This window comes from Hibiscus syriacus, unplaced genomic scaffold, assembly GCF_006381635.1.
Source record: "Hibiscus syriacus cultivar Baekdansim isolate YM2019G1 unplaced genomic scaffold, ASM638163v2 tig00110882_pilon, whole genome shotgun sequence".
In the NCBI taxonomy this organism is placed as follows: domain Eukaryota; kingdom Viridiplantae; phylum Streptophyta; class Magnoliopsida; order Malvales; family Malvaceae; genus Hibiscus; species Hibiscus syriacus.
In genome coordinates, this window is record NW_024062896.1 from 296,984 (window position 1) to 369,072 (window position 72,089).

Below are 72,089 nucleotides of genomic sequence, written 5' to 3' on the forward strand. Positions count from 1 at the left end.
TAAAATACCTAAAATTATTATTTAATGAATTCATATATCTTACCAATTCATTTATTGTTAATTTTTTTTATAAATATTTTTTACATATAATATTTTCATTCACATATTGTGAATGTGATAGAATCTAATATATTATAAAATAATTTAGAAGGAAAAAGATAATTGGATCCCAACCTAAATGAAGTATAAGAGTAGTGGCTTTATTTAGGGTAATTTATCTATTTAATCACTCAACAATTATTGCAGTTTTATTTTGGTCATCCAACTACTAAATTTTCATTTTAAGTATCAATGTTATTGTTTTATTTTTTTAGTCATTGGTTGTAAAAAAGTAATGAAATGATGATATGCTTTTTTTAATTGGTATAAGAATACATTTAGTCATCAACACTTACATATCTCGTCTGTCACACTCCAATTTAGGGGCTAGATTACATATTATATAAATTTGATTTATAATTTGGTCATACAACTACTAAAATTTTCATTTTAGTCATCAACGTTATCATTTGATTCTTTGTATATAAATCAACAACAACAACAACAAAACCCTATTCCCATATGCAATGAGGTAAGGGGGAGGTGGGGTAGTAGGCTGCCCCCAACGCCAGATTGAGAGCAGCTTCCGTGTTAGACCTCCGGCAGTAAGAAAATTAAAAATAAAGATAAGATACAATGACTGCATAAATAAATCAATAAATACATAGTTGAATAGTCTTCATATGCTGTCTTTATATCTGCGTCTGTAATGGTTAGTAAATCCCTACAAATAAATCCATGCGTAAAAATCTCTGCTTATAGACAGAAACGTAAGTCCCGGTTAAATATAAAAAGAGGAAAAATGAAGATAAGAATACACAAGAGTCAACGATAGCAAGCTACGAGGAGGAATAAAGTCAAATGGTTTAAAACCTAAACTAAGGCAACACTACTCTGTTATCCTAGTTCTAAGCCTTCATAAAATCTAATAACAGAAACATATAAAAAGTAAAAGTCATGGAGATTACTACGAAGGCATTAAAAGGAGACAGAGATGCTACACCCTATGGTTGTGACCCACACTACTCGACTACACTGCTCCATTCATCATTGGACGGTAGGTCACTGAATTAGAATGTTTTATCTTGAACTGAGTACAAAGTTCTACCATCATCTTGTTATTCAAATTAGTGGCATTATCTGTGACAATTCTTTCTGGCAATCCATACCGACAAATTATCTCTTTCTTTATGAATTTGCAAACTGTAGATCTCGTGATATTTGCATACGAGGCAGCCTCAACCCACTTAGTAAAGTAATCAATTGCCACAAATATGAAACGATGTCCATTCGAAGCCTTTGGTGTAATTGTCCCAATGACATCCATGCCCCACATAGAAAACGGCCATGGTGTGTCATCACTTGCAAAGGTGACGGAGATGTATGGATCTTATCCCCATAGATTTGACATTTGTGACATTTTCTTGCATAATCAACACAGTCTGAATGCATAGTGGCCCAATAGTATCCATATCTCATGATCTTCCTGGCCATAGAAAGCCCATTTGCATGTGTTCCACATATCCCTTCATGCACTTCTTCAAGTATACCTTTTGCTTCTCGGGCATCCACACATCTCATCAAAACTTGATCACTACCTTTTTTGTACAGAACTTCCCCATCTAATACATATCCGGCAGCCATTCTCCTTATTATCTTTTTATCGATCTAAGACGCACATTGTGGGTAAGTTTGATGCTTGATGTATTGCAAAATATCATAATACCATGGACGACCATCTACCTCTTCTTCGATATCATAACAGTGTATCGGGTATTATACATTTGCATATTAATTGGCATCATGTCAACTCTTCTATTTGCTTGGAACATTGCAGCAAGTGTGGCCAAAGCATCAGCCATTTGATTATCTTCTCGAGGGAGATAATTGAAAGTGACATCTTCAAATTCTTTTACCAATTCAAGGATCAATCTTCGGTATTCCACTAACTTTAGATCCTTCGTCTCCCATTCTCCTCGCAATTGATACACCACTAGTGAGGAGTCTCCATATACTTGGAGCACTTTGATTTTTGTTTCTATAGCTGCTCTTAACCCCATGACACAAGCCTCATACTCTGCCATATTATTGGTGCAAAAGAACTCCAATCTGCTTGTAAAAGGATAATAGACATTTTCTGGGGAAATCAGTACTGCTCCAATTCCTTGTCCTAAAGCATTAGATGCTCCATCAAAATACAACCTCCAAGATTTATCATCTGAATTTGTTTCCTCCTTGGTTGTGATGCACATCAGATCCTCGTCTGGAAAATTAAAATTTAAGGACTCATAATCATTTGAGGCACGACTTGCAAGGAAATCTGCTATGGCACTCCCTTTGATTGCTTTTTGGTTCACATATACAATGTCAAATTCTGATAACAACATCTGCCATCTAGCCAATCTACCAGCTAAAGCTGGTGATTCCATTAAAAATTTCAAAGGGTCAAGCTTAGATATCAACCAAGTAGTATGGTATAACATGTATTGCCTGAGCCTTCGAGTAGTCCATACCAAAGCACAACATAGCTTTTGAATTGGCGGGTATCGACTCTCACAATCAGTGAACTTTTTGCTTAGATAATAGATAGCTATCTCTTTCTTTCCAGATTCATCATGTTGCCCCAATACACATCCCATTGAATTTTCAAAGAGTGTTAGATAAAGGATCAATGGTTTACCAGGGACTGGTGATACCAGAATTGGAGTTTTAGACAAATATCCCTTGATTATCTCCAAAGCCTTTTGGCACTCGTTGTTCCAAACTTCGGGGTTGTTCTTTCGAAGCAATTTGAAAACTGGGTCACATTTTTCAGTTAATTGTGAAATGAATCGAGATATATAATTTAACCTTCCTAAGAATCCTCAAACTTCTTTCTGTGTACGAGGCGATGGAAGATCTTGAATGGCCTTTACTTTATCTGGATCAATCTCAATTCCTTTTTGACTAACCACGAAACCCAAGAGTTTCCCTGACGTTACCCCGAATGTGCATTTAGTTGGATTGAGTTTCAATTGATATTTCCTCAACCTTTGGAAAAGCTTCCTCAAGTTTTGAATGTGTTCACCTTCAGTCCTGGACTTGGCAATCATGTCATCCACATACACTTCAATTTCTTTGTGCATCATGTCATGGAAAAGAGTCACCATAGCTCTTTGGTAAGTTGCCCCAGCATTTTTCAAACCAAATGGCATCACTTTATAGCAAAATATGCCCCACATAGTCACAAATGTGGTTTTTTCCATGTCTTCAAAGTTCATTTTTATTTGGTTATACCCCGAGAAGCCATCCATAAAAGAAAACCACGAATGACCAGCAGTGTTATCCACTAAAGTATCTATATGAGGCAATGGAAAATTGTCCTTCGGGCTTGCTTTATTAAGATCTCTGTAATCCACACACATGCGAACTTTACCATTTTTCTTTGGCACAGGGACTATGTTGGCAACCCATTCTGGATACTTTGCCGCTTGAAGAAACCCTGCATCAATCTGTTTCATCACTTCCTCTTTAATTTTCAACAACATTTCTGGCTTCATTCTTCTGAGCTTTTGCTGAACTGGCTTACACTCAGGCTTTATCGGAAGCTTGTGCACTACTATATCTGTACTCAGCCCTGGCATATCTTGGTAAGACCATGCAAAGATGTCCTTGAATTCTCGAAGAAGATCTATCAAGTCTTGCCTTATCTCAGCAGAAAGTGTGCTGCCGATTTTCACTTCTCTCTTATCATCATTAGGTCCCAAGTTTATAACCTCAGTTTCTTCCTGGTGAGGTAAAATCTGTTTGTCCTCATTTTCTACCAGTCTTAATAGTTCGTTAGGAACATCACATTCTACCTCATCTTGACACTTATTGATTTCTTCCAGACATATGGGCTGCTCAAAGTTTATCTCAGTATTAAATTCATGAACATTCATGCTATTGATATGGTGACACCTGCAAAGGGAAAAATTGAATCGAATATATATTTGGAAGGATACCAAAATTTATGAAATGAATGTAAAGAATAAAGAATAAAGAATAAATAATGAAAATATGATGGTCATTTAAGAAACAAAAGATTGTCTTTTATTGAAAGCAAGTAGAGTTAACATAGCTGCCCTTATGAAAATTCCTTAATACTTGTGGGCACAAGTATAAGGATTAGTACTGGGTATTACTCTGAATTAATCTTAAAAACTATAGGGAGATCCTCTGCAGTCCAATTTTTCAGTGTTTCCCCTGGGAAGCAAGGACGGATTCCAGCCAAATATCTTCCTACTTTATCATCCCCAGTTATCATGTTAATGACCAAACCCTCCATAGCTTCATTGAACAGGTTGCTGTCTTTCATCTGCTTTTCTTCGTCAAGCTCTCTGGTTAACTGTTGCTCTATATCAAACACTCCTCCAAACTTGAAAGAGCTCATCAGAGGAGGAAAAGACATATGCTCCCATGGAATGTCCTCTCCTTTTAGTCTAGCTCTTCTTATTTCACCTCTCTTTTTCATTTCTTTCTTTCTTTGCTGAAAATCAGGCTTAAATCCTAGCCCAAAGCGATCGCTCTTCATCATGACAAATTTGGGATATAAAGTCCCTTGCAGGCATCTACCAAGACCCCTTCCTATCTTGGCTCCTTTTCCTAGAGTCTCTCGCACAATCATCTTAGTACAATCAGATAAACGTGGGCGAGGAATCTTGTTTCCTTCAGCAACAAAAGTAGCATTGACAAATTCTAAGGCTCTGAAGGAACACTCTAGAGCATTCTCATCCATCTCATATATGGGGCGTTAGTCGTCACAGAAGCAATAATTTCTTCCTCTGCCCCAATACTAATCAACTGACCATCTGACACTAATTTCAATTTTGGTGTAAGGACGAAGGGACTGCCCCTGCAGAATGAATCCATGGCCTCCCAAGCAAGCAATTATATGAAGGGTTGATGTCCATCACCACAAAATCAATATTGTAGACAGTTGGTCCAATCAACAGTGGTACCTCTATCTTTCCAAGCACATCCCGCTGAGTTCCATCAAAGGCTCTGACAATGTTTTGGTAGGCCCTCATATGTGAGTTGTCCATCGGTAACCTTCGTAATGTGGCCATAGGCATAACATTAAGTGCAGACCCATTGTCAATCAAAACACCTGGTAAGACATGACCATGACAGTGAGTTGTGATATTGAGGGCTTTTACCGATCCCATTCCTCCATCAGGAATTTCATCATCAGTGAAAGTTATGTAATTGTCAGCAGCTATGTGCCCTACAATTCGATCCAACTTGTTCACTGGTATATCCTCAGGCACAAACGTTTGATTGAGCACTCTCAGTAAAGCATTCCGATGTACCTCTGAATTTATTAACAAATCCAGAATCGAAATCCGAGCTTGTTGCTTGTGTAGCTGGTCAACTACACTATATTCACTATGTTTTAGAAACTTCAAGAATTCTTGAGCTTGTGTTTCTGTTACCGGCTTATTGATCATTGGTGGGGGTTCATCGTTGAATATCTTCTGCGGTACCACTACAACTTTTCCTTTTGCTTTCACTTTGTCTTCTTCTTTCGATATCTCGGGAGAATAGCACCTCCCACTTCTTGTGAAGTGACCAACTTTATTCACTATTTCAGTTATCAAGTTGCCTCCTGGTGCTTCACCTTCAACTACCTTTATTTTCTCTAGCGAACCAGATTCCCTTATTAATGAAACATTGGCAGTGTAGTTCCAAGGCACTTTGCGGGTGTCTTTAAATGGGAATGGTGAAGGAGCTGTGATTATAACTTTTGGTGTTGACGACCCAGAATTCATTGCTGATGGTTTCACAGTAATGACCACTGGCTTACTTGTTCTGTGAACGGGCTCAGAATTTTCTGTCATGAAGACATCTTCTTCTCTTTTTTCCTTATCTTCCTCAAAGAACTCTACCTCCTTATGATCCATCAATCTTTGTAATAACCCCCTGAATTCAGGGCAAAGCTGAATTTCATGTCCTTCTTCTTGGTGATATTTGCAATAGTGTCCACACTCATTGGTCTTCGGCTTAGGATCTTGTCGAATTATGCCAGCCTGACAGAGTTGTTGGAATACCCAACTGAAGGGAGATTTAATTTCATGAACGTCTTTCTTTGCCTTCCTCCTATTCTCCTTCTGGATTGCATTTATCCCTTTGCCTCCATGATTCGGTAGTGGGTGTTTTTTTACATCTGTTGAGTCAAACTGTAATCCTCCTGTGTTAATCAGATTTTGCACTATCTTTTTGAAGGCAAAACAATTCTCAATAGAATGGCCAGTAATTCCATCGTGGAAATCACAATGTGCATTTGCGTCATACCAATGAGGGTACGGTGGTTGAAGAGGAGTCAAACGGTAGGGGCGTACCACATCTGCTTTTAATAATGAAGCGTATATCTCTGAATAGGGTACGGGTAGTGGTGTGAATGATACTTTTTCTCTCTCCTTGTGAGGTCCCTTGAAATCATTTCTGACGGTGTTCATGTCATTCTTCTCCGCCTTTGATTGTGTTATTGTGACACTATTTGCAGTATTCTTGTGGTATACACTTGCAACTTCATTCTCCTTTTTTCGGTATACGGGTTTTTTGGAGCTAGACCCTTCAGCTACTTCAATCTTGCCACTTTTTATAGCATTTTCGATGAGCTCACCAGAGATGATCAAATCAGCAAAATTTTTGGTGGCATTTCCAAGCAAGTGCCCCAAGTATGGAGCTTTCAAAGTGTTGACAAAAATTACAGTAGCTTCCTTTTCGAGTAAAGGGGGTTGGACCTGGGCAGCAATATCACGCCACATTTGGGTATATTGTCGGAAAGTCTCATTACTTCTTTTTTCCATATTCTGAAGAGTCCACCGATCAGGAGCTATATCTGTAACATGGTGATACTGTTCTAGGAATGCTTTTGCCAAGTCCTTCCATGATTTGATGTGAGCTCTAGTTAATTGGTTATACCACTTGGCGGCAGAACCTGTTAAACTGTCTTGAAAACAGTGAATCAATAATTTTTCATCATTCACATGGCCAGCCATCCTCCGGCAAAACATAGTAATATGAGAGGAAGGGCAAGTGGATCCATTGTATTTTTCGAATTCAGGAACCTTGAACTTTATAGGGATGATCAAGTCTGGGACCAAACTCAGCTCTCTGGCGTCAGACCCATAGAACGGTTCAATCATTTCTACTGATTTTACCATTTCTTCCAATTTCTTCAACTGTTGAGTTATTTGTTCATTGGCTTTTTCCTTTTCAACTAACTCATTTAGATCTGGAGTTAAGTGTTCAGTAACAGGCTGATAATTGTTTGGGAATGCAGATCCCATGTGGTGTTGCTGATTCTCATTGCTGACATATACATGAGGTCGTGCTTCTTGAGGTACCGAAGGGTGAGCAGAGATGTGTACAGGTGTGAAACCATGAGGAGGACCAGATTCTGGTGTAAACCTTGGTAGGTGTTGGGGATCAGAAGTAAACCCCGCAGGATGTGATGCCCCTGGTTCAAACCCTGGAGGATATGATAAATCTTGCTCGGATGACGTTATTTGGCCATCCGTGATCCTTCTACCTATAGCATGTTTCTTAAACATTTCTTCCATCCTTTGTAGTAGACCAGTTTACGAATTTGTTATCTCTGCTTCCATCTTATTTAATCTCTCTCTCATTTCTTATTGAGCTTGTTTTTGTTCTTGCTCAAGTTGAATCATTCTAGCTTCCATTTTCTTAGTTGTATTCCGAGTACCGTACGGGTGTGAGTTGAGTGCCAGAATAACTACAATGATTGAAAATTATATTTTATATTATTTTGGGTGTTTTAATGAATGAATGCATGTATTAATGCAAAATATTTAAAATAAATGCAATGCAGAATGAATGTATGTAAAAGGTATTGATCTCAAAAAGTTAATTATCATAGAACAACTTCCATTGGAACACAAAGTTTTTATTACACAATAGTTCACTTCTACAGATATGGCCTAGCCATCCGATTAAGTTCGACAACTTCTTTAATCAACCAAGACATCTTCTTCCCAAACTCAGAAACCGGATTGATGTGATGCTCGATGACCTTTGCTTTGACAGCTAATTCCCCAATGTATCTGGCAACTTCACTCATCTGTATTATAGCCTCGACTACCATGTTGCTTCTATCTGCACTCTGTTCTTCATAGAAATCATTCGATGTTTGCCACTGTTCAATAGTTCCTTGGAGATTTCCTTCTAGCTCAGTGATTCGTACTTGACAACTCTGCAGTGTGCTTTCCAGGCTTCGAATTCGATTTCGCAGTAAGGCATTCTCTTCATAACTTTCCTGAAGGTTACTTGGTCCCATGATAATCCTTCCTCGGAACAAGGATTCTTCGAGTTGCAGGATATAATCACTGAATTTTGTGATTTTAGCCCGACATTGAGCCAGATCCTCTTCAAGTCTTGTTTTTGTTTCCTGCATCCTTCGATTAAGACTCTGTATTTGTACATTTTTATCTCCACACCTTTTTATCCAGCTGTTGATTGTCTCTTGTCTTGCTTCGAGCCTAGTATTGAAGTGTTTCTTTTGTAGTTCCCACCTATTTCTTTTAATATCAAATTCTTCGATTTTTTGTCCTCTAATATCAAGTTTGACAAGCATATTATTTATTTCAGTTTCAAATCCCCTGATCGTGATAGTCTTCTTAGCTTCTAGCTCTTTGACTCGATCTTTCTCTCTTTCTAGTTCTTCCATAGCTTTGCGACTCTCGGCCTTGTATCTTATGATCCGCTCCCTCTTATCAAGCTCAAGCTCTTCTATTTTTTCTTTCCCTTTCTCCAAGCTCTTGAGTAGACGATCGTTTTTTTCCTTCAAATCTCTACTTCGATGTTTCTCTGCATTTAACTTTTTGGTTAACTGGGCTGATGCTCTACTTGACCCAATTGTTATCCTAGATTTTTGCAGCTTGTAGTAACCCTTCTTCAGATTTTTCAACTCCGAATCTACTTTTTCTTTTCTCTTTCTTAGCATTGCAAATTGTGCGGCATGAAAGTCAACATCAATACTCAACATGAATTTGTCTTGTCGAATCTCTTCTAGTTCTTTCGACCAACCTTCTTTCTCAGCTTCGAATTCTGCTCTTAAGATCTCTATCTCCGATGGGACTATCTGAATTCGTTCCTCCATAGTTATATCCTTACTTTGGTCAGGTAGAGGAATATTTTCATTCTTTCTTATAGACCTCCATTCCTCATAATTTGGCATCAACATTACCTTGGCTGCATCGGCTCTAGTACAGAAAGTCTTCTTCCATCCTCTAACTGCATTCGAGATGTTTTTCTTGTAATTGTTCCCGTAGAATACAAACTCAGATGAGTGCAATCCAGCAGTGACTGGGATAAATTGATGGCCACCATATTGCCTCATAACCAAAAGTGGTGCGTACCCAATTGCTCCCCATAAACCGAGCAACATCACCCAATTATAGTCACCGCACTTATATAGGAACTCACTTTGTATTTGCCAAGGGCACGCCAAACGATATCCTTGTCTTGTATATTCTTAAGGGCATCTATCCACATGTCTTTAGTGACTCCTTTTGGCCAATCTTTCTCTATAAATTCTCTCAAAGGCGAGTAACTTGTACTAAACCGATGATATGAAATTTTTTCAATTTTCCAGAAGTGGCTACGGATCCAGACATATAGTAATTGCGCGCATCCTGAAAATCGACCACCTCCAAGCCTTCGACAAGCATTCAAGGATCGAAAAGTCTCTGCTAAAATTACAGGAGCAGGGTTGACCTTTTTTTGTAATTGCTCGAATAAATCCACAACTGCAGCCTCAATAAATCCCAAGGCCTTCGGGAAAATGACTAAGCCATAAATACCCAGTGCAAAGAGGTCAAATCGCACTTTCTCGTCAGGATGACTTTGAATGATTCCTTTAATAGCAATCCAAGAAATGCCTTCACTTTCACCTTTTTGTTTGGTACGAGCAACCACCCATTCCTCACGCACTCCTGCGATTTTGGCTAATTTGATTCTGAAGGGTTGAGTTTTGATGGACTTGGAATAAATCCGATTCTCTTGAGCATCCTCTATGCGCAACAAGGCAATATATTCTTCTATGGTAGGAACCATGTCTTCTTTATTGAAAGTGAAACAGTTGTACCCTGGATTCCAAAATTGAATCAAGGCTCGGATCAACTCATCATCTATATCAATATAACAGATAGGAAATATCCCCATAACACTGGTAAAACTGCCGCTTCTTACTCGACTCCCATTTTTCCCAAATGTCTCGTAAGTCCTGGATGTCATTTCTTTTAAGAGAAACGGAAGCATAACCTGCTAAATCTGACATGTGATCAGCTAGGAAACTGTCCCCTTCCAATATTTGCAATGCTTCAGCCCACTGTCGTACCTCAGAGTTTTGAACTACTTGATTTAAATACTTTTCGTCCATTATTGAAAGCTTTCCAATTTGACGATTAACTAAAGATCAACACCCTTAATCTTGAATGATGCAATGCAGATAACAAAAAAAACACAAAAAAATGAAAATGAATTAGTACAAGTAAGAAAATTGAATACAAATAAAAATGTCATTTAAAGATGAATATAACACCTACCCCGTCATGATATCTACCCAAACATGTTATATACCCACAATAATTTTTCAAGAAATTAATCCTAACCACATGGTATCTAGTTCGCATGCTGTTATTAAACAATATTTAAAGCAAAAAAAAGAAAAAGTTCAGAAACGCTCCTCCTTTGTGTACACCTATTTTGGGTACCTACTGACAGACATAGGTTCGATATATCTATACCTCAGGTGATCGTTCTACGGTTCACTATATGCGTGGTTGCGTTTCTAACAGAAAAAAGGTACTCGAATTGTCCTTGATGTTAGTGCCCCCTTGGGCTGCCAAACCCTCAATCCTCACCCATTATAGGCTTTAAACGGATCGAGTTCAATTCGAGAGGATACATTCCCTTATGTCTATGCGGAGAATAAATTCTCACGAAAACATAAGGTATATGAATCCCGAAGGTTACTTGCTAGGCCTGCACGGAGAATAAATTCTCACGAAGGCGTCGCTTTCGCCCCCACTTAGAAAGGTTCGGAGCTCGGGTATAGAGCTTATGTTATGCAAATGCTCGTGACGTGTGTGAGGAGGAACATTCAACCCTTTGACTCAATAGGAAAATAACATCATTCGACAAAATTTTGGACAAATCTGAAAACAAAGATAAAAATGTTAGTAAAACAATAATAAAATGAAGCAATTAAAAACTTCAATAAAAGGATCAAAAGTTAACTAAAGACTCGAACTCATAATTTCTACCAAACGACAATGTGTAAGCGACTTACATACTGACTCTCTAAAAAATTCTGGTCCCCAGCAGAGTCGCCAAGCTGTCGTAACCGTTTTCCGGGAGGAACAACCGTTTAATTGTTTTAAAAACAGTTATGACTTTTAATTTTGGAAAATGGGGTGATTTTGGATTAATTTGAATTAAATTGAAAAGAGTCGCCATCAACCTTTGGGTTAGGTAGGTCGAATACCTAAAAACGTCTTTTAAAAAATAATTTTAAGAAAAATCATTTTTTAAGACAAAAGTTGGTATGCGTTTTCCAAAGATTCGATTAAAATGGGTTCGGGAGTCGGTTACGTGTGGGGAAGGATTAGCACCCCCACAGCGCCCAAAATTGGTACTGTGTCGCTTACACGTTGTCGTAAATGGTGGAAATTCTGAATCAAATATCAAGTTAAAATATGATCCATTTATTGGAATTTAATTAATTTACTTCAAATTAATAACTTAAAGAAAAAAATAAAATAAGTAGTTAAACTTATAAGAACTAAAATGCAACAAATCAAAAACTTGAAGTCTAAATTGCAATTAAACGAAATTAAAACAATGACTAAAACATGTAATAATGTCGAGTTATGCACATAAAGATATCATAAAAAAATTAATTAAATAAAACAAATGATTATTTAACTCATGAAAATTACCATGACATTCTAAAAATTATATACATTTATTTAGATATAAACTATATCTTATATATGATTACTATAAATAAGTTTTAAACGTTTGAACCATAACTAATACTCAATATTAAAATATAAAGATTTAATTCGATGTAGAATACACAAGTATATGTAAGTTACTATATGAATTTATATTAACTATCTTACAAATATGTACGCATATTATGAATAAGTAATGGAACATTATACTTATTAAATAAATGATAACTATACTTATTAAATAAATGATATAAAGAATATAAAAGTAAATACAAGTATACATCTAATATAATAAAAATATATTAAAATTGATCATGCATGGGCTAATTAAATATATACTCTAATAATTTAATATATATATATATATATATCCAGCTAAGCTATACGTTAAACAAATAAAATATGCCTATTCTTCCTAAGACATGTTAAACAAATATATATATATATGAACAAAAAAAAAATCAGTTTCCAAGACACATTAAATAAATATATATATATATATATGAACAAAAATCAGTTTCCAAGACACATTAAATAAAATATATATATACGTTTAACAAATATCCAACTAAGCTATATGTTAAACAAATAAATAATGGCTATTCTTCCTAAGACACATTAAACAAATATATGTATATGAACAAAGAATCAGTTTCCAAGACATGTTAAACAAATATATATATATATGAACAAAAAAATCAGTTTCCAAGACACATTAAATAAATAAATAAATATATATATATATATATATACGTTTAACAAATATCCAACTAAGCTATATGTTAAACAAATAAATAATGGCTATTCTTCCTAAGACACATTAAACAAATATATATGTATATGAACAAAGAATCAGTTTCCAAGACATGTTAAACAAATATATATATATGAACAAAAAAATCAGTTTCCAAGACACATTAAATAAATATATATATATATATATATATATATATATATATATATATATATATATATACACGTTTAACAAATATCCAACTAAGCTATATGTTAAACAAATAAACAATGGTTATTCTTCCTAAGACACGTTAAACAAATATATATGTATATGAACAAAGAATCAATTTCCAAGGTAAATGTACAAGTGATCTAAAAATTAATTATTTCAAATATTTTAATATAAAATCTAACTTTATTCTAAACCTAATACTTAAACTAAACTATCCAACCGTTTTCAACTTCAAAGAAATCTCAACTCTATCTTCTACTTCCCATACCCGAGAAGCTCAAGGTTAACACTCACAACACCGACAGCTTCTCCTAAGGATGTTCCTTGCTCCGACCACATACCACATTAACCAGGTAAGACTTACTAAACCCTTCCCTATTTCTTAAGCGGCGATGCTCTCATCCACGATGACTCTCATCTTTTTCAGCAAAGACCCAAACACCATAAGGTAAACTAAATCGAAACTATATTTCACTCTTTATTTTATATTTTTATTTTTGCTTTAATCTAATCATCTCATCCGAATCATTTTAGAATTTACTCAAGACTCACTGTTTCGGAACTGACCACCTAGTCCCTTAAAGATGAGGACAATCACTCCGGCAGTTAAAGCTCACAACACTAAGGTAAAATTTCTTTCCTCCCTTTTCAATTGTTTTTTTTATTATTTTGAAACACATATGCACACACAGAGAAAACGGGAAAATAAAAATAAAAAAATACCTTGAACCCAAATTGTATTTCTATTGCTTTCGATTTTTTTTAATACAAAAGTGAGATTCTTACTACAAGGTTTTCTGTTGGCTTTTCGAAGGGTGAATGAAAATTCTCCTTGTCTCCTTTGCTTTTGTTGAAAACCAAGACCCCTCTATCTTTCTATCGCTGGTGAAAATTTCTCGTTTTTTTTGTATCTAGCTTCCCCTCCTAATTTTTTTTTGTTCTCCCCCCTGTTCCTCTAATCCTCTGCCTATTTTATGGTTGATATCTCCACCTAATCTTCATGGATGCATCTGTGTTTTCTTCGTTTTTGGTAGGATATTGACAAGTTAGGTATGATTTAGGTGATATGCTTTTGACTTTGCTGATATTGTTTGTTTTTGCTGTTCAGTGGCCGACATGGTGATGATGATGTTTCAACTTGCTCAGAGGTGACTAGCCTTAGTGACTCGTCGGTGGAGAGGCTTGGTACTGTTATTGATCTGGGTCTGTTGGGTTGCTTATAATTGGACCACATTTGACCTGCACAAAAATATAAACACACTTAATAATAATAATAATAATAATAATAATAATAATAATAATAATAATAATAATAATAATAATAATTTAATAATATTTTTTAACTCTGACAAAAAAAAATGGGTGTCTACACTTTCCAGGCCGAGTTCCTTCATTGATGAAGTCATTGTTTTATCCGACACAAAATAATATTGTAATTGGTTTACTTGTTCCTCCACAATTCTCCTCTCTTCAAAAATATTTATATTGTCTCTCTGCTTTTCGAAAATCATTCTCGTCTGTTCACCGCAAACATAAGCTAAAAGAAAGAAAGAAATTGTTATAATCATTAATTAATAAAAAATTATAATTAAGAAGGATCGTTTCATATTTAATAATACCTGTTGAAATATGAAGAAGCAACTTTATGTTATCACATTTCTTTCCGAAGTTCAAAACATTAAAAGCTCCAAATGTATTGATGTTTAACGCAACGGCGTACCTTCAAAATGGAAGAAAAAATAAGATGAAGATTAAAACTTCATGGAGAATTATATGTTATTTGTATTGTAAATTTGTCTATAACCTGAGTTTTCTTTTATTGTAAATTAAAGAACTATTAGCGAGCGTTAATCAACATTAAGGCATCTAAACAGAAATCTAAACTACCTTTCATTAAAGTCAGTTGTGGCAGCTGCATTTACTATAATTTCTATTTCATTCCACATTTTTTCTCGTAAATTTGAGTCTTTCACTCCCAAGTTTTCAGAAGAGACATCACCAGCCACTGCTATCACCTTACTTGATATCAAGTGATCGAATTTCGAATCCCAATGATTGCGAAGAATCCTGAACAATTCTGTGCTTATGATCTGCATACAAATTTTCTACCTCATATGAGTATCAGATATACTATGTATCTTACAGTTTCAGATATACCTCATTATACAAACGTTGTGTGGCAGACTTTTCATCTGAAGCCCTCACAAGAAGATAGAGCTTATTCACATCTGGTTGAAGCCTTAATATCTTCTCCACAAGGACTAGAAGCCATGGTTGAATCATTAAATGTTAGTAATAACCAGCGTTAGCTTAAGGAAGAGAGAGTAAGAGTAGTACCCTTTGCCAAAAATCCAGTTGCACCAGTGACAAATATAGTCTTGCCTTGAAGAAACTTGACTACATTGTTCGTCTCCATGTCTGATGGCAGTCAAACTTAAGAGAATAAATTATAGTGTTCCAACCAATATGTTTTCCCAATGAGTTTTAAAGAGGATATTTATAGGGGAAAACATGCACTAATTGGGATCATGCATGGTCCACCATATTTATATGCTATTTTGTTGAAGTTATAGGTTAGTTTCCTCCATTTATCAAATTAAATTTAAGTGCAACAAGAAGAATATGAATAAATTAGTTTTTATTTTTAAATTGTAATTAATTAAATCATTTAAAATAATGAAGTTCAGAATTTGAAAAAGCTTTATAAAAATATGTGATATTTCAATTGGGATAAAATTATTTAAATTTTAAATATTTTTTTATAGTAGCGCTAGTTTTATTAAAAAGAAGAAGTATCTCATTTGCAGTACTTGATATGGATTAATTGATTAAAAGATCGAAGACTAGTTATTAATTTTTTAAAAAAAAAGATAAGAAGAAATATCCGGAATTACATTAAAAGTCTACAACCTTAATCGTAAACTTAATACAATTAGGAATTTTCATGTAAAAATTAGCATAAGAAACTAGTCACTTAAGATCATACAATGACATAAAAGGAAAATAGAATCACAAAAGATGATCAAACTACTAAAAGATCACCGACAAATCGTAAATTAGAGTTGAGCGACGTGAGAAAAATATCAGCAAACGCAAATTGTATATCAAAATTCAATCCTATTGTCCAAAAAAAAAAGATCTGAGTGTCCAAAGCAGAAAATATCAGTATAATAAAAATACAAGCGTCATGTTGATCAGTAGTGGAAATATCAAATCTAATTTTAAGAAAAAAGATAAACGAAATCAATTATCAAAGAACCGAAAATTTATTTAATTTAATATTCTCTTAAAAAGCCGTTAAAATGCTAGAGAAAGTGAGAAGGCTTGCGAAACAGCAACTTCCAAGTACATTTAGGCATTTAGAGTTTGGCAAGAAGTGTGTTTCAATAATAATGTATATACTTTTAGGTGTAATAATGTATAATTTTATATCCTTATTATTATATAATTTTTTATCTAGTTATTGTCACAAGTGAATCCAAATATTAATTAATTTAGTTTAAAATATTAAATAATTAATATTATTATAATAAATTTTATCTTTTCATAGTTTTATATATTTTTAAATAAAATACCTAAAATTATTATTTAATGAATTCATATATCTTACCAATTCATTTATTGTTAAATTTTTTTATAAATATTTTTTACATATAATATTCTCATTCACATATTGTGGATGTGATAAAATCTAATATATTATAAAATAATTTAGAAGGAAAAAGATAATTGGATCCCAACCTAAATGAAGTATAAGAGTAGTGGTTTTATTTTAGGGTAATTTATCTATTTAATCACTCAAAAATTATTGTAGTTTTATTTTGATCATCCAACTACTAAATTTTCATTTTAAGTATCTATGTTATTGTTTTATTTTTTTAGTCATTGGTTGTAAAAAAGTAATGAAATGATGATATGCTCTTTTTAATTGGTATAAGAATACATTTAGTCATCAACACTTACATATCTCGTCTGTCACACTCCAATTTAGGGGCTAGATTACATATTATATAAATTTGATTTATAATTTGGTCATACAACTACTAAAATTTTCATTTTAGTCATCAACGTTATCATTTCATTCTTTTTATATAAATCAAGAATCCTCTAATTCAAGTTTTGATTTTTAAAGGCACTTAGATTGATGTACCAACAAACTTCCCTCTCTTCCATAAATATAATTTTTGTATGTTTGAAATTTTTATAAATATAATTTATTTGAATTTTTTTGATGAAATTTATAATTACAAATAAACCATGTCAGCACCATTTTCATAATTTTTTAAATTGTGTGTGATCAAAAGGATAAAATGATAACATTTATGATTAAAATGAATATTTTAATAATTGATTAACCAAACTAGAAATACAATAATAATTCAAATTAAGTAGTTTTTGTATCCAATTTTTTGGGTCAATTTAAAATAAGTAATTTACCCTTCATTTTATATACAATGAAATGCTACAAATTGAATAAAGCAAGTTCGGCATGAAAGTAAATGAGACATTAATTAAAACGTTAATGAATTTACTTAAAATATATCCTCACATTTTTAAATTATTAGAAAGGATGTGATTTGAAATATTTAAGTTTTACACAAAAATATAGCATTTTAATATATTTATAGTGGTTGATGATAATCTTTAGGTTGCGGTGATTATTAGCAATTTATTTCTTCTGATTTGGACGGAAAATTGCAGTCGGTGGTTCATTGTGGTAATGCTACAAACGTTCAATATCGTTTGGTATAGAAGATTGGACGAGCGTGTGGGAGAACTTGGGCTGAAGAGCCCTCTTTTAATCTTGGTTGAAGGATTTTATAATAACTTTTAATGTCAGTGTCAGATTTAGGTTCATGATTGTTAGTAGCATTCGTAACTAACCTACTTCGGAAAAATATATATTTTTTATCTTTGTCTTACTTTTGAATCATATATTCAAAAACCAGTTTTCACTATTAATTAGTTAATATAATAGCAATAAGTTATTTTCTTAATTTATAAATGATGCACGTTAATTAGAAGTAAATTTAAGCTTTATTAATAATCTTTAATAATTATCGTAAGTATAATTATTACTTCATAAAATTTTATTTATAATTAATTATTACCATCACTTAAAAATAAATTACGAAAAGAAAATTTAACTTAAACTTATTCATTGGTCGGATAGTTTGTTTAAATTTAAAGATTCATTTGGTTTTTAGAATAGTATGGATAAAAATGTTAAACTTTTAAAAAAGTTTGGACAAAAACATTAAGATCTTTATCATTTTCGTTATCTTTTTAACAGTAGATTATTAAAAATAAGATAAAACGATAATGTCTATGACTAAAATAAAAGTTTTGATAACTAATTGATCAAAACAGAAATAAAGTGATCATTGAGTGACTATATAAATAATTTAACTTTATTTAATCCACAATGAAATACTAGGGATTTGATAGAGTGATTATTGAGTGACTATATAAAAGTAAGAGTAACTACATGGGAGACCACTAAATTATGGTCAAAATCAATTTGACCACCAAAGTTTTAATTGAATTAATTAGACCACCTAACTATTTAAACGTTTCAATCAAGCTACCAGCCGTTAATTTTTAACGAAGGTGATGACATGTCCGTTAATAAAATTGGCATAATTTTATATTTTGTCCTTAATATTTACAAATTCTATCAATTTAGTCACTATGTAACCCCCTCAGATCGATGCGGGTAACCCGATTTGATCTAGAGTGTCACATTAGGGCCATCGGAGCGATCCACTGAAACAATAGCGAAAAATTTAAAACTTTAATTAAACATGTAACTTATAAAATGATTTATCAGTATGCAGAAATAAAACAGATTTTTAGACTCGCATATAAAACAAAATACAATATGCCCCTAATCACACGTACCATACTCTGCAAACAACACCGGAAGAACTCCCTTACTTTAGTCGATAACTGTATTGGTACAATTTTTTTAACCTGCAATGGTGAGTAATAGAGTGAGTTTCAGAAAGCTCAGTAATACAGAACTACCAGATGATACTAAAGAACGTGCATATACAGATAACCATATATTTCCTTATTGGTTCATATATCTATAGATTTTTAGGCTGAGCTGAGGTCCCATTGATATTCCAGGTAGTAACAGATAGTATTCAGTTCAGATGGAAATATTTCGAATGTTTAGGTTCAGGAGATCAGAATAGGTTATCTAGTGTGTTCCCGCAAAACCAGTAAAAAGATACATATCTTTTTAAAACAGTATCATTTTAAAACATATTTACCCTATGCAAAAAGCAGAGGAGCATGCAAAAAAGGAAAGGTTTTACCCTTGCACATAGCAAAACCCTTGCACATAGCAAAAGAGCATGGGAAACTATAAGGTCTTACCCTTGCACACAACAAAAGAACCTAGGGAAACTGTAAGGCTCACCATTGAACACAACAAACGAACCTGGGGGAAACTGTAAGGCTTACCCTTGCACACAACAAAGGAACCTGGGGAAACTGTAAGGCTTACCCTTGCAAACAGCAAAGGAACCTGGGGAAACTGTAAGGCTTACCCTTGCACACAGCAAAGGAACCTGCGGTAACGGTAATTAATCCATTAAAATATGAAAATGTTCCATATTTAGAAATCATGTACACAAATACCGTAACCAGAAACCATATAAAAATATGTGGTAAATCAGATATCAAAATAATCTATATTCAAAATATCAGGTATTGTCTCATAAAAATATGCAGTATATGATTTATCAAGATCATATTTTCCAGTGAAAACAGGAAACCCGATAATATATTTCAAGTAACCATAGATCATAAAACCAATAGATTCCATGATGTCATAAATCATGAATAATTCATATTTTCGGTGAAAACCATACTCAGAAAACATATAATATGTTGCCATTGTTCATAAACCCGTAAATCAATAATTTCGGTGAAACTCATTTAAAAACATATAAAATCGTCATGTAGTACATGTGGAACACACTAGGATATCCAAGTATTTCTCAGAGACACTTAGTAGGTATCAGAATGGATAACATGAAACTGATGTAATTTGATCGGATTCTAAAAACGAGGTCCTATTGAAGGGATCGATTGTTAACCGATCTAATCCGACATTTAAGGTTGATACTTAGAATTACACTATGATTCATGTGCATCATTAAAGTGTTCAGGAACCTTTATACAAAAATATGTCGATTGATCTGATTATCGAACAACTCGAGATGAACAACTCCCAGAACTAATGCTTGTCGATTGGTCAATTCATTGTCCTTCCAGGGTATTTACTCTTTAATACCAAAAATTATTGTCCATTGATCATCTTCAGAATCATCGACGAATAAATCTTCCAATGGTCTTTATTTCATTTCCACGTTTCAATGACACCATGAAATGCTGACGTGCTTGATTTGCAGTCCATGGCCCATAAGGACAGTACATCAGGTAAGTTCATTAGCATTCCATAACTCATCCAAATCACTTATTTAATCATCAGTCATTGAGCTTACTTAATTCACTTAATAGTCAAGTCTATCCCGGTTACTTCAAAGTTTTTCAGAGTAATTCAGACATTTCTGAATTTCAGATACATATTGTACTTCTGTTCGGTTCAATTTGGTGTTCTTGGTTGATTTGACTAACGAATATCCACTTCTTAATACCGAATGCGATCTAAAGTTGAGTTGAGTACTTCCATAATTATCATCGATCCAAACTTAAGGAGACGAACAAGCATTCAAGTGGCATCTATTCCATTCAGGTACTAATATAGCCCTAGCGTTGGTTGACCAGTTTAATATGTGTTCCATAACTTTTAAGAGCAGTACCACATCCATGTTTATTTGGATTCCTTAATTAATCCATGACATTTATTTATTCTATGTATAAGGGTATTTTGGTCATTTTGGTGCTCAAATTTATTCCATTCTTTTCAGAGCTCGAGGATATCCAATCATTCTTGAGCTCGGTGATATTCTTGTGTCATTTCTATTCCAGGGGTATTTTAGTCATTTTATAGATTCGGGATATTTAAATTCTTTCCTTCAGTCCGACCTTATCATTTAATTTAAACTTAACATCTATTCCAGTCCTTTCGAACAATCCTTATAAATGAACACTCTCAATAATTTATTCTTCAAGTATATACTCTTAACCCGGAGATTTTCAGGTCAACTGCCTTCTCAGATGTTACAAACAAGTTATCAGGACTTTTCTGTACAAAGATATGATTTTAAAAATTAAATCTGTAATTTATCGGGTTAAGTACGAATTTTCAAAGTACTTTCTCGTTCATGGATAACTCAAACTATTTTTACCTCTCAAGGGCATTTTCGTAATTTCCTAACCCGATAATTTCAGTATAAAAACTCTTAACAAGGATAATTATAATCTAGTGATTCTGGGGTTAATCGTTTTCCCGGATAATCTCTAAACTTTAAATTATTCCTTAACAAAGCTTCTAGTATCTTGTACAAGCCATCTTGGATTTAGAAATCGGTTATCTAGATTTCCTAAGCAAAACCAGTATTTTGTGTACATTAGTGGTTTCATCATATCAATATGTCTTTAAAAATTATTATCCAACTTACAGAGTCAATTCTTGTCCTTATTATAACATAAGGGTATTTTCGTAATTTAACCTAATCGAAGCATTCTCATAATTTATTATCCAAGTACCTTTAATGAGATAAATTATAATTTACATATTCAGGACTGATTCCTTTATCACTTAATCACATGACTTGTAATTCAATAGAATCTTAACTAATTTATCACTTAAACCGTATTCGGTTCGAATCCATCCATAATCAAACAGTCATAATAGACCAATCATATACATTCATGCATTTATCCATTATCAACATGTTCCATAAAGCATAAAGGTAGTAATGTATTACCTCAATTTCGTGCCACACTGATCGATCATTTAAACTTTATTCAAACGCATCGATCTTGAAATCAACTTCCAATAATTCCTCGAATACATATCTATAGAAATTTCATAAAAAATGGACCCTAATTACGAAAAACGGATAGAATCGGTTAATAAATCAGGGAAAAGCAAGTTACCAGGTTTGAATTTAGCGAAACAGACTTTGGATTCAGATTCAGGACGTCGAAAATATAAAATACGACGTATCGAAAATTTTAACTTTTTAGTCAAAGTCAAAGTCAACGGATTTGACTGACAATTTTGAGGCTTTCGGGTTCGAATTTGAAAAACGGACTTCGGAATCGGACTCATGATGTCGAAAAACATAAAATATGACTTTTCGAAAATTTTAATTTTTTCGGTCAAAGTCAACGGCGGTCAACAGTCAACAGGTCAGGCCAACGGGTCGGGTCAAATGGTTCAGGTCAAAACTAGGTCAAACAGCCCTAACAGTTTCCGAAGCTCTCCCACTCGTAAGGACGTCGCGTGAACAGTGCTACAGTGTCCGAAAAATTCCCGAAAAAATTCTTAAAATTATTTTAGGCATTTTAAGACACTTATCAAGCTTGGTTCACAATTTTGAATGGTTGAGAGCTCGATTCTGAAACGTTGGAAGCTTTGACTTTCTCACCCTCCACGTACCGCCGCCAACGGAGACACGGAGGACACCGGTGGACTCAGAACGATGCAAAGAACACTATGGTGCGAGAGGTGTCGAAAACTGGTGGCCGGGTCGACATGAATCGACGAAAAACCAATGAAGATTGAATTAAAACCGATGATACTTCCGGTTGAAATTTACGACAAATTACGTCGATTCACGACGAAATGTTTGAGGGGTTTTGACCGATGGTTTGAGGGGTTTTGTTCATCGGTCAATAACTAATACGATGGTGGTTTTAGTTCGTCGAAAGGTGGCCGGACGGTGAATAGATCGGAGATCAAAGTGGGTTGACTGGAGGAAAGAAAATGAGAAAATTCTGCAGAAACATACGAGGAAGAGGGTTATAATTCTCTCCAAAATAAAAATGGGTAAATTAAGAGTTTAGCCATTGAATTTCCTGTACTTTATAAAATGATCTGCCAAATTTACGATTTTACAATTTAATCATCAATTTCTTCCAAAATACAACTTTAAATTTAATACTTTAAAATTCCTAAAATTTAGCCCCTAAATTGAGATGTTACAATTCTCCCCTCCTTAAAAAAAATTCGTCCTCGAAATTCATTCATGTCATATAATTGCATAAATGAAACTTCATTCAATTCTATCATATCTTCAAGTAGCTTTTACAAAGGTATGTGTCATCTACAAATCCTTAACCAACTGAGTATACATTATCATCAGAAATCTCCCTTATTCCATAAAATAATCAGAACAAATTTATCCTTGTGGAAACAATTCAGCCTTGGTCGGAGTCAAAGGGTTTGACTGACAATTTCGAGGCTTTCAGGTTTGAATTTTGAAAAACAAACTTCAGAATCAAACTCAGGACGTCGAAAAACATAAAATATGGCTTTTTCGAAAATTTTGACTTTTTTGGTCAAAGTCAACGGTCAATAGTCAACAGTGAATGGGTCGGGTCAATGGGTCGAGTCGGGTCAATGGGTCGAGTCGGGTCAAATCGGGTCAAAACTGGGTCAAACTATCCCAATAGTTTCCGAAGCTCCCCTACTCGCAAGGGCGACGTATGGGGCGCGTGAACAGTGTTACGGTGTCCGAAAAATTCTCGACAAATTTCTTAAAATTATTTTAAGGCATTTTAAGACACTTACCAAGCTCGATTCACAATTTTGAATGGTGGAGAGCTCGATTCTGAAACGTTGGAAGCTTTAACTTTCTCACCCCTCTACGCGCCGGTGACGATGGAGACACGGAGGACACTGGTAGACTCGGAATGATGCAAGGAACACTATGGTGCTGGAGGTGTCAAAAACGGGTGGTCGGATCGACGTGAATCGACGAAAAACCAACGGAGATTGAATTAAAACAGACGATACTTCCTGTTGAAATTTACGACAAACGGTGTCAATTCATGATGAAAGATTTTAGGGGTTTTGTTCATCAGTCGACAACGAACACGATGGTGGTTTCAGTTCATCGGACGGTGACCGGACGGTGAATAGATCGGAGATCAAAGTGGGTTGACTAGAGGAGAGAAAATGAGAAAATTCTACAGAAACATACGGGGAAGAGGGTTATAATTCTCTCCAAAATAAAAATGGGTAAATTAAGAGTTTAACCATTGAATTTCCTACACTTTATAAAATGATATGCCAACTTTACGATTTTACAATTTAATCATCAATTTCTTCCAAAATACCACTTTAAATTTAATACTTTAAAATTCCTAAAATCTAGCCCCTAAATTGGAGTGTTACAATTCTCCCATCCTTAAAAAAAATTTGTTCTCGAAATTTATTCATGTCACATTATTGCATAAATGAAACTTCAATCAATTCTATCATATCTTCAAGTAGCTTTTACAAAGGTATGTGTCCTCTACAAATCCTTAACCAGTTGAGTATACATTATCATCAGAAATCTCCCTTATTCCATAAAATAATCAGAAGAAATTTATCATTGTGGAAACAATTCAGCCTTGGTTACAAGAATAGGCTCATAGAGCTGTAACATATCCCCAATTTCATTTCCGGAGTCGGGTTAGAATTTCTCAGATGAGTAACTCTCACAAGGCACATGAGGTACTTTACAAAATTGAGATAGACGTTACTGATATTCCTTTTTGCAAAGGTAGAGCCTTAAAGGTTAAAAACTTAGGTTTGCTCGTTACAGAGAGGGACTCAACCTTGGAATTCCGGCTCGAAGAAGTACGACTGTAGTATAGGGGCATGTACTGATCAAACATATTTTTGATATTCGACCAGCTGGTCTATCTTGAAAATTTTAACTCAACCTAAGCTTTGATACCACTAAATGTAACCCCCTTAGACCGATACGGGTAACCCGATCTGATCTGGAGTGTCACATTAGGGCCACCGGAGCGACCCACTGTAAAAATAGAAGAAAATTTAAAACTTTAATTAAAACATGTAACTTATAAAATGATTTATCAGTATGCAGAAATAAAATAGATTTTCAAACTCGTATATAAAACAAAATACAATTACATGCCCCCTAATCACACGTACCATACTCTGCAAACAACATCAGAAGAACTCCCTTATTTTAGTCGATAACTGTACTGGTACAATTTTTTTAACCTGCAATGGTGAGTAATAGAGTGAGCTTTGGAAAGCTTAGTAATACAGAACTACCATATAATGCTGAAGAACGTGCATATACATATAACCATATATTTTCTTATTGGTTTAGATATATACAGATTTTTAGGCTGAGCTGAGGTCCCATTGATATTTCAGGTAGTAACAGATAATATTTAGTTCAGATGGAAATATTTTGAATGTTTAGGTTCATGAGATCAGAATAAGTTATCTAGTGTGTTCCCGCAAACCAGTAAAAAGATACATATCTTTTTAAAACAGTAGCATTTTAAAACATATTTACCCTATGCAAAAAGCATAGGAGCATGCAAAAACGGTAAGGTCTTACCCTTGCACATAGCAAAAGAGCCTGGGAAACTATAAGGTCTTGCCCTTGCACACAACAAAGGAACCTAGGAAAACTGTAAAGCTCACCCTTGCCACAACAAAGGAACATGGGGAAACTGTAAGACTTACCCTTGCACACAGTAAAGGAACCTGGAGAAACTATAAGGCTTACCCTTGCACACAGCAAAGGAACCTGCGGTAACGACAATTAATCCATTAAAATATAAAAATGTTACATATTTAGAAATCATGTACAAAAATACCATAACCAGAAACCATATAAAAATATGTGGTAAATCAGATATCAAATAATCTGTATTTAGAATATCAGGTATTGTCTCATAAAAATATGCAGTATGTGATTTATAAAATCATATTTTCCAGTGAAAACAGGAAACCCGATAATACATTTCAAGTAACCATAGTTCATAAAACCAGTAGATTCCATGATGTCATAAATCAAGAATAATTCATATTTTTCGGTGAAAACCATAATAAAAACATATAACATGTTGCCATGGTTCATAAACCCGTAAATCAATAATTTCGGTGAAACTCATTTTAAAAGATATAAAATCATCGTGTAGTACATATGGAACACACTAGGATATCCAAGTATTTCTCAGAGACACTTAGTAGTTATCAGAATGAAGAATATGAAACTAATGTATTTTAATCGGATTCCAAAAATGAGGTCCTATTGAAGGGATCGATTGCTAACCGATCTAATCCAACATTTAAGGTTGATACTTTAGAATTACACTATGATCCATGTGCATCAGTAAAGTGTTAAGGAACCTTTATACAAAATATGTTGATTGATTTGATTATCGAACAACTCGATATGAATAACTCACAGAACTAATGCTTGTCAACTGGTCAATTCATTGTCCTTCTAGGGTATTTACTCTTTAATACCAAAATTCTTGTTCATTGATCATCTTCAGAATCATCGACGAATAAATCTTCCAATGGTCATTATTTCATTTCCACGTTTCAACGACACCATGAAATGATGACGTACTTGATTTGTAGTCCATGACCCATAAGGATAGTACATCATGTAAGTTCATTAGCATTCCCAGACTCATCCAAATCAATTATTTAATAATAAGTCATCGAGCTTACTTAATTCACTTAATAGTCAAGTCTATCCCGGTTACTTCAAGGTTTTTCAGAGTAATTTAGACATTTCAGATACATATTGTACTTCAGTTCAGTTCAATTTGGTCTTCTTGGTTGATTTGTCTAATGAATATCTACTTCTTAGTACCGAATGCGATCTAGAGTTGAGATGAGCTGACTAATTCCATAGTTATCATTGATCCAAACTTAAGGAGATGAACAAGCATTCAAGTGACATCTATGCCATTTAGGTACTAATATAGCCCTAGCATTGGTTGACCAGTTTAATATGTGTTCCATAACTTTTAAGAGAAGTACCACATCCATGTTTATTTGGATTCATTAATTAATCCAAGACATTTACTTATTCTAGGCTATAAGGGTATTTTGATCATTTTGAAGCTCAATTTTATTCCATTCTTATCTGAACTCGAGGATATCCAATCATTCTTGAGCTTGGTGATATTCTTGGGTCATTTTCATTCCAGTGGTATTTTAGTCATTTTAAAAATTCATGATATTTATATTCTTTCCTTTAGTCCGACCTTATCATTTAATTTAAACTTAACATCTATTATAGTCATTTCGAACAATCCTTATAAATGAGTACTCTCAATAATTTATTCTTTAAGTATATACTCTTAACTCGGAGATTTTCAGGTCAAATGCCTTCTCAGATATTACAAACAGGTTATCAGTACTTTTCTGTACAAAGACATGATTTTAACAATTAAATATGTAATTTATAGGGTTAAGTACGAATTTTCAAAGTACTTTCTCGTTCATGGACAACTCGAACTATTTTTACCTCTCAAGGGTATTTTCGTAATTTTCTAACCTGATAATTTCATTAAAAAAACTCTTAACAAGGGTAATTATAATTTAGTGATTTTGGGGTTAATCATTTTCCCAGATAATCTCTAAACTTTAAATTATTCCTTAACAAAGCTTCTAGTATCTTGTACAAGCCATCTTGGATTTAGGAATCGGTTATCCAGATTTCCTAAGCAAAACCAGTATTTTCTGTACACATCAGTGGTTTCATCATATCAATATGTCTTTAAAACTTATTATCCAACTTACAGAGTCAATTCTTGTCCTTATTACAACATAAGGGTATTTTCGTAATTTTATCTAATCGAAATATTCTCATAATTTATTATCCAAGTACCTTTAATGAGATAAATTATAATTTACATATTCATGACTGATTCCTTTATCACTTAATCACATGACTTATAATTCAATAGAATCTTCAATAATTTATCACTTAAACCGTATTTGGTTCGAATCCATCCATAATCAAACAGGCATAATAGACCAATCATATACATTCATGCATTTATCCATTATCAGCATGTTCCATAAAGCATAAAGAGGTTCTAATATATTACCTCGATTTCTATGTCATACTGATCGACCATTTAAACTTTATTTAAACGCCCTCGATCTTGAAATCAACTTCCAATAATTCATCGGATACATATCTATAGAAATTTCATAAAAAATGGAGCTTAATTACGAAAAACGAATCGAATCGGTTGATAAATCAGGGAAAAACAGCTTACCGGGTTTGCATTTGGTGAAATGGACTTCAGATTCGGATTCATGACATCGAAAAACATAAAATATGACTTTTCAAAAAATTTGACTTTTTGGTCGAAGTCATCGGGTTTGACTGAATATTTCGAGGCTTTCAGGATCGAATTTTGAACAACAGACTTCGGAATTGGACTCAGAACGTCGAAAAACATAAAATATGGCTTTTCGAAAATTTTAACTTTTTCGGTCAAACTCAACAGTCAACGGCGGTCAACGGTCAACAGTCAACGGTCAACAGGTCAGGTCAACAGCTCAAGTCAGGTCAACGGGTCAGATCAAATCGGGTCAAACGGGTCGGGTTAAAACTAGGTCAAACTGCCCAACAGTTTCCAAAGCTCCCCCACTCGCAGGGGTGGCGTATGGGCACGCGTGAACAGTGCTACAGTGTCCGAAAAATTTCTTAAAATTATTTTAAGGTATTTTAAGACACTTACCAACCTTGGTTCATAATTTTGAACGGTGGAGAGCTCGATTCCTAAATGTTGGAAGCTTTGACGTTTTCACCCCTCCACGCGCCGGCGACGACGGAGACACGGAGGACACCGGTGGACTCGGAACGATGCAAGGAACACTATGGTGTGGGAGGTGTAAAAAACGGGTGGTCGGATCGACGTGAATCGATGAAAAACCAACGGAGATTGAATTAAAACCGACGATACTTCTGGTTGAAATTTACGACAAACGACATCGATTTACGACGAAAGGTCTGAGGTTTTTGTTCATCGGTCGACAACGAACACGATGGTGGTTTTAGTTCATCGAACAGTAGCCAGACGGTGAATAGATCGGAGATCAAAGTAGATTGACTGGAGGAGAGAAAATAAGAAAATTCTGCAAAAACATACAGGGAAGAGGGTTATAATTCTCTCCAAAATAAAAATGAGTAAATTAAGATTTTAGCCACTGAATTTCCTGCACTTTATAAAATGATATGCCAACTTTACGATTTTATAATTTAATCATTAATTTCTTCCAAAATACCACTTTAAATTTAATACTTTAAAATTCCTAAAATTTATCCCCTAAATTGGGGTGTTACAATTCTCCACTCCTTAAAAAAATTTCGTCCTCGAAATTCATTCATGTCACATAATTGCAGAAATGAAACTTCAATCAATTCTATCATATCTTCAAGAAGCTTTTACAAAGGTATGTGTCCTCTACAAATCCTTAACCAGCTGAGTATACATTATCATCAGAAATCTCCCTCATTCCATAAAATAATCTGAACAAATTTATCCTTGTGGATACAATTCAACCTTGATCAAAGTCAAAGTCAACGGGTTTGACTAATAATTTTGAGACTTTTGGGTTCGAATTTTGAAAATCGAACTTCAGAATCAGACTGAGGACGTCGAAAAATATAAAATATGGCTTTTCAAAAATTTTGACTTTTTTTGTCAAAGTCAACGGTAAATGTCGGTCAATGGTCAACATTTAACAGGTCAGGTGAATGGGTCGGGTTGGGTCAACGGATCGGGTCAAACGGGTCGGGTCAAAACTGTGTCAAACTGCCCCAACAGTTTTCGAAGCTCCCCTTCTCGCAGGGACGGCGCGTGGGGGTGCGTGAATAGTGCTACGGTAAGGTCTTACCCTTGTGCATAGCAAAAGAGCCTGGGAAACTATAAGGTCTTATTCTTGCACACAGCAAAGGAACCTAGGTAAACTGTAACGCTCACCCTTGCACACAACAAAGGAACCTGGGAAACTGTAAGGCTTACCCTTGCACACATCAAAGGAACCTGGGGAAACTGTAAGGCTTACCCTTGCACACAACAAAGGAACATATGGAAATTGTAAGGCTTACCCTTGCACACATCAAAAGAACCTGCGGTAACGGTAATGAATCCATTAAAATATTAAAATGTTCCATATTTAGAAATCATGTACAAAAATACCGTAACCAGAAACCATATCAAAAATATGTGGTAAATCAGATATTAAAATAAATTGTATTCAGAATATCTGGTATTGTCTCATAAAAATATACAATATATGATTTATCAAGATCATATTTTCCAGTGAAAATAGGAAACCCGATAATATATTTCAAGTAACCATAGTTCATAAAACCAGTAGATTCAATGATGTCATAAATCAAGAATAATTCATATTTTTCGGTGAAATCCATAAATAGAAAACATATAACATGTTGTCATGGTTCATAAACCCGTAAATCAATAATTTCGGTGAAACTCATTTAAAAACATATAAAATCGTCATGTAGTGCATGTGGAACACACTAGGATATCCAAGTATTTCTCAGAGACACTTAGTAGTTATCAGAATGGATAACATGAAATTGATGTAATTTGATCGGATTCAAAAAATGAGGCCCTATTGAAGGGTTCAATTCCTAATCGATCTAATTCGACATTTAAGGTTGATACTTTAGAATTACACTATGATTCATGTGTATCAGTAAAGTGTTCAGGAACCTTTATACAAAAATATGTCAATTGATCTAATTATCGAACAACTTGAACAACTCCCAGAACTAATGCTTGTCGACTGGTCAATTCATTGTCCTTCCAGGGTATTTACTCTTTAATACCAAAAATTCTTATCCATTGATCATCTTCAGAATCATCGACGAATAAATTTTCCAATGGTCTTTATTTCATTTCCACGTTTCAACGACACCATGAAATGCTGACGTGCTTGATTTGTAGTCCATGGCCCATAAGGATAGTACATCATGTAAGTTATTAACATTCTCAGACTCATCCAAATCACTTATTTAATCATCAGTCATTGAGCTTACTTAATTCACTTAATAGTCAAGTCTATCCTAGTTACTTCAAAGTTTTCCAGAGTAATTCAAATATTTCTGAATTTTGGATACATAATGTACTTCTGTTCAGTTCAATTTGGTATTCTTGGTTGATTTGTCTAACGAATATCCACTTCTTAGTACCGAATACGATTTAGAGTTGAGCTAAACTGAGTACTTCCATAATTATCATCGATCCAAACTTAAGGAGACAAATAAGCATTCAAATTGCATCTATGCCATTCAGGTACTGATATAGCCCTAGCTTTGGTTGACCATTTTAATATGTGTTCCATAACTTTTAAGAGTTGTACCACATCCATGTTTATTTGGATTCCTTAATTAATCCAAGACATTTACTTATTCTAGGCTATAAGGGTATTTTGGTCATTTTGGTGCTCAGTTTTATTCCATTCTTTTCAGAGCTCGAGGATATCCAATCATTTTTTAGCTTGGTGATATTCTTGTGTCATTTCCATTCCAGTGGTATTTTAGTCATTTTACAGATTCATGATATTTAAATTCTTTCCTTCAGTCTGACCTTATCATTTAATTTAAACTTAACATCTATTCCAGTCCTTTTTAACAATCCTTATAAATGAGTACTCTAAATAATTTATTCTTTAAGTATATACTCTTAACTCAAGGATTTTCAGGTTAACTGCCTTCTTAGATGTTACAAACATGTTATCAGGATTTTTCTATACAAAGACATGATTTTAACAATTAAATCTGCAATTTATAGGGTTAAGCACGAATTCTCAAAGTACTTTCTCATTCATGGACAACTCGAACTATTTTTACCTCTCAAGGTCATTTTCGTAATTTCCCAACCCGATAATTTCAATATAAAAACTCTTAACAAGGATAATTATAATTTAGTGATTCTAGGGTTAATCGTTTTCCCGGATAATCTCTAAACTTTAAATTATTCCTTAACAAAGCTTCTAGTATCTTGTACAAGCCATCTTGGATTTAGAAATCGATTATCTAGATTTCCTAAGCAAAACCAGTATTTTCTGTACATCAGTGGTTTCATCATATCAATATGTCTTTAAAAATTCTTATCCAACTTACAGAGTCAATTATTGTCCTTATTACAATATAAGGGTATTTTCGTAATTTTACCTAATCGAAGAATTCTCATAATTTATTATCCAAGTTTCTTTAATGAGATAAATTATAATTTACATATTAAGGACTGATTCCTTTATCACGTAATCACAGGACTTGTAATTCAGTAGAATCTTAACTAATTTATCACTTAAACTGTATTCGGTTCGAATCCATCCATAATCAAACAGGCATAATAGACCAATCATATACATTCATGCATTTATCCATTATCAACATGTTCCATAAAGCATAAAGAGGTAGTAATGTATTACCTCGATTTCTGTAACATACTGATCGACCATTTAAACTTTATTCAAACCCCCTCGATCTTGAAATCAACTTCCAATAATTCATCAGATACATATGTATAGAAATATAATAAAAAATGGAGCTTAATTACGAAAAACGGATCGAATCTATTGATAAATCAAGGAAAAACCAACTTATCAGGTTTGAATTTGGCAAAACAGACTTCAGATTCAGATTCAGATTCAGGACGTCGAAAAACATAAAATATGACTTTTCGAAAATTTTGACTTTTTGGTTAAAGTTAAAGTCAACGGGTTTGACTAACAATTTCGAAGCTTTCGAGCTCGAATTTTGAAAAACGAACTTCGGAATCGGACTCAGGACTTCGAGTAATATAGAATATGGTTTTTCGAAATTTTTAACTTTTTCGATCAAAGTCAACGGTCAACAGGTCGGGTCAAAACTGGGTCAAACTGCCCCAACAGTTTCCGAAGCTCCCCCACTCGCAGGGGTGGTGCATAGGGGCACGTGAACAGTGCTATGGTGTCCGAAAAATTTCTTAAAATTATTTTAAGGCATTTTAAGACACATACCAAGCTTGGTTCACTATTTTGAACGGTGGAGAGCTCGATTCCGAAACGTTGGAACCTTGACTTTCTCACCCCTCTACGCACTGGCGACGATGGAGACACGGAGAACACCGATGGACTCAGAACGATGCAAGGAATACTATAGTACGGGAGGTATCGAAAACGGGTGGTCGGATCGACGTGAATCGATAAACAACCAACGGAGATTGAATTAAAACCGATGATACTTCTGGTTGAAATTTACGACAAACGACGCTGATTCACGATGAAAGGTTTGAGGGGTTTTGTTCATCGGTCGACAACGAACACAATAGTGGTTTCAGTTCGTCGAATGGTGGTCAGACGATGAATAGATTGGAGATCAAGGTGGGTTAACTGGAGGAGATAAAATGAGAAAATTCTGCAGAAACATACGGGAAAGAGGGTTATAATTCTGTCCAAAATAAAAATGGGTAAATTAAGAGTTTAGCCACTGAATTTCTTACACTTTATAAAATGATATGCGAACTTTACGATTTTACAATTTAATTATCAATTTCTTCCAAAATACCACTTTAAATTTAATACTTTAAAATTCCTAAAATTTAGCCTCTAAATTGGGGTGTTACACACTATTTTAATTCAATTAAATAAATTTATCTATCCAATTAGAACGTGACATGTGTCAATACGTGATTGGAAGGTTTTATTTATGAATTTTAAATTATTTAATTAAATAATTTGTTTAATTCTTTTATCATTAACAAACCTTTAAAAGACAAATACAAATTGTTGTAATTTTAATTTGGTTAAATGGTTTGGGCGTCTGATTACTTTATCCCCCACAGACATAGGTTCGAGTCTCCTTGAGCGCAAGTTTGTCCCTTTATTTTCATTTCAATTGGGTGGTGACATGTGTCACCACCTGATTGGATAGAAAAATCATTTAATTAAATAACTTAAAATTCATAAATAAAACTTCCAATCATGTATTAACAAGTGTCATGTTTTAATTGGATAGTTAAATTAGTTTAATTGAATTAAAATAGCGACTAAAATGATGGAATGTGTAAATATTAAAGACCAAATATAGAATTATGCTAATTTTATTAACGGACACGTCATCACCTTTGTTAAAAATTAACGGCTGGTGGCTTGATTGAAACGTTTAAATAGTTGGGTGGTCTAATTGATTCATTTGAAACTTCGGTGGTCAAATTGATTTTTGACCATAATTTAGTGGTCTCTTTTGTAGTTTACCCTAAAGGTGTGTTTGGTTGGGGGAATGTGAGATTCCCATGGGAATGGAATCCACATTCCCCTGTTTGGTTGGCAGGGAATGTCATTCTCGGTAATCTTACATTACCAATAGTGGATTTTTTGGGGTATATTACCGAGAATGTCATTACCTCTCTTTCCTTAGGTATTGCTGGATTACCAGCGTTTTGGACTAAAATGCCCTTAAAAAAATTCTTTAAAAAATATCCTTATTCTGTCATTGAATAATAAAAATTCTACGAAGGTTAAATTACAAATTTATCCTTAAACTATTTTAGATTTACAAAAAAATCTATAATTAAAATTTTATATGAAGTTCAGGAGTTAAAATAAAATTTTACCCTTTCATTAAACCTTTTTATATTTTCAATTTTGTAAAAAAATTATATAAATTTTACGAATTTAAATTTTTTTAAAGAAAATATATAAATATTTTCCAACTTGTTAAAAAAACAAATATATAATACGGACAATTTGATCAAATATACATTCCAATAATCTTTTATTCCTTTAACCAAACATGATAATCTTAAATTCCTGCTAAACCAACCAAACACAAAATACAACATTCCAGTAATCCTATTTCCTTGTAATCTTTTATTCCCCCTGGTAATCTTATATTCCGTGAACCAAACACACCCTAAAAGTAATTCAATATGACCACGTCAAGTCATATTGTATTGTCACTCTTTTATTTGTAAAACAACAAATAAGTTATTAAATTTCAAAAAGTTATTAACTAATTGACTTATTTGTAACTTTTAGAATTTAGCTACCCATTTATAGTTTTACAATTAATTGAATGAGCTATAGTATAATTTATCCTAAAAATAGCTAGTTTTTCTTAGAGTTTGTATTTTTTCGGTGTAAATATAATAAAATACCAACCTTTTGTACTTTTGTACGAGAGCGAATTAATTTTCTGAAAAAAATATAAAGAGTAATTTAAGTAATTGTACATTGAACCCAAAAAAAATTGTTGAAGGACGGCGGGGAAATAAAGATAATCGAAAATAATGTTAATTATTTTTATTATTATTTGTTTAATTATGTACTGTTAAATTATAAAAGGGTAAACTACAAAAATGGTTAGTAATGTTTGAGTAGTTTTCGTTTTTCCATTGAAGTTTCAAAAGTAATAAATTAATCACTAATATTATCGATTTATAATAAATTGATCACTCGCTGTTAACCCAATAATAATAGTCTGATGTGACATGTTAAATTAACTTATTTGACACTAATTGACCGACCCTTGATTCATTGAATTTAAAAAATATCATTGAAAAAAGCAAAAGAAAATGAGAGATTTTTTTTTTGTAAAGGTTACTTTGTATTATAGCATAAACAAAGTAAGCACCTCGATGCCTTATTAAAAAACCTCTCTACTCCTACTTAGAGAAAAAGAGTATGCCGTGGGGTGGAAGGGTCAAAATTGCAGCCCTTACATACAAGCAGAAATGAGCAGCATAGCGTGGGACAAGCCCCAGCCGAACCACTTTGAAAACAAAACAAACATTGAAAGCAGACACCAAACTAGTCTGGGTGCAAGACCGGACAAAAGAAATAATAAGGAAAAACAGTAACACAGGTTCATACTCAAAACAGAAACAGTGACCATGCAAAACATCGTATACTGGAAACGCAGACCTATAAGCGCGGCACTTAACGAACTCCATTAGCCTACGCCACGAACGATTGCTACTGGATTTTGGACAAAATCAATCACCATTGGAACCAATCTCGGCCATAAGTAATTCACCCAAATCCCTATCTGAAGCAAAGCATTGTCAAAAATCTGATCTGCAGTAAAAGACAGGCCTTTGAATCTGGTTTTATTTCTGCAGTTCCAAATTGTCCAAATCAAACCAAAAAACCCAATGCGCCATATCTCCCGCACTTTCCTCCTAATGCTCATAGCAAACCATACCTCTAACAGTTGTTTTACATTCATGGGAAACACGAAATTAACATTCCACACGCTACACCAACGTTGCCAAACTTCTCATACTACAATGCAATGACAAAGAACATGGTTGATCGCTTCTAGCTCAGAATTGCAAAATGCAGCGACACAGATCATTACAATTAACGCCTCTTTTCGCCAGCTATAGCATTACCGACAGCCTAAGATGTACTGCTTTCCACACAAAAGCGGCAACTTTAGGCGGAATAAATTTATACCAGACCAGCCTCCAAATTGGATCTTCCAAATTAGCATCAGAAGAAACATTAAAACAGAATGCTTTCTGATTATAATGTCCATCATGCGCTCCAGACCAAATCACTCTGTCAGGACTTTGAGTAGCACTAACCGCTCTATCAGAACAAGCCTAAATTCATTCCAGATTGAAATTTCCCATTCAAATATAATTCTTCTCAGGTCAATCCTCCATTCCCATCTACATGGACCCAACATCCGAAATCCTTGATCCTTCATTCTTTTTTAATTGCTAAACTGTATATTCTCGGAAACGAGATTTTAAGAGAGATTTTTTCTGTCCAAAAATCTGACCAGAAATCGATCTTATTCCCATTGCCCATAACACATCTCAATTCAACTATAAAGTCAGGATCCGTAGACCCACTTGGATTCACAATGTTACGCCACACCCAAGAAGAATGTCTAATTTTTACAGCTTTTGGAATGATATCATCTTGGTCATAATTATACATAGCAACAATAGTTTTCCTCCATAAACAATCATTCTCCACACTAAACTCCAAATCCATTTATTAAGCAGGGAACGGTTTCTAATTTTTATGTCAAAAAAACCCAATCCCCCATGAGATTTCGGTTTACAAATATTTCCCACTTAATCCAATGAATACTCCTATCCGACTTAGCATTCCACACAAAATTCAATGCATCTATTAATCTTATCAGCAATGGACTTCGGGATAGGAAAAATGGACATGTAGTAGACCGGAAAATTAGCTAGGACAGATTTGATAAGAGTAAGCCTCCCCCAAAGAAAGCATTTTACCTTTCCAGCTTTGAAGTCGGCTATTAACTTTATCCAAAATGGGATTCCAGAGAGACTTTGAGTTTTTCTGATGCCCAAGCGGCAGCCCCAAATATGTCGATGGAAGCACTGCCTAACCACAGTGAATCGAATCTACCCAACGCCTAACTCTACTTTCTTCCAAATTGATGTCAAACAGTTTAGTTTTGCCCATGTTTAACTTCAGACCTGCAACAACTTCAAATATTTTTAGCACTCGATTAAAGTTTAGAATTGACAACGGATTTGGAGTAGAAAAAATGAGCAAGTCATCGGCAAATTGAATATGAGATAAAGCAAAACCACAAGTCCCAATTTCTACACCACAACAAAGACCAAATTCCGAAGCCTTCTTTAACATACCGCTGAGCGCCTCGCCAACAATGTTGAAGAGCAAAGGCGAAAGCGGACAGCCTTGTCTAAGGCCCCTCTTGATAGAGAAACTATTTGTCGGACAACCATTAACAAGGACAGCGATAGTAGGGGAAACTAATTTTCTCCATCTTTTGCCGAACCCCATTTTCTTAAGAATCAAGTTTAAAAACTGCCAATTAACCGTATCGTAAGCTTTGCTAAAATCTGCTTTGATCAGCACAACTTCTTTCTTTTTTTTCAACAGTCCGTCAATGACTTCGTTAGCAATCAGACTGCAGTCAACGATTTGCTTTCCGGGAAGAAATATTATTTTGCTAGCTTACTTCTTCCTTTTAATCAAATCCAAATCTGAATTTTCTCAATTTCAACTTAAGAAATCTGGGTATTAAGAATAAGTTTAAGAATAGCTTAAAGAAAATGACAAGGCTAAGGCTTCAAGTAGAATCGATGTTCATTTTGCTTCCACTTTCAAACACCATAATCCTCCCTCCATCTTTGGAAGAAGGATTGTAAATGTTCTCTTGCTTCCACCTTTAAATGTTATCATTTAAAGAGGTTTCTGAATTGATGAACAAGTTTTTTCAAATGATATTTTTTAATTAAATGAGTCAAAGGTTGGTCTATTAGTGTCAAATAATTTAACTTAACATGTCACATCAGCCTTATGTTACTGGTTAACGGTGAGTAACCTATTTGTTTTAAATTATTATTTTAAGAATTTACACTATTATCAATATTTTTCATACATGATTACATTGAGAACATGCATAAAGTTTTATTCGTATTTTGAAATGAAACAATAAATTAGTAGGTTCATTTTCTTAAAACACTTTTAATAATTACAATAATTGTGAACTTGGGTATCCATGTTTATAAATTCATTAAGTTCTGATCAAGCGTTTTATGTCTTTTATTAATATATGTTCAATTATACATTCCAGATTAGTAATCAAAGAAAATGCACCCTACTAGGATGATGCTAGTCGAGACCTAATTACATACTTGAAAAGGCCTGGAATGTGAATATTCATTATATAATCCTTCCAGTCAATACTTTTGGAATCGAATCCAAATTCAGCCATATTTATCCCTCTTTCTTCAGCCATCTTTTGCAGCTTCTCTAAATTTCTGCAATCAAATCTGTTTTTGCATCACCGTTAAATTTTAAACGACGGGATACTAAATGAGTAATTTACCCAATAATTAATACAACTGCAAAACACGTACTTACATTCCTTTGAATAACACATAAGGTTTGTAAAGTTCTGCTAATCGCATTACGGACTTGACTTTACGTTCATGTTTTGTGTAAACTTTCTTGAAAAATTGACCACTAAGTATATTCATCAAATAGAGCACCTGAACATTCAGATTAGAAACATGAAGAAATGAAAATGGAAGTTAAAAACTATAGTAGTGTGACAAAGGGAATAAGTTGATATAAGAATGACAAACCTTGAGTGGGAGCACGTACATGAGTTGCATGCTTAGAAAAAATAGATAAGCTCTGCTAATCATCGTAAAATTACCAACTTTTACTATCTTCCCATTTGTATCAATCCATGGGATTTTAGTGAAATAACAACATATGAACTTTCGAAGATCTGACAATTTCATAGATTTCTGTACGAAGAATTGATATGGTAAATGTTCCCATGAGAATATCAATGATTTGCATAATGAGCTTCCATAGCCACAACCATGGCATTCGCCACCATATCGACCGGTATCTGCATATATAATTTGAAATTCTAATTCATATTTTCCATTTCCAATTTTAGTTATGGGTAAACTACTCAAATGACCATGTAACTATGAGGGTTGTGTCGATATGATCACCATACTTTTAATTTTAGCAACATGACCACATAACTGTTTAAGTGAGTTCCATGTGGTCACCCACTGTTACAAAACAAATGGTGTAACTGATTTGGTTGTTATTGACTGACGGAGATCCTCATCAGCTATGAAGTTTGTTTTGTAACAACAAGTGGCTACATTAAAACCATTTAAATAGTTATGTGGTCATATTACCAAAATTAAGAGTATGATGGTCATATCGACACCAACCTCATAGTTAAGTGGTCATTTGCATAATTTACCCATAATTATTTATGTCTATTAAAGGAATAAATTCGGAAAATAATAATAATAATAATAATAATAATAATAATAATAATAATAATAATAATAATAATAAAACTTCTTACCACATCAAGGGCAGAGTTAAGGTTGCCAAGAAAGTATGTTAATCTCCCTTTGCCATAACTCATAATAACGCTATCAATGGTTCTACATATATCATAAAATCCGTCATTGGTAATATAACATCTTATTTATTGATGTTGGATAAAATTATATATTCACAATGCATCAAGTACTCATCCATCATGCAAATATTAGAAGGAACTATGAATAATCATAATATTTTGAATTTGAATTTGTGTTGAATACCGAAGGCCTTCAATCCAGCCAGGGAATGGTTGTTTATAAGTACTTGAAATCATGGTAGGGCGTATAATAACAAGAGGAAAATCCCCATTGAAGTTCCCTAAAATCATCTCTCCCATTGCCTTTGTAAATACATATGTATTCGGCCACCCATTCAGTTTTCCCCATTAAAAGATTCAAATGTATTGATGTTTAACGCAACGTCGTACCTTCAAAATGGAAGAAAAAATAAGATGAAGATTAAAACTTCATGGAGAATTATATGTTATTTTTATTGTAAATTTGTCTATTGCATGAGTTATTTTTATTGTAAATTAAAGAACTATTAGCGAGCGTTAATCAACATTAAGGCATCTAAACAGAAATCTAAACTACCTTTCATTAAAGTCAGTTGTGGCAGCTGCATTTACAATAATTTCTATTTCATTCCACATTTTTTCTCATAAATTTGAGTCTATCACTCCCAAGTTTTCAGAAGAGACATCACCAGCCACAGCTATCACCTTACTTGATATCAAGTGATCGAATTTCGAATCCCAATGATTGCGAAGAATCCTGAACAATTCTGTGCTTATGATCTGTATACAAATTTTCTACCTCATATGACTATCAGATATATTATGTATCTTACAGTTTCATATATATCTCATTATACAAACGTTGTGTGGCAGACTTTTCATCTTAAGCCCTCACAAGAAGATAGAGCTTATTCACATCTGGTTGAAGCCTTAATATCTTCTCCACAAGGACTAGAAGCCATGGTTGAATCATTAAATGTTAGTAATAACCTGCGTTAGCTTAAGGAAAAGAAAGAAGCAAGTTGCAAAGTACACTCAAAGAGAAGCATATTACAATCTGCCCAACATAAACTTAAAGGAGGTATCCTTGTTGTTTCTTGTGAATGAAGATGGTAAGTGTTGCAACTTGAGTTGTAAGTTATCTTCATTTTCTCTCTATTTCATTTTCTTATTCTTTCATCTATTCTTATTCCATTGCCTTATCATTTTCTTAACCCTTTGATAAATTAAACTCTTTGTGAGATTATTCTCTCTTCAAGTTCTTTTTAGAACTATATCGATTAAAAGCAAGCTTAATTCTTAAGTTTGTGGCGTCATCCCTTTCATTGATACTTCTGGTTCCTAGTTTCTATAACTAGTGGGTCAAAGTCCTTTCATACCATCCCTTATAAAACTTATAAAAAACGGGTCTTTGCTCCTTTATAGCATTGGTTCCTTCTTAGTTTTATAAGATACTATCTGTTCATCACCATCTTCCATTACCATTTTTCACGCCTATAACATCACCATAGTCCATCACCTTCACGCCAATTCCATTACCATTCCATTGCCATCTCCATCTTTTCACCATTAAATTATCCTTCAATCATCATCAAGGCATTCGTCTATCAACATTATTTGGAGGTCGAATTCATCTATTCTTGAAGGATTCTTTTATAATACTTCCGCAACCATCTTTGATAACATTTCTATCACTTTCCTTTTCTTATCATTTCCTTTCTTCTTTCATATTTTATTTTAATCATTTCTTTCTTTAATTTTTGTAGATTACTTTCCATTCAACGTGTAGCATTTGGTGTCTCTCCTAGATCGGGAAACAACAAGGTTGCCAACTTCTCCATTAATTGAAGAAGCCTGGTTAACCTTACATCAAGTGGTATCAGAGCTTTGGTGGATTGACAATCAAGTGCTATAACAAAAGCAACAAAAATAAAAAGAAAGAAGAAAAACAAAAAGAGAAAGAAAAAGACTCCTACAACAAATTTGGAGTGCAAAAGAAAAGAAAAAGAAGAAAACGAAAACGAAAAGAAGCAATTTGCAAATTACACTCAAAGAGAAGCACAATACAATCTGCCCCAAACAACAAACTAGAAGGAGGTATCCTTGTTGTTTCATATAAAGGAAGATAGTAAGTGTTGCAACTTGAGTTGTAAGTTATATTCACTTTCTTACTATTTTATTTCATTTTCTTTCATCTTTTCCTATTTCATTACCATATCATTTTCTTAACCTTTTTTTCTATCCTACCCCTATCATAACCATTTCTATTCCTAACCATTCTAAGCCGACACACAAACTAAAGAAACTTGCTTAATCTTGAGTTAGTTCTTAAAAAGGACCCACAAGAGAGAATCGAGCGGAAAAAGGCAAATGAGAGGGTGAGATCAGAAGGGGGATCAAAAAAGCCAAGAATATATCCCCGAGTGCAAACACGAGAGTGAGTGGAGTGCAATCTGAAATTTTCTTGGAGAGATCAAGTGAGGTTTTGTGAGTGTACTGGTAAGGTTTTCAATTCATTTTATTTGCACTAACCATGTCTCAAAGCCCCAGAGAAAAATACAGGAACACCAAACTTATAAATACAGGCACTCATTGGCGAAATGATGAGAATGTTTCGTGAAGAGTTTGATGCTCTTCATGAAAAGATAGATCAACGCCAGGATCTACCACCAGGCCATAATAATGGAGTCCCTAGAAGACAACAACCACCACCACCTCCAGAAGAAGATGTTCAAGAAAATTTTGACGAGGGAGAACAAGTAGCATTCCAAGGCCCTAGACGTGCCATTGTTGATGACAATCTGAGTAATATCAAGATCAAAATTCCTCAATTTCAAGGAAAAACTGATCCTGAAGCTTATCTCGAATGGGAAAAGAAAAGTGGAACATGTTTTTAGTTGCCACAACTATTCCGAAATGAAGAAAGTGAGATTGGCAGCCATGGAGTTCATAGACTATGCTTTAATATAGTGGGATCAACTTACCTTGAACCAAAGGAGGAATGGAGAACGACCGGTCTCAACTTGGCTTGAAATGAAAGGTATTATGCGGAAACGATTCATTCCTGTTCACTATCACCGTGACTTGTTTCAAAGGTTACAGAATCTTAAACAAGGCCATAAGAGTGTGGAGGACTACTACAAAGAGATGGAAGTGGCAATGATCCGAGTTAACATTGAGGAGGATCGTGAAGCAACTATAGCGAGATTCCTTGCTGGACTTAATCCCGAAATTGCCAATACCTTAGAATTGTATCATTACATCGAATTAGATGAAATGGTGCAAATGGCAATGACGATTGAAAGACAACTAAAGAGGAGACATACATCTCGCAATATTGCACCCACACCATCAAAATGGAGTCCAAACATAAAGATACCTACTCCTCCTCCTGTTAAAGAACAAGTCGAATCTTCAAAGACTCAGCAAGTAAGTAAAGACCCCAACCGAGGAAAGCAAATCACTAAACGTACAAGAGACATTAAATGCTTTAAATGTCTTAGAAGGGGCCACGTAGCTACACAATGTCCTAACAGAAACACCATGCTCTTACTTGGAAATGGTGAAATAGAATCTGAATCTGAAAAAGAAGAAGAGATACATACTGAAATCAATGAAGAAATAACTCTTGCAGATCAGGTTGATGGAGGAGAAGCCTTGGTAATTAGAAGAAGTTTGAATCTTCAAGTTACGGAAGACAATTCACAGCGAGAAAACATATTCCATACCCGATGCCATGTGAATGAAAAGGTATGCTTTGTTATTATAGATGGTGGAAGTTGTACTAATGTGGCCAGTACAATAATGGTGGAAAAGCTTGGTTTGAAAACAATGAAGCACCTGAATCCATATAAGTTGCAGTGGCTCAATGAACGAGGAGAACTCAACGTTAGCAAACAAGTGATAATTCCTTTTTCCATTGGCAAATACAAAGATGTGGTTATGTGTGATGTTGTCCCTATGCACGCTAGCCATCTACTTCTTGGGAGGCCATGGTAATACGACAAAAGGACTATTCATGATTGTTTTACCAATTAATACTCGTTCAGCCATAAAGGGAAGAAGATTATCCTTACTCCTTTAACGCCTAAACAAGTCCAGAATGATCAAGCCAAAATGAAGCAAAATGTTGAGGCTATAAGGAAAGGAAAGGCAACAACCATGGAGAAAACTGATCCGAGAACAAGTGTTTATTCCTCAAAGTGCTTGATTCAAGAATGCCTATTGATAGAATACAAGGTTGAAGATGATTATTCTAACTTTGAAAATGTAGATTGTTTCTTTGACTTGCAGGTTGTACCAAGAGACACCATTTGCCAAAAGGAATGTTTAGGAGAAGTGACCTTTGGGAATACAAAAGATGTGTCCATTGAGCAGCAAAAGAACACCATTTTTCATTCAAAGGATGTGTCTTTAGAAGAATCAATGGACATGACCTATGAGGATTCAATGATCATGCCTATTGGAGTATTAAGAGACTCTACTTTTGGGATATCAAGGGACCTAAACATTCAAAGAAAAATTACATGGGCATATCTCATTCAAGAGCCTAAAGAAGGGATCCCAATTTCTGACGAAACAACAACTATGGAATGGAGGAACGTTGAAAAGAAACCACCCTTTGATTTGAGGACAAATCGCTTTAAAGAAGGGGGATGATGTGATCCGATTCAGCATCAAAAATGGACTTGCATCTCCAACCTTTCTCAATAATCAAAGGGGGATTTTCTTTAACTTAATCTTTCTTTATACCATAGTTATGATAATAGTTTACATACATTATATTTATAGTTATGATGATGATATTATGAATGTATGAAGTTATTGTTATGAACCACATATTTATATATTTATATCTTATATTATTTAGCTAAAAAATGATTTATTTTGTATATACATGTTCGGCCACATGATGGGAGCTGACTTAAAGCTAGCATTGGAGTCAACGAGCTAAGGAAAAGTGACTAGGATAACTCCAGGATAACTCAAGAACATTTTGGGACAAAGTTGCCAGCTGACCTCCGAGCTCATAGCTCACTTGAGCTGGAATTTTGAGCTAGCTAGAGACCTCTTTTCAGCTGGAGAGTTGCACCATCATCTTCACCACACAGAGCACTACAAATATGGTCTAGGTCGAATTTTGTGAATTCGTACCTTTTCGTGAAGAGTTTCCATTCCGAGAAGTGCCTTTTTCACAAGGAGCTGTCCTATGACTTATACACATGTCATTCATCTATGGCCAGCTCAGCTTCAGCTCAAACTCATGGGAAGTAGCTCAAATAATGAAAGGTTGTCTCACACAAATATGACCTTTCATAATTAGTTGCTGCCCCATTGATGCCATGTCACCTAGATGCAAGTTTGATGCCAAGTCACGCCTAAGTTGTTGCTCAAATTCACGCCAAAAAGAAGCCACACCATAAGCCCCTATGTCGCCCATGTGAGTGTCTCATGTACAGCCCACACATGTGCCATGCATGTGGATGAAATAGGTGCCAAAATGAAGAGGCTTCTAACCATTCGGCCAAAGTATCATCTTGTTTCAAATTGGCGCCAAGATGAAGAGACAATAGAATCATTCGGCCAAAGACATCTCCCCTCATCCAAGCATCATTTATTTTCGTTTTAAGACATGTACTTTGTCGAAAAGGCATATATCTATTCGTCCAAGCCTTTACAAACCTATAAATATGCTTTGGCATTCATTTGTAAAGACAAATTAAACTCTTTGTGAGATTATTCTCTCTTCAAGTTCTTTTTAGAACTATATCGATTAAGCAAGCTTAATTCTTAAGTTTGTGGCGTCATCCCTTTCATTGATACTTCTGGTTCCTAGTTTCTATAACTAGTGGGTCAAAGTCCTTTCATACCATCCCTTATAAAACTTATAAGAAATTGGTCTTTGCTCCTTTATAGCATTGGTTCCTTCTTAGTTTTATAAGATACTATCTGTTCATCACTATCTTCCATCACCATTTTTCACGCCTATAACATCACCATAGTCCATCACCTTCACGCCAATCCCATTACCATTCCATTGCCATCTTCATCTTTTCACCATTAAATTATCCTTCAATCATCATCAAGGCATTCGTCTATCAACATTATTTGGAGGTCGAATTCATCTATTCTTGAAGGATTCTTTTATAATACTTCCGCAGCCATCTTTGATAACATTTATATCCCTTTTCTTTTCTTATCATTTCCTTTCTTCTTTCATATTTTATTTTAATCATTTCTTTCTTTAATTTTTGCATATTACTTTCAATTCAACGTGTAGCATTTGGTGTCTCTCCTAGATCGGGAAACAACAAGGTTGCCAACTTCTCCATTAATTGAAGAAGCCTGGTTAGCCTTACAATACTTTTCATCTGAAGCCCTCACAAGAAGATAGAGCTTATTCACATCTGGTTGAAGCCTTAATATCTTCTCCACAAGGACTAGAAGCCATGGTTGAATCATTAAATGTTAGTAATAACCTGCGTTAGCTTAAGGAAGAGAGAGTAAGAGTAGTACCCTTTGCCAAAAATCCAGTTGCACCAGTGACTAATATAGTCTTGCCTTGAAGAAACTTGGCTACATTGTCCATCTCCATGTCTGATGGCAGTCAAACTTAAGAGAATAAATTATAGTGTTCTTCCCAATGAGTTTTAAAGAGGATATTTATAGGGGAAAACATGCACTAATAGGGATCAAGCATGGTCCATGGAATGATGTCCACCATATTTATATGTTATTTTGTTGAAGTTATAGGTTAGTTTCCTCCATTTATCAAATTAAATTTAAGTGCAACAAGAAGAATATGAATAAATTAGTATTTATTTTTAAATTTTAATTAATTAAATAAAATAATGAAGTTCAGAATTTCAAAAAGCTTTATAAAAATACGTGATATTTTAATTAGAATAAAATGATTTAAATTTTAAATATTTTTTATAGTAGCGGCTAGTTTTATTAAAAAGAATAAGTATCTCCTTTTCAGTACCTGATCTGGGTTAATTGATTACTAAAACGGAGACTAGTTATTAATTTAAAAAAAAGATAAGAAGAAATATTCGGAATTACATTAAAAGTCTACAACCTTAATCGTAAACTAAATACAATTAGGAATTTTCCTGTAAAAATTGACATAAAAAACTAGTCACTTAAGATCATACAATGACATAAAAGGAAAAGATAATCACAAAAGAGGATCAAACTACTAAAAGATCACTGACAAATCGTAAATTAGAGTTGAGCGACGTGAGAAAAATATCAACAAACGCATATCGTATATCAAAATTCAATCCTACTATCCAAAAAAAAAAGATCTGAGTGTTCAGAGCAGAAAATATCAATATAATAAAAAAAACAAGCGTCATGTTGATCAATAGTGGAAATATCAAATCTAATTCTAAGAAAAAACATAAACGAAAACAATTATCAAAGAACCGAAAATTTATTTAATTTAATATTCTCTTAAAAAAGCCGTTAAAATGCTAGAGAAAGTGAGAAGGTTTGCGAAAACAGCAACTTCCTAGTACATTTAGGCATTTAGAGTTTGGCAAGAAGTGTGTTTCATTAATAACGTATATACTTTTAGGTGTAATAATGAATAATTTTATATCCTTATTATTATATAATTTTTTATCTAGTTATTGTCACAAGTGATTCCAAATATTAATTAATTTAGTTTAAAATATTAAATAATTAATATTATTATAATAAATTTTATCTTTTCATAGTTTTATATATTTTTAAATAAAATACCTAAAATTATTATTTAATGAATTCATATAGGAGATCCCCAACATTGTGGTAACTACAGAGGTATTAAACTACTCAGCCATACCATGAAGCTATGGGAAAGGGTGATAGAGGCTAGGTTGAGACAGGTTACTAGGGTTTCGGAAAGCCAATTTGGCTTTATGCCAGGCAGGTCTACTACGGAGATTATTCATCTACTTCGACGGCTTATGGAGAAATATAGGGAAAAATAGAGATCTTCACATGGCGTTCATTGACATTGAGAAGGCGTATGATAACGTTCCCCGCGATACGATATGGAAGACCTTGAAAACTAGACTGATCCCAACTGCGTATATCCGGGCGATTCGTGATATGTACTATAGATCTACTACATACGTCAGGACTACAGTTGGTGACACCGAGGCATTTCCGGTGGAAATCGGACTACACCAGGGGTCGGCTCTTAGCCCTTACATCTTCGCCTTGATTATGGACGACATCTATTGTGCGACACCAGACGGTGTTCCATGGTGTATGCTTTTCGCTGACGACATTGTCTTAGTTACTGAAACAAAAACTGAGCTGAATAGTAAACTGACTACTTGGATTTTATAAATATTATATAAATTTGATTTATAATTTGGTCATACAACTACTAAAATTTTCATTTTAGTCATCAACGTAATCATTTCATTCTTTGTATATAAATCAAGAATCCTCTAATTCAAGTTTTGATTTTCAAAGGCACTTAGATTGATGTACCAACAAACTTCCCTCTCTTCCATAAATATAATTTTGTGTGTTTGAATTTTTTATAAATATTTTTATTTGAATTTTAGAGTTAAGATCAAATTGATGAAATTTATAATTGAAAATAAACCATGTCATCACCATTTTCATTTTTTTTAATTGTGTGTGATCAAAAGGATAAAATGATAACATTTATGATTAAAATGACTATTTTAATAATTGATTAACCAAATTAAAAATACAATAATAATTAAAAATAAGTAGTTTTTGTATCAACTTTTTTTGGTCAATTCAAAATAAGTAGTTTACCCTTCATTTTATTTACAATGAAATGCTACAAATTGAATAAAGCAAGTTCGGCATGAAAGTAAATGAGACGTTAATTAAAAAGTTAATGAATTTACTTAAATTATATCCTCACGTTTTTAAATTATTAGAAAGGATGTGATTTGAAATATTTAAGTTTTACACAAAAATATAGCATTTTAATATATTTATAGTGGTTGATGATAATCTTTAGGTTGTGGTGATTATTAGCGATTTATTTCTCTTGATTTGAATGGAAAGTTGCAGTCGGTGGTTCATGGTGGTAATGTTACAAACGTTCAATATCGCTTTTGTATAGAAGATTGGATTAGCTTGTGGGAGAACTTGAGCAGAAGAGTCATCTTTCAATCTTGGTTGAAGGATTTTACAGTAACTTTTAATATCAGTGTGAGACTTAGGTTCATGATTGTTAGTAGCATTCGTAACTAACCTACTTCGGAAAAATATTTTTTTATATCTTTGTCTTACTTTTGAATGATATATTCAAAACCAGTTTTTACTATTAATTAGTTAATATAAAAGCAATAAGTTGTTTTCTTAATTTATAAATGATGCACGTTAATTGGAAGTAAATTTAAACTTTATTTATAATCTTAAATAATTATCGTAAGTATAATTTTTACTTAATAAAATTTAATTTATAATTAATTATTACCATCACTTAAAAATAAATTATGAAAAGAAAATTTAACTTAAACTTATTTATTGGTCGGATAATTTGTTTAAATTTAAAGATTCATTTGGTATTTAGAATAGTATGGATAAAAATGTTAAACTTTTAAAAAAGTTTGGACAAAAACATTAAGATCTTTATCATTTTCGTTATCTTTTTAACAGTAGATTATTAAAATAAGATAAAACGATAATGTCTATGACTAAAATAAAAGTTTTTATAACTAATTGATCAAAACAGAAATAAAGTGATCATTGAGGGACTATATAAAGAATTTACCTTTATTTAATCCACAATGAAATACTAGGGATTTGATAAAGTGATTATTGAGCGACTATATAAAAGTAATTCAATATGGCCACGTCATTTGATACAGAAAGGGTAAATTATATTGTATTGTCACACTTTTGTCTGTAAAACTACAAATAAGTTAATAAATTTCAAAAAGTTATTAACTAAGTGACTTATTTGTAACTTTTAAAATTTAGCGACCCATTTATAGTTTTACAATTAATTGAATGAGCTATAGTATAATTTATCCTAAAAATATATAGTTTTTCTTAGAGATTGTATTTTTTTTTTGTGTAAATAATAATAAAATAACAACCTTTTGTACTTTTGTACGCGAGCGAATTAATTTCCTAAAAAATATAAAGAGTAATTTAAGTAATTGTACATTGAACCCAAAAAAATCGTTGTAGGACGGCGGGAAAATAAAGATAATCGAAAATAATGTTAATTATTTTTAGGGTAAAGTATAGTAATGGTCACTGAACATTTCAGAAGCTTGCATTTAGGTCCCCCAACATTTAAAACTTGCAATACAGTCCCCCAACATTTATTCCGTTTGCAATATGGTCCCCCAACTTAAACCACAGTTAGAAAATTAGGATAAATTATATAAATGGTCATTGAACTTTTCAGTCACTTGAAATTAGGTCCCCCAACTTTTAAAACTTACAAAACAATAATCAATTTCATTCTAAACCCCAATTTCCAAAGTAATTCAATTTTATTCTAAACCCTAAATTCCAAAATACTTAAATTAAATTCAATTATGTCAAAGTTATTATTATTTAATTTCATCTTATTTCATGTGATACGTATTTTTTATATAAATATAATAGTATAATTCTTATCTGTTGAAGAAATTTTTTAATTAAAAAAAGTAGTTAGGATATAAAAGAGGTTGAAAATAATTCGAATTTTAAATTTATAAAATGTTATTTTGACGTATAAATAAAAGTGTAAACTACTCGGTTGACAACTTAACTATCTAGCCCTTTTTACTTTTGTCATCGATCTTTTAAATTTATCAATCATACCACATAATTATTTAACTGTTTCAACTAAGCCACTAGTCGTTACCAATTGATAAAAATGATGATGTGGCAGTTAAAAGGAATTGACATTATTATACATTCAGTCTTTATTATTTATATAATCAATTTGGTCCTAAATTAAATAAAATTTAATAAATTAATCATTTAATTAGGATCTGACATGTGTTAGCACATGATCATGACACGTGTCATTGGTGACACGTGTTACCACCTAATTATTTATATATGCTATCAATTTGGTCCTAAATTAAATAAAATTTAATAATTTAATCATTTAATCAGGATCTGACATGTGTTAACACATGATCATGATATGTGTTATTGGTGACACATGTCACCTCCTAATTAGAAGAAAATTAAGTTACAAAGAAGTAAAATTTGGGTCTTGGGCAAACTCAAACCTGAGTCACGCAAATGAAAGATATAGGGTGGAGCCACTAAGCTAACACCATCGTTTGTGTTAAGAGATATACAATAATACATATACTAATAGTATGACCAATGCCAGAAAAAAAAAGAATATAATGTAAAATGGAAATAATGAGATTTGAACTTCGGCAAAAAATTTGAAAGCAATAAATGATGGAAAAATATTATATTTTTTACAATAAAAAATATTATATTTGATAAATTGTTTGATAGATTTAATATATTTTTTAAATATTAGTTGATACAATATTTTAAAAGAATAAATTTAAGATTTATATTTTTAAACTAAATTTAATAATTATATTTTCATATTTATAATTCATGATTATATATATAATCTTAAGTTGAGTATTTCTAATATAATTAATAATTTTAATTTCTTATTAAAAATAAAATATTCAAAAAATATAAATGATTCATACATTAATATATGAATATATTTTTTATTTATACATCTAAATATAAATATACATTTATATAAATATATTTTTATTCGTTGTGTCTGTGCCTTGAACTCTTTCTTCAAGCCTATATTACCTTAAATTGAAGTATTTTAGAATTTAATTGAAGTTTTTTAGAATTTAGGGTTTAGAATAAAATTGAATTACTTTGGAAATTGGGGTTTAGAATGAAATTGATGACTGTTTTGCAAGTTTTAAAAGTTGGGGGACTGAAATTCAATTGATTGAAAAGTTCAATGACCGTTTATATAATTTATCCTAATTTTCTAACTGTGGTTTAAGTGGGGGACCATATTGCAAACGGAATAAATGTTGGGGGACTGTATTGCAAGTTTTAAATGTTGGGAGACCTAAATGCAAGTTTCAGAAATGTTCAGTGACCATTACTATACTTTACCCTTATTTTTATTATTATTTGTTTAATTTTAAATTATAAAAGGGTAAACTACACAAAGGGTCACTAAAGTTTGAGTAGTTTTCATTTTTTCATTGAAATTTCAAAAATAACAAATTAATCACTAATATTATCGATTTATAATAAATCTATCGCTCGTTGTTAATTCATTAATGGAAGGTTGATGTGACATGTTAAATTAACTTATTTGGCACTGATTAACTGACCCTTGACTCATTGAATTCAAAAAATATCATTGAAAAAAACAAAAGAAAATGAGAGATTTTTTTACTAGTTTACTTCTTCCTTTTAATCAAATCCAAATCTGAATTTTCTCAAATTCAACTTAAGAAATATGGGTATTAAGAATAAGTTTAAGAATCAGCTTAAAGAAAATGACAAGTTAAGGCTTCAAGTAGAACCGATGTTCATTTTGCTTCCACTTTCAAACACCATAATCCTCCCTCCCATCGTTGGAAGAAGGATTGTAAATGTTCTCTTTGCTTCCACCTTTAAATGTTATCATTTAAAGAGAATTTCTCGAAAGAGGTTTCTGAATTGATGAACAAGTTTTTTAAAATGATATTTTTTAATTAAATGAGTCAACGGTCTATTAGTACCAAATAATTTAACTTAACATGTTATATCAGCCTAATGTTACTGGGTTAACAGTGAGTGACCGATTTGTTTTAACTTATTTTTTTAAGAATTTACACTATTATCAATATTTTTCATACATGATTACGTTGAGAACAAGTTTTATTCGTATTTTGAAATGAAACAATAAATTAGTAGATTCACTTTCTTAAAACACTTTTAATAATTACAATAATTGTGAACTTGGGTATCCATGTTTATAAATTCATTAAGTTTTGATCAAGCGTTTTATGTCGTTTTATTAATATTATACATCTCTTTCAACTGAATTTATAATTATCTTTCGAGTCTCTTCGATAATCAATATAATCGTTGAAATTTAATAATAATATCTAAATCGAACACACAAATCAGATAAAGTGAACAAAAAATCAGATTAGTAATCAAAGAACACAAAACTAACAATAGGAAGCATTCAAATACAAACACTTGATTAGATCAGGGGAACCAAACTCAAGCTAAAGTAAAAGAAACATTTAGGGGTTGTTTGTTTATTTCAGAATGATTAAGCGCTGAATGATTCAGAGGCTCTGTATGAATTAGCTCTGAATGTGACATGCTGTTTGATAATGGCTCTGAATCATTCAGAATGTACTTTTGTGCTGAATCATTCAGCATTGTTTTGTTGAATCAGTCAGCACTGAATCATTCAGAGGTGAGAAACAAACAGTCTGAATGCTAAACGGTTCAACATTCAACGTTGAATGATTCCATTCAGAGCCAAACAAACAGCCCCTTAATCTTTTTATTGAAGAAAAGTCAATCGAAATATGAACCCTACTCGGATGATGCTAGGCGAGACCTAATTACATACTTCATTATATAATCCTCCCAGTCAATACTTTTGGAATCGAATCCAAATTCAGCCATATTTATCCCTCTTTCTTCAGCCATCTTTTGCAGCTTCTCTAAATTTCTGCAATCAAATCTGTTTTTGCATCACCATTAAATTTTAAACCGTTGAAAATCAATTCAAAGATCACGGCTGCTGCTTTGGTCAAATTTGGAAATTCATGGTTGCTATTTTGGTTCAAATTCGGCAGCTAAAATGGTTGAAAATTAGCAAGGTACAATTGCAATTTTAGTCATTGTAATTTTAGGGTATTTGCAAGATTAGTCCTTAAGCTTCAACTATAAATACCCTAGCTCATTTAGCTTCAAAACCATCCCAAAGCATTCTAGCTTTCTTTCAATACTATAGAGAATTTAGAGAGTTTCTCTAGAGTTGTTTTCTCCTATTTATCAAGAGAGAATTATCATTGTTTTTCCTTGGTAGATCGAGAGAAGTTGTAATTCCATTTTCTTATAGTGAAATTTTTCTACCGTTGTCCGTAGTTTTTACCCTATATTATTTAGGGGTTTTCCACGTAAATTTTGTGTCTCTTTTATCTTCATTTTTATTTTCTCAAATTATCAGTTGCGATTTTGCTCCATCCGATAGTCGTCTTCTGCAACATAAACGACAGGATACTAAATGTTTAATTTACCCAATAATTAATACAACTTCAAAACACGTGCTTACATTCCTGTGAAGAACACATAAGGTTTGTAACGTTCTGCTAATCGCATTACGGACTTGGCTTTACGTTCATGTTTTGTGTAAACTTTCTTGAAAAATTGACCACTAAGTATATTCATCAAATAGAGCACCTGAACATTCAGATTAGAAACATGAAGAAATGAAGATGGAAGTTAAAAACTATAGTGTGACAAAAGGAATAAGTTGATATAAGAATGACAGACCTTGAGTGGGAGCACGTACATAAGCTCTGCTAATCACTGTTCCATTACCAACTTTTACTATCTTCCCATTTGTATCAATCCATGGGTTTTTAGTGAAATAACAACGTATAAACTTTCGAAGATCTGACAATTTCATAGGATTTCTGTACGAAGAACTGACATGGTAAATGTTGCCATGAGAATTTCGATGATTTGCATAATGAGCTTCCATAGCCACAACCATGGCATTCGCCACCATATCTACTGGTATCTGCATATGTAGTTTTGAAATTCTAATTCATATTTTCCATTTCCAATTTTAGTTATGGGTAAACTACTCAAATGACCATGTAACTATGATGTTTGTGTCGATATGATCACCATACTTTCAATTTTAGCAACATGACCACATAACTATTTAAGTGAGTTCAATGTCGTCACCCACCGTTACAAAACAAATGGTGTAGCTGATTTGGCTGTTATTGACTGATGGAGATTCTCATCAGCTATGAAGTTTGTTTTGTAACAAGTGGCTACATTAAAACCACTTAAATAGTTATGTGGTCATATTACCAAAATTAAGAGTATGATGATCATATCGACACCAACCTCATAGTTAAGTGGTCATTTGCATAATGTACCCTTCATTATTTTTGTCTATTAAAGGAAGAAATTCGGAAAATAATAATAATAAAAAAACTTCTTACCACATAAGGGCACAGTTAAGGTTGCCAAGAAAGTATGTTAATCTCCCTTTGCCATAACTCATAATAACGCTATTCATATTTATAAGCTGGTTTTGTTGATGTTATAGGTTAGTTTCCTCCATTTATCAAAATAAATTTAAACCTAACAATAGATTCTAACCTCACTTTTATATATATATATATATATATATATATATATGGTAAAGTTTATTAGATTTTATCAGATTTAAGAACATTGAATGAATGAAAATAGATTAACATAATGAAATGAGAAGATATCCATTGAAAACAAATATAGTGTATATTTATATAAAACTTAATGAGGTTTGTGTACTTTCCCACTAAATTAATTAATTAAATTTTATTTTATTTTTTATGAGAAAAAATATTAAAATGTTAGAGAAACTGAGAAGGTTGGCCAGAACTTTAGCCAACTTCTTTTGTACATTTTTTTTTTTTTTTTGCAAATTTCGCCGACAATGTAGAGTTTGGCAATTAGTGTGTTGAATTAATAATGTAATATGATATTAGGGGTAAGTGTTCGATCGAGTCGGGTTAAAAGATTTTGAGTTATTCGAGTTAATAAGTTCTATTTTATAATTCAAATTTTATTTGAAATTTTTTCGATTTGAGTTTATAAAACTCAAGTATTGTTTGAGTTTTTGTTTAAATTTAATTGTAAATATTTATAATATTATGATACTATTTAATTTCAATTTAAATGATTTTCTATAACCATATATATATATATATTCATATGTGATAAGAGTCAAGGGACTCAACTCAAACTTGAAAATCAAACCACTAATTACTAAAAAAATTGAGTTATTTGAGTTCTATTTTATAACTTGAATCGAATTTGAAAGTTTTTTGAGTCTATGCACGTTTGTTAAATTACGACTCAAAGTCAATTTGATTCAAATTTTTTTAAGTCGAGTTGAAAAAAATTTAATTTTTCGAGCTAACCCGAGTTTACTCACCCTTATATAATATATTGAGTGTGATAGTGTATAATTTTATATTTACATCATAATAGATTTTTTGAATTAATTTATTATTAATATTACAGATAAATTAAATATTAATTTTAGAAATAAAAGGATTAAATGATAACCAACACTATTATCACGGTTTTTATTTTTTAAATTTTTATAATTATAATGGTTTATATACAATACAATGAAATGCTAGTATAATAAAACAAGTTGGGCATGGGACTAAATGAGATATTAATATGTATAGACGTCTAGTTATTCATTAATTAAACGTGAACTTTTTCAAGTATAAGGAATAACATGTGCCAAATAAAAGCAAATCAATGGGTTTGCGTTTGCGTCATTTGAAAAAAAAAATATAAATTATATTACAAATCACTTTATTATTAATAAGATTATAAATAGATTACTATATTTTAAAAGCTACAAACAATTTATTTAATTAATCGATTGTTACAAACATATCATTTTACTATTGTAAATGAATTAGACGTTAACTTTTTAGTTACAATCATATTATTTTATTTGTCTATTATAACAATCATACTTAATTTATTAATTGTTATAATTATATCATTTAATTATAATTAAAAAATCAATAAATAATACATATTCATTACTCTTTGCACTTTATTTTCAATGCATTCAAATTTTGTAAAAAAAGAAAAAAAAGTGTCAAGATCTTTAGGACCACTATTGATAGCTCAAGGTGAAAAAACTATCATCTAATTCATATATTAGTGTCTTAATTATTGTTATTCTTTGAGATTTCGGGTTCGAGCACCATGAATGTTGAGGGTACAAGCGTTCAATATCAAAAGGTTGAGAGTTATCTTTAAACAGATACTACTTACATTGTATTTATCTCAGATTAATAAAAAAAAGTGTCTTAATTATCAATTAGTCAAAGATAAGCATCAAGTCCCTTTCGAATTACTGACATGTGTTGGATAAGATTTTTTTTAGAAATTATAACTTGTTTTCTGCTATACCCTTCATGATCAAAGGCATGCACAATATTATTGATAACAGATGGCTACACAAAGATCAACTCAAATTCAAAGATGCAGTAAACAGTTTGTTGTTTTAAACAGAGAGCACACTGAGACCAATAGGACTTCTGACTTTGTGAATGCCATTGCTCCATGTCAAAGCCCCAAACACAAAGCTTCCGTTGCTCTTCTCATAGGGCATCAAATCAACCCTGAAAGACATCTTCACTCCAGTCTTCGTAAAGCAAAGCTTTGAAGGCGTGACTTTAACTTTAACACCAACTGGATGATCTATATATGCATGATAAACCGTGGCGTCGTTACCGTAATATGTAACTGTTCGATGAACAGATAAACTTCCGTTCATGTTGGACACACCAATTGAAGGGTAGTTTAAATCATAGGATGGTACAAGAGGTTTTTGGCAATAGGTTAGTTGGCCAGTGAGGTTCTTCATTTGTGCAGGGCTTGCACCCATACTGCAAAGAAAACCGATGAGGTCGGTCGAATCATAGTCATAAATCAGACCAGGTTCAAGTGCCGCGGTCGGATTTACGTGTCCAGATCCGTAGTCGAATGGTGTGGTCTCGTTTCCAAATGGTTGTCTTCCAATGAGGTGTTTGGTGTTATCAAGGACAGTAGCTGTAGCAGCAAGAAATGAAGTCTTATATGTAAAGTATTACCAAGAAAATTACTGTATTTCATCCATCAACCAACTATTCTGATACTATTCAATGCATAAAACTGTTAACCTGTTGTCATTATTGCGGACTTTATGGCTGCCGGACTCCATGAAGGTTTGATTGATTTTATTATTGCAGCAACCGCAGAAATATGAGGACAAGACATCGAGGTTCCAGAGATAATGTTATAGTTGACCGAGCGTTCCGCGGTGTCTACAATTGCTACGGGAGACCATGCTGCCAGAATGTTCAGTCCAGGTCCCGTAATATCTGGCTGCATAAAATTTGCACGTTAAACTTGTTTAAAACAATAGAAGGGATTATGTCACATTAAGGCATGTGCAGGACAGTATTGAAAATCCAGTAGTAGTTACTTTGATGATTTCTGGAGTTATAACATTTGGTCCCATGGAAGAAAATCCAGCCACTGCTGGTGCAGCTCTAGTGTTTAAAACCGTTATCGTCGGGTATATTTTGGCTACCGGATTCCTGTAGTAATAGAAGTAGTTAGTACTATTACTACTACTTAGTTCTGAAACAGTAAGACTGCATATTTACTTCTCAATATACACTCACTTTTCCGTTTTCATGTACTCTTGTAGCAGCACTGCTTCTTCTTGACCAATTAGAGTACCTGGGAGCACAAACTGGAACCCAACGTCTTTCGCTAATGGATCTATAAGTATAATACCAACTCCGCCACCTTGTCTTATAAATATGCTTTTCTCTCTTCGTTTATCTGTTACTGCCTCAGTTGTGCACGCCACAATCTTTCCCTTGATTAAAGTAGCATCCAGAGTATTGTTCTTGCAAAAGCTGGAAAATAGTAGAAAATGAATCTGGTTAGTGAGTGGTATGAGTTTTGAGAAGCCATTCGTCATTATGAATAATCCTGGGCCTTGTTCCAAGCTTTATCTTAGACCGTTGCGTCGTAGTATTTGGAAAGAATATTTGGCATAATTCGAGCGATTATACACATTAATGGACATCGAAAATGCAACTCTGAGGCATAGGATGATCATGAACATGTTCCACATAAATAATCCTGCAGAGTTGAAGTTTTAGGCATACCTAGCATTGATTGGTGACACTCCTTTGGCAGCTGCTGCACTCCCAGCTACCAAACCATATGAGGCATCCATTTTCAGAGGGTTTAAAGAGAAACCCTGAGAACATAAAAACATCCTGGTAAATATCAAACTCATATGCAGTTTCCAGATTCTTTTTACTTCACTTTTTGTGTTCATTTCAAGCTCTTTTTGGTTTTCCTGTTGAAGAAGGGATTGAGGTTGGGATCCTGAGAGCAAAAATGTTTACAGAATGTTACCTTCAAAACTCTTGAATTACCAAGATATACATTTGAGTTGAATATTCTGTCTACGGAACTTGCAGCAACTGTGAGGATCCAAGGAGCAACATTCGATGCAGTGCCTGGAAAAAACGAATTTCCAGCTGAGCAGGAGACTAGAATTCCTTTTTGGAATGCATGGAAAGCTCCAATGGAGATTGCATCTTCAAAGTATATACTTTGTGGAGGATCAGGGCCGAGGGAAAGAGAAAGGATATCGACACCGTCGCTAATAGCATCATCCATAGCCAAAAGAACATCAGCATCACTGCAAAGATTAAACCAGCAAGCTTTATAGATTGCAAGCCTGGCACTAGGTGCACCACCTCTTGCAGTGCCCCTGGCCATGCCAAATAAGCTGACATTTGCTACAACTGATCCAGCAATGGTGGAGGCAGTGTGGCTTCCATGACCATCGCTGTCCCGAGCTGAACGGAAGAAAGGCCCTCCTTGTGACTCGAGAGACCCGTATTCTGCTTCAAACCCTTTGAAATAGTACCTTGCACCAATAATTTTCCTGAAAATTTTGAACCAATGTATAATTGGAATCACAATTATTCTATGCCAATCTCTTTCATATAAATCTTATTGATTGTTGATGTCAAACATCATTATAAAAAGGGGGAAATCGCTATGAACTGATAAGTATCGAGAGGAGAGTTCACATTGGGAATGTCAGCATACCTGTTGCAGTTAGACAATGCAAACTCTTCTCCGGTTTCACATTCTCCCTTGAACTTTTCAGGCACAGGACCCAATCCTTGATCGCTAAAGCTCTCCGATTCAGGCCAAACTCCTGAAGAATCATTTTAAATAAGGAGAAGTTATGAAGGAAAATTTCAAGAAACAGCAAAAGCAAGCAGATGCAGTCCTGCAAAGCATTAGTGCATTACCGCTATCGATGACACCAACAATAACATTGGATGATGAATCCATTGGATGATCCTTATATTGTTGAATGGAGTCTATTCCTAGAAAATCCCATGTATGTGTTGTATGGAACTTATTTGTCCTGCTTTTGAACACGGAAACAACCCCGTCGTTCTCTGCAACGCAAGTGCAATCGGTAAGAATTTAAACTGCATGAAACACAGTTATAATTGCGAAACAATACCTGCAACTCTTTGTGCTTGTTCTGGTGTAAGCATGGCTGAGAAGCCTCTAAAGCTTTTACTGTAATGGTGAAGTGCAGCTTCTTTTGCTCCTTCCAAACTGAAAATTATATGTCAAAACTTCATTAACGATAATTACCCATAGTATCAGTGAATAAATTAAGACTTCTAAAACAACAAGCAATTAGCTAAGTGCATGCCTTCCAGTAATTGAAGCAAGCATTTCATGGTTAGCTTTGATAACAAATTCCGAGTTGGGATGAGAATGTTCCCCCATGTAAACAATATAATGCTGCGAAATTGAACAAAACACAACGAAACACCATCAGATTATCCACCTAAATCAAATCAACATGAACAGATTTTATTTCCTTACCTTTGCTTTGTTGCTGTCCCCATGAACCAGATTTAAACTAATGAACAACAAAAGAGTTGGAAGTTGAGAAAGTCTCATGGTGATGAAAAACCAAGAGAATAATAGCTTAAAGCTGGAAACGGTGAGGAACCATGACCAGCAAAATGACCTTATTATAGCAGAAGAAACACAAAAAAGGTGAGTTTCAATGCCGGCATGATTTGATTAATTGATGAAAGTCTATTTCAGTGAATTGTCACAAGTAGCCGGCTTGATCTTGTATTTTTCCTTTCAGATATGTTTCATGTAGGACCTTACATGATGATTTCTGTATAGAGAAAAAAAAGTGTGGTTATTGGAAGTATTCCATTGGATAATGTTGAAAGAACAAGAACATATGTTGGGTGGAGAATTTATGTTCAGCAAAAGTGACATCAAAACAGCTCCCAAATGGAAGTTTCTCAACTCCCAGAAGTTTAACAGGGGTGTTGAGATGCGGCATACACGGAAAAGTAAAATTCGAGGCCCATATTTTAAGATTGACTTGACATGATACAATGAGTCGGCCGGATAAATGACCAATCTTGAGGTTCCAACAGTGCCAAATCAAAGGATGAAGCCGAATTTGAGAGCTCTGACCCAAAGGCATCAATGCAATAAGCATCAAGGTTTTGAAGAATATTCCATTACATGAAATCATTTCCTTCTGGTTTGTAATAGAATTCATAAAAGTTATACATATTCTGCACCAAAGAGCAGGCAACAAGAGTAATGCCAATATTGGTTTTTAAAATCCTTGGGGACCAGTAGGCCTGTAAATGAACTTAACGTTCAGCGAACCGTTCATGAACCGTGCGGCGGGAAATTCGTTTATGTTCGTTTATTTATTAAATGAACGAACATAAACAAGATTTTACGTTCGTTTAATTAAATAAATGAACATGAACAAAGGGCTTGTTCGTTCATTTACGTTCGTGAACGTTCGATTATATGTTCGTTTATGTTCTTTCATTTATGTTCGTTCATTTATGTTTGAACAGAGGGCAAGTTGAATATGTTACGAAGATTATTGAAGTTGTTTGGATTTCAAGAAGATTGTTTTGTTGAACAAATTAACTTTAAGACTTTATTATGTTCATATATCTTATTTATGATTTATGTATGTTTTTATCGTATTTGAACAAATTAACTCTAAAGTTGCATGTTATATTAATGAATTTTAAGTTGTTATTCTTGTTGTTTACTTTTTTTGCATTCGTTTGTTGTGTTTGAATAATTTTTCTGTGTGTTTGTGTTGTTCGTTTATGTTCGTTCGTTCGTGTTCGTTTATGTTTTTTATTATTTAAATAAACGAACAAGAACAAGCTATATTCCTTAATGAACAAACATGAACAAAAAAAATTTGTTCATTTATGTTCATGTTCGTTTATTTATTAAATGAACGAACATGAATATATACCTCCGTTCGTGTGCGTTCGGTTCGTTTACAAGCCTAGGACCAAGGACGGATTGACGTGTAGTTTTTTGGGGTCAATTGACCTCATTTAGGTTTAGAAAAATCTTATAAAAAGCAAGAAAATTTGAGTACGTAGGAAGTAAACAAATTTAATCAAATTTGAGTATTACTTTGAGTATTACTAAATTCAACTCGATTCTAAAAATTTAAAGTTGAATTCAATTCGATTTAAAAATTTGTAAGTGTAAAACTGTGAAGTTCGATTCGAACTCGAAATCAAAAATTAAAGCTACACTTAAACTCAAAAAAAAAACTTGAACTCGAAATATTAATATATTTAACTCGATTGAAGCTCGAATTCGAACCTGAAACTTAAGTACATAAAAATCTTATACTGATTAAAAAAACTACATATAAATGTCAATATTGTTAATAATTTAATTTTAAAATTAAAATTTTAATATATTAATATTTCGAGTTGTTCATGAGTTTTTCTAGTCGGATATCAAATAATTCGTTTCGGCTCATTAATGACTCGAATCGAGTCCATTTAAATTTGAATATTGACCGAACTTTGATCGAATCAAACATAAATAATTTACGATCCTCCAAAATCTTATCCGTAAATAGGTGGTGGAAGGATTTGCATGGGCATTAATAGGGGTGCTTATTGTTCGAGTCGATTGTGAGTTGGACAATGCTCGACTCATACTCGTTAAAAATTTTTGCTGCTTGACTCGACTCGTTTCTTGTTAAGCTCGTTAAAAATGTGTTCGACTCGTGCTTGTTAAAAAAAATTGTTGCTCTACTCGACTAGTTGATCGTTAAGCTCACTAAAAAATTTACCTTATTTTTTTAACTAAAAATAAAATTTACTAATATTGTATGTGGATATTAGGGTTTTTTGTATTAAAATAATATTATTAATTAATAATATTTTATTATTTATTAAAAAATAATAGATTAGTTAACTCATTATTATTTTTATTAATAAATTAATTATTATTATTTAGATTTATTTGTTGAATGAAATAATTTTAAAGTAATTACTAAAAATATATTTTAAAAAATTAACGAGTTGCTCCTTAACTTATCGAATCGAATTAGACTTTGTTCAACTCAGCTCGTTAAAGTTTCGAGTCGAATTTGAGTCAAGCCAACTCGAATCGAACGTTTAACAAATTTTGAACCCAGTTGAGTTTAAGCTACTCAACTCGTTAATCAACCCGCATTAATCAATGAAAAAGCGACTTAAGTCATAAGTAAAAGAATCTTTGCAACGAGTTAGGTTTTTCTTAGGATTTTAATCCGGGGAAAATAAAAATAAAAATTAGTAGAGGCGCTGGCATTTAATCTGCGCGAATTAGTCTCAAATTTGAAAACAAAAATTGCATCTTAAAACCCTGGAGTTCAACTAATTTTCAAAATAGTCCTCTTTTTCTTTAAAAATTCAATATTTGAAAAGTGTTCATTAAATTTCAGAATTTCTCCCATTTAGTCCTCAGTCAAAATCTCTAAATCTTTTGAATTATTTATTATTTTTTAAAATTGATCGAGAGAGAGAATCTTTTGTTGGATGATTTGGTGAAACCTCCAGGTTTGACAAAAGAATGCCAAATTTTGTAAGCAATGACCATGGCTAGATTATTTTTGACGTCATCTTTACATTGATATATCTATTTCATAATTAAAAGAAATTGCATTCATGAACTTCATTATATACGCGTGGTTGGTGCCATGATATGGGTTAATTGAGGTAATCAAATGTTTAACCAAACTTTCTTTTAATCTCCTTTTTATCTTTCAACCAAATACTCAAAAGAGATTAAGAAAACATATTAATATTAAACCATTAATTGTTATACTTATGAAATGCTCTTCTATAAAACAATAACTTCTATGTCTATTAAAATTTCTGGAAAAACTATTTCATAAGACGAAGTCTTCCTATTTTACGACTAGTCGTATTTCCTCCATGAAATCATTGACAAACTTAGGAGATCTATCAGAACCAATTTATTTACTTTGTCAGCATACACATAATCATGATGACATTAGTTCTAACATTAGTACAAAGGGTCGATATATAAATTCTCATTGTAAGACTGAGGGAATGATCTGAACTCTCCTCTCTCTTGGTCTTTTAAATTTATTATCTCCTACTCATCACTTTCCTCAAAATCTATTGATTATAATTCTTAATCCAAATCAGATGAAATGAAGTACTTACAACTATCATAATATCGCATTTTACCATACATTAGCTATTATTTTTTTAAATCAACAAACCACTCATGAATTAATTTAACTGGAAAGTGTTCATGCAGGAAACCTTTAATATATGGACCAAGTGCTTCTCATGCATGCTTATACATGGAAACGATATATACAAAACTTTAGAACTAAAAGCATAAAAACAACATGATTGATTGAGAATTATAATTAAGATGATGCTGGTAGCCAAGACACGTAAAGACATATCAGATCATTTTTCAATGTCTGGAAAACAATACAAATCCCCGTCCTATTAGTAAAAGATTACCAGTTAGCAATGAAGCTGATAAATTTTCTCCCTTAGAAAAATAACCCAAACTTGTTTCAAATCTCCATGGAAGAGAAGAAAATTCATCTACTTCACCACTCGAGGTAACCCTTTTCTTTTCCTTGTTATTCCCGATCACGAAGCATGTAAGAAAGCGATACCTAATTCAGAAACACGTGCGCAAGTTAAAGTGTATTTGGAAATGGAACGGCCTAGTGAGTGAGTTCATCTTCGGAGCCCGTGGTGCATTCCTTGTCGAGCCAAGGGTGAGGAGAATGGCCCTTTCCGAAAGACCTAATGTGATCTTTCAAGGACCGTTTGTGTTTGAAATCGGAGCCACAGGTGCAATACCAGAGCTTGCCGCAGTTCTTCTCGTGGGTTCTCCAATCGCCTTTGACGGCAAACGGCTTGCCGCATTTCCGACACACGAAGGGCTTTGCTCCGTGTTTCCTTTTGTAGTGAGTCTGAAGTGTCCTAAAGTCTTTCAATGGCCTGGCTCGTGGGTGGTTGATGTTGTTCTTGCAGCCTTGAGCACAGCAATAGCATGGCAGCCTCAGCATTGCGGCTGGTTGTGTTCCTTTAAGTGAATCTGGCCCTTTCCTGTATTCAGATCCATGCCCCCACATATGCATCTGTACCAACAATAATCTTTCCCTTCACTTGTTTTTCCTTCAAATAACTTCATACTCTTAATATTTTTTTAAAAAATCATTCTGTACCTATTCTTAAATTGTATTCTCTTCATTACCAAAAGTAAAAGTAAATTAGAAAATAAATTCGGAATTTGATGTTTAAGAATATATATAAGACATGATTACTAATAAAAAAAGGCAACACCAAGGAACATTAAGATATATCTTTTAATTAAAAGTTGAATGATTAAAGTGATTAAATAGTGGAAATTTCACTCAATAACAAGAATCCAAAGCTGTGAAAATGAAGCTGCTCAGATTAAAATCCCATGGCCCTCACACCTTTCCTTTTAGTTCTTCCTAATCAATTTCATCTAATTAATTCCTACCACTTTAAAAATCTCTATTATTGGTTCATAAGATTAAATAACTGGAAAGATGAAAATTTGACTGACCTGCATGTTATTGTACCTATTGAAAGTCTTGCTACATATGGAACAAGCAAACTGCATGGGGCCAACGAGAATCTGTGCTGGTGTTGGGATCCAAAACCTACTCTCTTTGTTGAAAGAACATCCATGGAAGCTGAAGCTTTTCTTGATGGCTTCTTCTTCTACATCCTCCTTAAAAATCTTGTTTTCAACGACTGGATTACAATTATCTTCATGATCTGTTGCACTACTGTTAGGCAACCCAATGTGCAAAGAAACTGCAACTTTCTCCATCTTTTCTTCTTTAACAATATTCTCTTTCAATGATTTGTTCTCTGTCATCCTGCTTAAAAGAGGCAGGCATTGAACAGTTTCCTTCCCATGCTGCTCATCATCTTGTATCAAGATAGCCATCGTGTTCATAAATTGAACTCGCTTACCATTCAACGACGATGAAGACGATGAAGAAGAAGATGATAGTGATGAAGGAGGAGGAGTACTAGGAGAGGAAGATGGCTTGAGCCATTCAATGAAAGTAGGAGCTTGGAATTCCTCAACATGGTAGCTCCTAAAATCCATCTTCATCTTTATGTGGGGAAAGGCCTTGAGCCTTGAAAAATATAGCAGCTGGTTTGGTTTGTCTTTTAGGACAAATTACAGTCCTTTTCTTTTCTTCCTTTCCCCTTTTATCTTTTCTCCACCTTTTTCATTTGTTTGATTTAGGGGGAGAGTATGAGAGACTGAAAATATGAAAAGCAGATTAGTGGTGGGGTTTAAGATAATGACATGCATAAATAGAGAATCCAACAACAGTATTATCTACAATGTAAACACACACATATATGGTTAAAAGGTATTTTCGAAGTCATGAAGGATACGATAAATAAAATCTAAAATTAATTATAAACATCATAAGGATATAATACCGAACCAATTGAGAGATTCATGATCGACTGTCCGATAAAAAAACACTTCCAAAATCTTCCTTAAAAAGGCAGAAATCCTTTCAACAGCTTCTTCCATTACATATATATTGAGTATTTCTTTCCTTAAGCGTATGATGAAATATGACCAACCAAAAACATTACAACATATGACCTCAAAAGCACTTAGTCAATAACTAAAAGAAAAGGAAACGGGAATTCAAAGGTAAAATAATTAATTGTATTTTCTTGGAAATGTTGATATTAATATATATACAAAGTCCAAATTAATATGTAGGTAATATTTTTTTTAATATTATGAGGTGATTATTAAGTAGTATATGTTTATAATTTTTTTAATTAATTTACAATGCACACACACTCTACAGACACAGTTGTTCAAACCCAAGACATTTAAAGAGAATAACATTCTTTTTTACCATTGAGGTTATTTAATAGATTCGTAGGTGAGAAATATTTTTATAGGTAATGATGAATAAATCAGGTATTTCCAGGCGTAATTTCAACATAGGCTGCTGAAGAACATACCCATTTTGCGACATATGTAATCTTATGCAATTGGTGTGATATACACCACGGTTTTTTTCAACATTTTGACCTAATTAATTTGCCATTACACCTAATTAGCCTTAATTATTGCAATGAAACTTCAACTATAAAATCTGTGTAGAAATCAGTATCACAGTGACAAAAAAATATCTAAAATAAAGATATAAAAAGAGAGAAAGAAATTGAAGCTCGACTACCTCTCATTGTGAATGTATCAAGTGGTATTGATGGTAAAAGAAAATGTAATTTTTTCTAGATATCTTGAATTTGAGCATATACATTTACAATATATACGTTGTCAATTGATAAAAAAAATATAAATATATATTATCTTATAATCACCTCATATTACTAAAAAATTTACTGTCAGTCCTACATTAGCCATCACCAAATGCTTGTGCATACTCTGTTTAGACAAACCAACTCCCCAATTATGCAATAACAACACCTCTAGGGTTCCTTTAGACTAGCCAAGCTTGAGCCTTTATCAATTCTTTTATCATTGATTTTTTTCCCGACAAGATGTGGGCGGATTTTCAGGGGATAAAACATGTTTTAACCCTTTCCTTTTTATTGTATGCTTTTCCATCATCTTTTGGTTCACCTTGCCTTTTCTTTTTTAACACTGGTTGATGCCCCCAAGTCCCATGCTCCTACTGTGCAAAAATACTCGACCCGGTTGACACGATCCGCCGACTCACCGATCCGAATCTAAAAAAACGGGTATTTTTCTAAAAAAAAATTATTTGGCCGGGTCGGGTACCGACCCGATACTTTCCGGTTCGGGCCCGGGTCACAAAAATTGATTTTTCTGGGTATCCGAGTACCCAATTAAGTTTTTAATTTTTTTTAATTTTATATATATTTAATTTATAAAAAACTTATAGTCTTATAACTTTTCACATTAAAAATGATTAAAACATATCATTTAGTTCAAATATTACATAATAACATTATCAATTTATCATATAGTATTTATAATATTTACATGTAACATAGAGAAAAAGACAAGTTAAATCAATTCATAGTAGTTAAATTAACAAAGCTGGCATGTTCATAATTTAATAAACATATCAACAATCACTACACGTATTAGACACTTTATCTCATACATGTAACTATACTAAACATGTTTTTATTATCATATATTTATATTATCAGTATTTATTCTAAGTATTCTTACTAGATTAGTTTAGATTTAAAAATTTTACATTTGAAATAATTTTTATCATAGTATCAATTTTGTATTTCGAACTTTTAAATTTTGTGTTTGGATGTTGGACTGTATAATTCGAAGTTTCGAACATTTTAATTTGTGTGTTTTTTTAAATTTAATAATTTGAAGAAAAAAATTCGGGTATCGGATACTCGGACCGAGAAATCACCGACCCAAATGTTCCGGATACTCGGTAATCGGGTATCCGGATTTGCACATCCCTACTCCTACCTCTTCTTTTACATATTTAATCTACTACCACCTATCTTGACCCTTATCTATTTACCTTAATTAAAAACGAAATTACATACATAAATTCTCTCGAACTCATTAAATATTATTTTATATCATATGTACTAATACTTAATGGCCGAACCTTCTCAAGTGCCCTCAGTGATAAAAGAAAATATTATTTTTCTTAGAAATCATGAATTCGAACGGACATAATTTTAAATTTGACGAGTGGGAGCGGTTTTTAGTGGAGGGAAATATTGGGGTTTTGAGTTTCTTTTTATTTTGAATTTAGATGGTTGATTTGGGGTTAGGATTTAGATTTTAGATATTTTAATTTTTTTATTTTAAATTTTACGTAATAAATAATATTAATAAGATATATCATGTCATAAGAAAATATTAATAGAATATATCATGTCATTGCGTAATATTAATAAAATAAGTCATGTTATCCTTGAGAAATAAAAATAAGAGTAATTCAAAAATTGAATGATTAATTTTTCTCTCAAAATTTTAGTGATCTTAATAGGAGTGAGAAGAAAATTGAGTGATGAACTTTGTAGTTTACCCTATTATAAGTTACTTAAATACCAGAGCCTCAGGGTTTGTTTTTCATCTGCCGTTTCGAATTAGTGAAGAGCCGGTGCAGCATTATATTCTCAAGGAATCATTATATTCTCTTTCAGAGATTCTTCCAGGTTGAGTGTTTAATTGCAATTACTCACTAAATCACTCTATTTTCCATTTTCCAACCTCTTTATTTTTCTGATTTGAGGAATATCCATACCAAAGATGAAATCACTGCGCCAAAAGTAAACTCATGGCAGCTGCTTAAAAGGAGAACAAATCAACAATATATCTTTTTCACTACTCTTCTATCTGTGTTAACCGATTCCTTGAAAAGAGGCATCTGCAAATCAAGCGCAGCATTTCTCCCCTTTTTACCAGGATTTTGAATGGTGAGTAAGCTGATTCTTTAAACTACGTTTGATAGATCTAGCGTTTTTTAATTCAAAAACAGTCTAAATTGCTCACGGTTTTTTTTTGGCTTCAGGAGAATACGGATGGTTCGCCGGAGGGTCCACCAGTTGTATTACCAAGAGTCAAACTCAGTGACGGCAGACATATAGCTTACACAGAGAGAGGTGTGCCCAAGGCCGAATCAAACTGCAGGATCATCATTGTTCATGGCTTTGGAAGCTCCAAAGACATGAAGTTTCAAGTTCCCCAAGTACTCGTTTTTAACCTTCTTCTAAAATCTTACACTTCCTTTTTTGAATCTTATGATAATTAAGAACTGCTAAGAATATTTATTCGCAATCAGTATGATATATGTTACCGGGATAAACAAATTCTCATATAATTTAATTATTTATTTTATATTTTTTTATTGATCATCTATCTTTATCTCTTTAAATTTTATAAATTAATTCCTTCTAAAATTTTATAAGTTCTAATTTATTCTCGTATGTTACCGAGGCTCGGGTGAGTGGTGGATATGGAGATCTTTTTAACATTTTTCATATACTTGGAGGACCATACTCCCATATGCATGTATGAATATGTGTCGAACATGAAAATGATCGAATTTTGATCTTTTCTTATAAAACTTATAAAATTTATCAAGTATTTGATGTAACTGGCCTGGAGTTGGAGATGTTGCTTGTCTAGCCGTACAAACAGACTTGATCACAGTTGATGATTGTTATGCCATCTTTTGCCTAAATCCGTGAAATTAACTTCGAAGTTGGTCAGGTTTCCAGGAACTAATAGAAGAATTGGTAATATATTTTCTGCTATATGATCGAGCTGGGTATGGCGAAAGTGATCCGAATCCGAAGCGTTCGTGATAAGTGCTTAATTTAGTTAATATTTTACTTTTAAATTACTCTTTAATCATTGATTTTTTTTTTGCTTATTTGTTCATTTTAATTCATTTTCTGTACAGGACGTAAGATTATGGAAATTACACAAAAATGACACAATTCTGTAGATTTTTTATTTTCGGAATCAAAATTGGCTGGAATTCAGATTTTGATTAAACTCAAATTTAGGATAATATTTTAAACATTATATTTTATCTTTGTATTTTAGTTTAAATAGGTTTTTAGTATTTTAATTAAATTTTAGGATATTATTTTTATATTTTATCTTTATTTTTGTATTTTAGTTTAAATATGTTTTAGTATTTTAATTAGGATTTAGAATATTATATTATTTTTTTAGGTATTTTAGTTTAAATAGTTTTAAGTGTTTTAATTAGGATTTAAGATGTTTTAACTTGTTTTTAGGATTTTGAAGGTTGTAAATACCCTCTAAGGGTGAGCCTAGAAATATATATCTCTCATTTGAGAATAAAATTTTCTTTTTCTCTTTAGCTTTCTCTCTATTTTTCGCATACTTTTCCATTATGCTAAGTATGACTTTGGTTATGCTTAGCTAATTTTCTTTCAAGCCGAAGACTAAAGCGAAGGCTCAATTCCAAACGTGAGAATTGTAAGGTACTTAAATCGCTTCGGATTTTCTCTTTGTTTTCTGAAGCTTACTTTTCAAATCAAAACTATTTCGACATTGGTCTGAATATTATTATGGTTAATGTTTGAAGAAGGATTTGCTTATTGAAGTATATTCAACTTCCCGAGAACACACTTAGCAAAATTGTTTGCTAAGAGGAAACTGAGATCGGAATCAGTTGTTGTTGAAACGAAACAATCCGAGTTGGCAGCGAAAAATTGTTATTGTAAGCTTACGTGAATCTAGAAGTAAAAATTTGTTTCGATGATCCGAGGAATTTGAGGCGAAGCTGAAGTATGAGGCTGCTTTAACAATAAGTTTCTTTTTATCTTAATCTCTTTAATTTGTTTATTTAATTATTTTTTTCTTTTATTTAATTCTTTTTTTATTTTAACTATAACTTTTAAAAAAATACCCATTTTATATTTATTACTATTAATATTTATTATTATATTATTTTTCTTTTTTTATATTTATTTTATTTTAATATATCTTTTCAACTTCATCTAGAATTCTATCTTTTTCTAAAATCAAGAAAGAGTTTTATTAAATCATAAACACCACAGTCCATGTGGATCGACTCTGCTTCTCTATACTATATTTTCATTTTTATTTATTAAGAAGTCAAGAATTATTTTGATAGCAAAACGACGATTATCAAATTGGCACCGTTATCGGGGACTAACGGCAAGTACCGATTTATTTTTCTAGTTTTTTTATTTATGACCAGAAGTAACCCAGGAGAATTAGTAGATCTAGATCCAGATATCGAAGCACGAGCACGAAGAATCCACACACAAACGCTTCGAGAAAAGAGAAAAAAACAAGAAGAACAAGAGCAAAGTTCAGAAACAGAATCAATTCCAAAGACAGACTCTGAAACAGATGCATACAACATCCCGATGGCAGAAGAAGAACAAACGATCCGAGAGCTAGCCACAACTTATGTCACTCAGACGCCATTATGCATTAATTTTCCTAGTGGCGGGACTCCGTTTCAATTAAAGACATGACTCATTCATCTTCTTCCCA

At 33.0% G+C, this 72,089-nt stretch overlaps 3 protein-coding genes, 1 long non-coding RNA gene and 1 pseudogene across 5 annotated transcripts; 1 reads left to right on the plus strand and 4 right to left on the minus strand.

Moving 5' to 3' along the window:
• Positions 1–14,891: 14,891 nt before the first annotated feature.
• LOC120144180 (fatty acyl-CoA reductase 8-like) lies at positions 14,892–15,424 on the minus strand. Its single transcript, XM_039158311.1, has 3 exons — positions 15,346–15,424; positions 15,166–15,269; positions 14,892–15,098 (listed from the first exon to the last, which is right to left on the minus strand). The coding sequence occupies exons 1-3, from the start codon at positions 15,422–15,424 to the stop codon at positions 14,892–14,894; spliced, it is 390 nt and encodes a 129-aa protein (XP_039014242.1).
• A 20,201-nt stretch (positions 15,425–35,625) lies between these two features.
• On the minus strand, positions 35,626–46,458 carry LOC120144106 (annotated as a pseudogene).
• A 10,647-nt stretch (positions 46,459–57,105) lies between these two features.
• Positions 57,106–60,679, minus strand: LOC120144176 (subtilisin-like serine-protease S). The gene is made up of 11 exons (XM_039158308.1): positions 60,561–60,679; positions 60,385–60,476; positions 60,187–60,284; positions 59,966–60,118; positions 59,757–59,868; positions 59,052–59,589; positions 58,796–58,890; positions 58,301–58,540; positions 58,099–58,213; positions 57,794–57,998; positions 57,106–57,683 (listed from the first exon to the last, which is right to left on the minus strand). Exons 1-11 carry the CDS (start codon positions 60,636–60,638, stop codon positions 57,136–57,138), a joined length of 2,274 nt encoding a protein of 757 aa, XP_039014239.1. The 5' UTR covers positions 60,639–60,679; the 3' UTR covers positions 57,106–57,135.
• A 3,773-nt stretch (positions 60,680–64,452) lies between these two features.
• On the minus strand, positions 64,453–66,318 carry LOC120144178 (zinc finger protein WIP3-like). 2 transcript variants are annotated; one of them, XM_039158310.1, is made up of 3 exons: positions 66,048–66,318; positions 65,625–65,993; positions 64,453–65,169 (listed from the first exon to the last, which is right to left on the minus strand). In XM_039158310.1, exons 1-3 carry the CDS (start codon positions 66,183–66,185, stop codon positions 64,750–64,752), a joined length of 927 nt encoding a protein of 308 aa, XP_039014241.1. In that variant the 5' UTR covers positions 66,186–66,318; the 3' UTR covers positions 64,453–64,749. The 2 variants fall into 2 exon arrangements, with proteins under 2 accessions (XP_039014241.1, XP_039014240.1); XM_039158309.1 differs by having other exon boundaries at positions 65,625–66,318.
• A 2,999-nt stretch (positions 66,319–69,317) lies between these two features.
• Positions 69,318–70,399, plus strand: LOC120144181. The gene is made up of 3 exons (XR_005518018.1): positions 69,318–69,502; positions 69,598–69,774; positions 70,307–70,399. It is a non-coding gene; the product is annotated as an uncharacterized LOC120144181 (long non-coding RNA).
• Positions 70,400–72,089: the final 1,690 nt, after the last annotated feature.

Bases quoted from the DNA above. Each gene is read 5' to 3' on its own strand.
- LOC120144176 (XM_039158308.1), bottom strand. From the start codon at position 60,638: ATGAGACTTTCTCAACTTCCAACTCTTTTGTTGTTCATTAGTTTAAAT. The intron at 60,477-60,560 runs GTAAGGAAATAA...TCAATTTCGCAG, and splicing joins GGGACAGCAACAAAGCAAAG to CATTATATTGTTTACATGGG. The intron at 59,590-59,756 runs GTATGCTGACAT...CAAAATTTTCAG, and splicing joins GCATTGTCTAACTGCAACAG to GAAAATTATTGGTGCAAGGT.
- LOC120144178 (XM_039158309.1), bottom strand. From the start codon at position 66,185: ATGAAGATGGATTTTAGGAGCTACCATGTTGAGGAATTCCAAGCTCCT. The intron at 65,170-65,624 runs GTCAGTCAAATT...TTGTTGGTACAG, and splicing joins ATAGGTACAATAACATGCAG to ATGCATATGTGGGGGCATGG.
- LOC120144180 (XM_039158311.1), bottom strand. From the start codon at position 15,424: ATGGAGACGAACAATGTAGTCAAGTTTCTTCAAGGCAAGACTATATTT. The intron at 15,270-15,345 runs GTACTACTCTTA...CATGGCTTCTAG, and splicing joins AACTGGATTTTTGGCAAAGG to TCCTTGTGGAGAAGATATTA. The intron at 15,099-15,165 runs GTATATCTGAAA...ATTTGTATGCAG, and splicing joins CACAACGTTTGTATAATGAG to ATCATAAGCACAGAATTGTT.